Source organism: Mus caroli, unplaced genomic scaffold (genome assembly GCF_978045245.1).
Source record: "Mus caroli unplaced genomic scaffold, Mus_caroli_1 scaffold_20, whole genome shotgun sequence".
Classification (NCBI taxonomy): domain Eukaryota; kingdom Metazoa; phylum Chordata; class Mammalia; order Rodentia; family Muridae; genus Mus; species Mus caroli.
In genome coordinates this window covers 53,605,188-53,677,276 of record NW_028227275.1, presented here as the reverse complement: position 1 = coordinate 53,677,276, position 72,089 = coordinate 53,605,188, and the positions used below count along the sequence as shown (strand labels likewise).

The window sequence follows — 72,089 nt, the reverse complement described above, 5'->3', positions numbered from 1 at the left end:
ATCTCATGCATACTCTTTTTGGAGGTTTAGTTTTTGTGCGTCCCTCTGGACACAAGTACATTGATGCTGTATATTTTCTTGTGGTGTCTTTGAACTCTCTGGAGCTTTCAATATTTTTTCTGTCTCTTCCTCAGGATTCCCCAAGCTCCACCTAATGTTTGGCTCTGTGTTTGCATCTCTTCCCATCAGTTGCTGGGTAAGCATCTCATAAGACAGTTATGCGAGGCACCTATTTGCAAGTTTACTAGAATATCATTAATTGTGTAAGAGAAGGGCTCTTTCTCATTGCATGGGTCTCATGCTTTGTCAGTTAGTAATTAGCCTTTCCCTCAATTTCTGCTCCATCTTAGCCATGCACCTCTTGTAGGAATGACAAATTCTGGGTAGAAGATTTTGTGACTGGGTTGGTTTCCAGTCCCTCCATCAGAAATCCATTATGGTTACTGGAGATGGCCAATTCAGGTTCCATTTTAGTCAATGCTAGGAGACTTAGCTAGGGTCACCTTCATAGATTCTTGGGATTTCCCATTGCTCTAGGTTTCTAGCTCATTCCAAAGGTGCCCTCTCACCAATTCCAGTTCTCTACCAGTTTCTCTATCCTCTCCCAACTAGATTTTGCCTGCTCCCTCCAATACTCCCCTAATCTCATCCAGTTCCTTTCCTCAGTCCACCCCAGATGTCTATTATATTTCCCATACTCAGTAAAATTCAAGCATTCCTTCCCTGGGCCTTCCTTGCAGCATGGTTATTTATAATTTTCAATTAATATCCACTTATAAGTCAGTATATATCATGTTTATGTCTTGGGTCTGGATTATCCGTTCTAGTTCCATCCATTTTCCTGTAAATTACAGATTTCATTGTTTTTGATAACTGAGTAATATTCCATTGTGTAAATGTACCCTCTTTTCTTTGTTCATTTTTCAGAGATGGGGCATCTAGCTTGTTCCTAGTTTGGGGCAATTATAAATAAATGTACTATGAACATAAAAGAGCAAGTGTCCTTGTGGTACAGTGGATCATCTTTTCAGTATATGCCCAAGAGTGTTATAGCTATGTCTTGAACTAGAAATATTCCCAGATTTCTGGAAAACTGCCAAATTGATTCCCAAAGTGTCAGTCCAAATGGGTACTTACCAGCAATGTGGCCCTGCTCTACATCATTGCCTGAATGTGCTGTCCCTTGAGTTTTTGATGTTAGCCATTTTGCTGGGTGTAAGATGGAGTCTCAGAGTTATTTTGACTTACATTTCCATGATGACTAAGGATGCTGAACATTTCTTTAGGTGCTTCTCATCCATTAGAGATTCTTCTGTTGAGATTTTTCTGTTTAGGTCCGTACTACATTTTTTGTTGGGTTATTTGATTTGTTGATGTCTAGATTCTTGAGTTCTTTATATATTTTGGATATCAGCTATCTGTTAGAGGTAGCATTTCTAAAAATCCTATCCCATTCTGTAGGCTGTGGTTTTGCTTTTGATGATGTCCTTTGTATTAGAAAAGCTTTTCACATTCATGAAGTCCCATTTGTTAATTATTTATCTTAGTGTCTGAATTATTGGTGTTCTCCTCAGGAAGTTGTCTTCCATGCCAGTACTTTCTTGACTATTCCCCACTTTCTTCTCCATCATTTTCATCGACTCTGGTTTATGGTAAGGTCTTTGATCTACCTAGGCTTGAGTTTTGTACAGCGTGATAGATATCGATCTATTCTTACAATTCTACATGCCAATATCCAGTTGTACCAGCACCATATGTTGAAGGTGCTTTACTTTTTCCTTTGTATATTTCTGGCTTCAATATTAAAAAAATCAGGTACCTGTAGGTGTGTGCATTTATGTATGTGTTTTTAATTTGATTCTATGGATCAAACTCTCTGTTTTTTATTCCAATACCATGCTGTTTTTATTAGTAATATTCTATAGTGCAGTTTGAAATTGGGGATGGTGATACCTGCAGAAGTTCCTTCAGTATATAGAATTGTTTTTAGCTATCCTGGATTTTTGTTTGTATATGGAGTTGAATATTGTTCTTTCAAGGTCTGTAAAGTATTATGGTGGAATTTTGATGGGAATTGCAATGAGTATGTAGATGGATTTTGGAAAAATGTCTGTTTTTACTATATTAATCCCACCTATCCATGATCATGAGAGCTCTTTTTATCTTCTGATGTTTTCTATATTTTTGTGGTTGGAGTAGGCATGGTTTTGTTGGGGAAGTGTGTCTTTTATGGGCTTTGAGATTTTAAAAGCTCAAGCCAGACTCAACGGCTCTGTCTTGTGACTCTCTGTGGATCCAGATGTAGAATTCTCAGCTACTTCTCCTGCAGCATATCTGTCTGTATGATTGCATGCTTCCTGTCAAGATAATGGACTTAACATCTGAACTGTAAGCTTTCTCCAATGAAATGCTTTATTTAAAAGAGTTGTCTTGGTCATTGTATATTTTCCAATTAATAGAAACCCTAAGACATTGTTAACAGAAATTGGGCTTTGCTGTGACAGGATTAATCATGTTTCTTATTGCACATTTTGGGACTTTGGATTAGGAAAGTACTGTATTGCTCTAGGTTTGGAGGCTTAATGGACCATATTAATTATAGCATTGAAGACAGAAGGGCTGATTGTGATTTGAATGGCTGGAGTCCATCTCAAGAGGTTTCAGGGGAAAAGACTACTAGTATGTGACCCAGTGGTCATTCTAATGATATTTTGATGAAGAATGTGGCTGCTTTTTGCTTTTGTCCAAACAATTGACCTGAGAGTAAAATGAAGAGATATGGATTAATAGTTATGCCAGAAGAGATTTTCAGACAGCCTAGTATTGACTGTGTTGCTTGGTTTCTATAGGCCAGTCGTATGTACTCACTTCTAAGTGGAAATTAGCCATAAAGTAAAATATAACCATCTTACAATCCACAGACCTAAAGAATGTAAGTAACAAGAATGGCTCAAAGAGGGTGGGTGAGTTGGGTCGACATGTGAATCTCACTGAGAAGGGGAAACACAATAGACATTGCAGATGGGTGGGGAGAGGGGACTGGGTAGGTGTGGGAGTGGAAACAGGAGGGATCAGGTGTGGAAAGGATGGAGGGAGGTAGCACTGAGAGAGATAATTGGAATGGGGGTGCATCTATGGGACAAGCTAGAAACCTAGGGCAATGGAAACTCCCAGGGGTCAATGAGGGTTGATTTAGCTAGGACTCTCAGTAATGGAGATATGGATGCTAACTGGCCATCTCCTGTAACCAGGCAAGATTTACAATGGAGGTATTGGGACATCAACCCCAGCCATAAAACCTTCAACCTACATTTTGTCCTGTCTATAAGATGTGCTGTGGTAAAGTTGGCACAGAAATTGTGGGGTTGGCCAACCAATGACTAGTCTAGCTGATATAGCCCTTCTTGAGACCCATGCTAAGAGAGGGAGCCCATCCATGTTGCCGAGACAACCAGGATACAGAGCCTGGAGAGCCCAAAGACCAATGATAAAACCAAACAGGATGACATTTAAAAAAAAAGAGTTATTTAAGATGTTTATGTGAGTACACTGTAGCTGTTTTTATACACACCAGAATAGTGCTTCAGATCCTATTACAAATGGTTGAGAGCCACCATGTGGTTGTTGGGAATTGAACCCAGGATCTTTGGAAGAGCAGTCAGTGCTCTTAACCACTGAGCCATCTTAAAGTGTAGAACAGAGACTAAAGGAAAGGCCACCCAAAGACTGTCCTGCCTGGGGATTCATCCCATATACAGTTACCAAACCCAGACACTATTGTGGGTGGCAAGAAGCACCTGCTGAAAGGAGCCTGATATGGCTTTTTCCTGAGAGGCCATGCCAGAGCCTTACAAATATAGAGGTGGATGTTAGCAACCATTGGACTGAGCACGGGGTCCCTAATAGCAAAGTTAGAGAAGGGACTGAAGGAGTTGAAGTTGTTTGAAACCCCATAGAAAGAACAACAGTATCAACCAACCAGACACCGCCCCCCCCCATCCTGAACTCCCAGGGACTAAGCTATCAACAAAGGAGTACACATGGCTCCAGCTGCATACGTAGCAGAGGATGGCCTTGTCATGCATTAATGAAAGTAGAGGTCCTTGGTCCTATGAAGGTTGATAGATGCCCCAGTATAAGGGAATCAAGGGTGAGGAAATGAGAGTGTGTGGGTGGGTGGAGGAACATCCTCATAGAAGCAGGGGGAGGGAGCATGTGATAGGCTGTTTCCAGGAGGGAGAGAAACCTGGAAAGGGAATAACATTTGAAATGCAAATAAAGAAAATATCCAATTAAAAGAAAAAAAAATCATTGAATTGATTCCTAACAATATTGTATTATACTCATAGTTTGGCATCTAGCCCAGTTGTCTGCAGAGAGGCTTCACACAGCAATTGATGAAAACAGACGCAGAGACCCACAAGCAAACTTTAGGTGGATCTTGGGGAATCCCACTAAAGAAGGAGATGAAAAAGTTTAGAAGCTAGGCAATTCAAGGATACCCTAAGAAAACCCACAGAATCAACCAATCTGAGCCCATAGTGGCTCACAAAGACTGAACCCCCAATCATGCAAGCATGGGACTGACCTAGGCCTTCCTCACACATGTTACAGTTGTGTAGCTTGATCTTTTATGAGACTCCTAAAAGTTGACACAGTAGCTGTCTCTTACTCTGTTGCCTGACCTTAGGATCCTCCCCCCCCCACCACTGCCTTGTCCAACATTAATAGAGGAGGAGTAGCGTAGACTTACTGTAAGTTGGTATGCCGTGGATAGTTGATATCCGTAGAGGCCTGCCCTTTTCTGAAGAGTGGATGGAGAGAGGTCATTGGCAGGTGAGGGGAGAGACTGGGAAAAGAGATGGGTGGAAAACTTTACCTGGGATGTAAAATCAATAAAATTAAAAGAATATATATTCATTCTTTCCTCATGCCTCTGCTTATGGAAATATCAATTTCTCTCTGAGACTATTGCTCTGCCTGCAGCAATCAATACAATCAATACAAACTTTAAATATAATTGAATTGAGTCTATGGTCTTTCCCCAGGGGTCAGAAACTCCAGAACATGTTTTTTTTTTTTTTTTTTTTTCGTTTTAATTTTTTTTTATTTTATTTGTTGTTGTTGTTTGTTTGTTTTTGATGAAATTTTTTTGGCTTTTTAGTGTAGTTGTTCATTACTATCTTATATGGGTCATTTTATTAGGAGGGTACCAGTAAAAACCCCCGTTCCTTGTGAGTCTCAGTTTTCCTGGCCAGGGAGAGGTTTGAGGGGAGGTGCCTCTGACAAGTGTTTCAGGATGCTTGCTGTTTCCCTCACTGAACACAGAGAGGTCTGGACTGAAAGCTGTTCTCCTGTACAGCAGAACAGATATAGCCCTTCTGACACTCCTAGAAGGTAAGTCTGTACTGAGTTCAGTTCTGGTTCTGGCTGAGGATGACAAGTCCTGTAGGGAGTCTTCTAATTAAGAAAGATGAGCCCTTTCTGGTGAGCCTTCTTCTGGATAAGAGGGGTAAGACTTTTTGGAAGGACTCTTTTGGATCAGGAAGAATATGCCTTCAGCAGTCCTCCAGTACTTAGTTTGGATGGACACACAGAGGGACCAGGTTTGCTAGTTCTGATCTCATTAGAGATCTGGTTCTAGTTTTATTTGAAGGAATAGTCAGTGAACTTTCTGAGTGAGTGAATGAATTCAGTAGCAACTCCTGTCAGAGTAGTTTTGCCCAGGAAGATATTTAGTTGATTTCTTAATTTAGCATTGGTATGTCTGTTTTTTCCCTCCATTGATTGATTGATTGATTGATTGATTGATTGATTGATTAACTTTTCATGCTGACTATAGCCCTCTGTTCTCCTAGTCCCCCCTCACACAGCCACACCCCCCATTTCCCCTTCATCTCCAAAGACAAGAAAGTCCCCCATCCTCCCAGGTATCAACTCATCCTGACACCTGAAATCAATGCAGGAGTAGCCAATCCTCTCAAATTGGGGTCAGAGGAGGCAGCCCAATTAGGGAGAGTCAGGGTAAGTCCTCAATTCCAGTTGTTGACAGAGTCGCATGAGGACCAAGCTGCATATCTGCTACTTATATGCAGGGGGCTAAGTCCAGCCATTGTATGCTCTTTGGTTGGTGGTTCAGACTCTGAGAGCCACAAAAGGGTCCAGCTTAGTTTACTCTGTTGGTCTTCTTATGGAGTTCCTATCCCATCTGGGTTCCTCAACCCTTCCCCCAACTTTTCCACAAGACTTCTTGAGCTCTGTCTAATGTTTGGCTATCAGACTCTCCATCTGTTTTGGTCAGCTGCTGAGTGGAGCCTCCCAGAGGACAGTTATACTAGGCTCCAGTCTGTTAACCCAGGATGACAGATACAATTACAGGCTCAAAGGTAGTTGAAAGAGGAACACAGGCCTGTAATATGTCCCTATTTATCCTCTGAAGATAGCTCAGCAAAATACCCTCAAATTGTCAGGAGTTGCTACTGAATTCATTTATTTCTGTGTCATATAGGGCCCGATTGTATCCAGGCCAGCAGTGACAAATACAGCTGTTAACAGTGTCTTCACATGGTGTTTAATTGTAACAAGGCTTTGACCAACAAAGAGGAAACTGTGTGCCTGGACACCAAGGCAAGCATTGTGACTTGGAAGTGCACAAATGTGTTTCTGATCACTGAATGAATGAGACTCTATGCCTCAAGGAAATAGGAAGATACTTATATTTGTATATGTATGTATATGGTTCATTGATACTGTTGATTTTCCTATGAGATTTCTGTCCCCATCATCTACTTCAGTCCCTATCTCTTTTATAGGGGTCCCTAACCTCTGTCCAATGGCTGGCTGTATCTGCGTCTGTCTTAGTCAACTGATGGTAGAGTCTCTCAGAGGACAGCTATGCTAGGCTACTGTGTGTAAGAACAACATGGCATCAGTAACAGTGTCAGGGAGTTCCCAGAGACTAATCCACAACCAAAGAGCATATGTGAGCTAGTCCCAAGACTACCTTGTTTGGCCTCAGTGGGAGAGGATGTGCCTAATCCTGTAGAGATTTGATCCCTTAGGGAACAGGGATGCAAGGCGTTGTGAGATGGGGAGTAGGTAGGTGGGTGGGTGAGGGGTGTGAATGGGGTTGGGGAGCACCCTCTCAGAGGCAAAGGGAAGGGGGATAGGGTGAAGAACTCTTGGAGGGGGGATCAGGAAAGGGGGCAACGGATGGAATGTAAGTAAATAAAACAATTGAAAAAAAAAAGAAAAGAAAGGAAAAGGGAAAAATAAAAGAGTATTCTGGTATGAACTGTGAGTTGGAAATTGATGAATGTGGATCCCAGCCAAGTGAACATGGTACCACATGTCACCTTGGGGCTCTTGAGGCTCAGTTCTATGACCATGCACCTGGATTCCTTGGAGACCAATGTGAAGTCAACTGTAATGAATGTGCCAGTCAGTCATGTCTCCTTGGAGGTCTATGGGTGGATGGAGGAAAGAATTCTTACTGTGACTAAACTGATACTGAATTCACAGGGACACACTGTGAGACTTTGATGTCTGTTTGTTGGTATTTCTATTGTGTATTTTCTTGCCTTCTGGATGAAATGAGAGATGTTAGGCTGCTTCCTGCACTGTGTGTGGTTTAATGAGAACTCTCCCTGTCTCTGTCAGCTTTCCCAGATTTTGCCCCTTGGTGGCACCCTCAGTATGTCCATTGTTTCTTCTTTAGTCATAACAAACTATCCCTGGAGTCATCCCTTTGACTCAGATTCTCACTTGCTCCACAATATGAGACCTGTGAGAGGTCTTATGTGGGGTCATATTTTCTTTCTTTCTTTTAATATTTCTATTTTTCTTTTTATTTTTATTAATCATTCCATTTGTTTACATCTCAAATGATATCCCCTTTCCTGGTCCCCCCTCCATAACTCCCCCATCCCATATGTGCCCACTCTCCCCACCCCTTTGCCTCTATGAGGGTGATCCCCAACCCATGTACCTTCTCCTGCTCTACATCTCCATCCTTCCCCTATGCTGGGGTATCAAACCTCCACAGGACCAAGGGCCTCCCTTCCCACTGATGTCAGACAAGGACATCCTCTGCTACATATGTAGCTGGAGCCATGGATCCCCCCGCCCCCCGTCCACTCCTTGGTTGGAGGTCTAGTCCCTGGGAGCACTGGGTGGTCGGCTAGTCAACATTGTTCTTCCTATAGGATTGCAATCCCCCTCAGCTCCTCCAGTCCTTCTGTCAGCTCCCTCACCAGGGTCCCAGAGTTTAGTCTGATGGTTGGCTCCAAGTATCCACATCTGCATTTCTCAGTTGCTGGCTGAACTTCCCAAGGAACAGCCACACCAGGTTCCTGTCACCAAGTGTCTCTTGGCAACAACAACAGTGTTGGGGTTTGGTGTCTGCAGACAGGATGGATCTCCAGATGGGCATTTCCCTGATTGTCCTTCCTACATCTCTGCTCCATTTTTTGTCCCTGTATTTCCTTTGGATGAGAACATTTCTGGGTTAAAAACTTTGAGATGGGTGGGTGGCCCCATCCCTCAACTGGGGGCTATGCCTATCTACTGGAGGTGCTCTCTACAGGTTCTATCTCCCCTTCACTGCATTTCAGCTAAAGTCATCCCTGTTGGGTCCTGGGAGTCTCTTGATTCCCTGGCGTTCAGGACCCTCCAGTGGCTAACCCCAGTTCCTCATCCCCCACTGCTACATATTTTTATTCAATTTCCTGACTTCTGTACCTCTCTCCCATCCCCTCCAGTACTTGATACTGCCCTCCTTATTTTCTCCCCTTCTTCTATTCCTCCAAGGAATTCCCCTCCCTCCACCTCCTGCCATCATCCTGTTCCCCTCTCAAAGCAGGAGAGAAGAATCCACACCCTGGTCTTTCTTCCTCCTAAGCTCCATATGGTCTGTGGTTTGTATTGTGGGCATTGTGAGCTTTTGGGCTAATATCCACTTTTCAATGAGTATAAACCAGATGTGTTTTTTTTGTGTGTGTGTGTGTCTTGGTTACTTAACTCAGGATGATATCTTCTAGTTCCATCCATTTGCCTTTGAATTTCATGAAGTCATTGCTATTTATGTTTTTGGGTGGGGGCTTCGAGGCAGGGTTTCTCTGTATAGCATTGGCTATCCTGGAATTCACTCTGTAGACCAGGCTGGCCTCGAACTCAGAAATCTGGCTGTCTCTGCCTCCCAAGTGCTGGGATTAAAGGCGTTTACCCCCACTGCCTGGTTTCATGGCTTTTTTTTTTTTTTTTGCCTTTTTTTGAAGTCTTTGATTTTAATAGTCAAGGAGAACTCCATTGTAAAAATATATCACATTTTCTGTATCCATTCTTCTGTTGAGGGACATCTGGGTTGTTTCCAGCTTCTGGCTATTATATATAAGGCTGCTATAAACATAGTGGAGTATGTGTCTTTGTTGTATGTTGGAGCATCTTTTGAGCATATGCCCAGTAGTGGTATTACTGGGTCATCAGATAGAACTAGTTCCAATTTTCTGAGGTACCAACAGATTGATTTCCAAAGTAGTTTTACCATCTTTCAGTCCCATCAACAATGAAGAAGTGTTCCTCTTCCTTCACATCCTCGACAGCATCCACTGTCACCTGCATATTTTATATTTGCCATTCTGATTTGTGTAAGGTGTAGTCTCAGAGTCGTTTTGATTTGTATTCCCCTGATGACTAAAGATGTTTTTTAAAGTATGCTTCAAAAAACAGTGTAATTGGATCCATCTGTGCAGGAGAGTGCTTGGGACACAGAAGAAACAGAGCTTCTTGGACAGGGTCTCTTTGGGCCTTCATCCTCAGCCAGTAGGCAGAGCTGAGAACCAGACCTCTGTGCACCTTCCCTGCAAGGGAGAGCTGGCTTGCAGAGAGTGCTCTGACCACTGGGACTCAAGAGAGAGCTGGACTACCAGGAGTGCTAACAGAGGCTAACAGAATCACAGGAGGAACAAGCTCCAGCTAGAGACTGCTAGAACATCTAACACCAGAGATTACCAGATGGCGAAAGGCGAATGTAAGAATCTTACTAACAGAAACCAAAATCACTCAGCATCATGAGAACCCATTACTCCCACCACAGCAAGTCCTGGATACCCCAGCATACCCAAAAAGCAAGATTCAGATTTAAAATCATATCTGATGATGCTGTTAGAGGATTTTAAGAAGGGCATTAATAACTCACTTAAAGAAATACAGGAGAACACTGCTAAACAGGTAGAAGTCCTTAAAGAGGAAGCACAAAAATCCCTTAAAGAATTAGAGGAAAACACAACCAAACGCGTGATGGAATTGAACAAAACCATCCAAGATCTACAAATGGAAGCAGAAACAATAAAGATAACTGAAAGGGAGACAACTCTGGAGATAGAAACCCTAGGAAAGAAATCAGGAACCATAGATGTGAGCATCAGCAACAAAATACAAGAGATGGAAGAGAGAATATCAGGTGCAGAAGAGTCCATAGAAAACGTGGACACAACAATCAAAGAAAATGCAAAATGCAAAAAGATCCTAACTCAAAACATCCAGGAAATCCAGAACATAATGGGAAGACCAAACATACGGATAATAGGAGTAGATGAGAATGAAGATTTTCAACTTAAAGGGCCAGCAATTATCTTCAACAAAATTATTGAAGAAAACTTTCCATACCTAAAGAAAGAGATGCCCATGAACATACAAGAAACCTACAGAACTCCAAATAGATTGGACCAGAAAAGAAATTCCTCCTGACACATAATAATTAGGACAACAAATGAACTAAAAAAAGACAGAATATTAAAAGCAGTAAGGGAAAAAGTTCAAGTAACTCATAAAGGCAGGCCTATTAGAATTACACCAGACTTCTCACTAGAGACTATGAAAGCCAGAAGTTCCTGGACAGATGTCATACAGACACTAAGAGAACACAAATGCCAGCCTAGGCTATTATACCCAGCAAAACTCTCAATTATCATAGGTGGAGAAACCAAAGAATTCCACGACAAAACCAAATTCACACAATATCTTTGCACGAATCCAGCACGAAGGATAATAAAGGGAAAACACCAACACAAAGATGGAAACTTCACCCTAAGAAAAGCAAGAAAGTAATCCTTCAACAAACCTAAATGAAGATAGCTATAAGAACAGAATCCCAACTCTAACAATAAAAATAACAGGAAACAACAATCACTTTTCCTTAGTATATTTTAATATCAATGGACTCAATTCCCCGATAAAAAGACATAGACTAACAGACTGGCTACATAAACCGGACCAATTATTTTGCTGCATACAGGAAACCCACCTCAGCGACAAAGACAGACACTACCTCATAGTGAAAGGCTAGGAATCAATTTTCCAAGCAAATGGTCTGAAGAAACTAGGTGGAATAGCCATTCTAATAGTGAATAAAATTGACATCCAACCCAAAGTTATCAAAAAAGACAAGGAGGGGCACCTCATATTCATCAAAGGTATAATCTTCCAAGATGAACTCTCAATTCTGAATATCTATGCTCCAAAGGAAAGGGCATCCACATTCATTAAAGAAACTATAGTAAAGCTCAAAGCACACATTACATCTCACACAATAATAGTGGGAGACTTCAACACCCCAGTCTCATCAATGGTCAGATCCTGGAAACAGAAACTAAATAGAGACACATTGAAACTAACAGAAATTATGAAACAAATGGATTTAACAGATATCAACAGAACATATTTCCTAAACCAAAAGGATATACCTTCTTCTCAGAACCTCAAGGTAACTTCTTCAAAATTGACCATAAAAATGCTCACAAAACAGACCTCCACAGATACAAAAATATTGAAATTATTCCATGCATCCTATCAGATCACTGTGGACTAAGGCTTGTGGGGCAGTGGGCATGCACAGACAGGTTGGTCTCCACTTGAGCTGAGGTCTGAACCCTGGAAGGGTGATAATTCACCTACATGTCATGGTAGGCATTCCCTCATGCTCCTGGAACTCTGGCTCCTGCCCAAGTTGCCACCTCCACTCCGCCCCCCCCCCTCCCAGTCCCCACAAGAGAAGCATGGGTAGAAGTCATTCAGGTCATGTCCAAAGCTTCTGACCTTTAGGATAAACTCCTCTCCAGTTACCTAGCAACCGAAAAGATAGCAGTGTACTTTAAAGGGGAATGTTAGGCCCCTCATTGCTCTCTTACTTGCCTCTCTCTTACTCCTCACTATCATCCTCTTACTCTTCTCTTTTTGTTCTCTCTCCTCTCCTACTCCTTTGTACTCTTACCTCTCACTTCTATCACTCCTCTCTCTTCTCTTTATGTCCTTTCCTCTCCTCTCCCTCTCTCTCTCTTTCCTCTCTCTCTCTTTTCTACCTTCTCTCTTTCCCCCTGCATTTCTATAATAAAGCTCTAAAACCATAGAGATCTCTGCTCATCAAGATCTAATGTGCTCACTCTCGCTGGTGTGGGAATCTCTCTTCCCTCATCCCTCTCTCCCATAATCCTGGGGCTTTAAGGGAGTAGCCTCAGGGCTCCCAGGTTGGGCTGCCCCTTGTCCACCCCTCGAGGAGTGGGTCAGAGGCTTGGATTCCCACCTGGGGCTGAGTGGAAAGCATGTGGCAGTTCTCACATGTCGCCTGTCCAGAGCATAGGTGGAAGTCTGGTGGGTCTCTCTCTGTTCCCAAGGGCCCCCATTTTAGTTACCACAAAGGCTCATCTTCAATAACAACATAAATAATAGAAAGTCAACATTCACGTAGAAGCTGAACAACACTCTACTCAATGATAACTTGGTCAACGAAGAAATAAAGAAAGAAATTAAAGATTTTTTAGAGATTAATGAAAATGAAGCCACAACATATCCAAACTTATGGGACACAATGAAAGCATTCCTAAGAGGAAAACTCATAGCTCTGAGTGTTGCCAAAAATAAACTAGAGAGAGAATACACTAGAAGCATGACAGCACACCTAAAAGCTCTAGAACAAAGGGAAGCAAATTCACCCAGGAGGAGTAGACGGCAGTAAATAACCAAACTCAGGGCTGAAATCTACCAAGTGGAAACAAAAGAACTTTTCAAAGAATCAACCAAACCAGGTGCTGTTTTTTTGTTTTGTTTTGTTTTGTTTTGTTTTTTGTTTGTTTGGGTTTTTTTTTTTTTTGAGAAAAATCAACAAGATAGATAAACCCTTAGCCAGACTAACTAGAAGGCACAGGGACAGTATCCTAAATAACAAAATCAGAAATGAAAAGAGAGACATGACAACAGAACTGGAGGAAATCCAAAACATCATCAGATCCTACTACAAAAGGTTCCACTCCTCGTTGAGAAACTCCAGGATACTGATGGAAGAGAAAGTCAGTTTTCTTTGGGATCCCTGTGTATGTTGCACATATTACAGTAGACATCTCTACACACATTTACATGTGGGGAATACTTATTGTCTTAGTCAGGGTTTCTATTCCTGCACAAACATCATGACCAAGAAGCAAGTTGGGGAGGAAAGGGTTTATTTAGCTTACACTTTCCACATTGCTGTTCATCACCAAAGGAAGTCAGGACCGGAACTCAGGCAGGTCAGGAAGCAGGAGCTGATGCAGAAGCCATGGAGGGATGTTACTGGCTTGCTTGCCCCAGCTTGCTCAGCTTGCTTTCTTATAGAACCCAGAACAACCAGCCCAGGGATGGCACCACCCACAATGGGCCCTTCCCCCTTGATCATCAATTGAGAAAATGCCTTACAGCTGGATTTCATAGAGATCTTGAGCAATAGTGGCTATGAATTCCAGAAGACTAAGACAGGGTAATCTCTGACTTCAAGGTCATCTGAGACAAAGCAAGACCTACATACAGATGTAGTGGCATATATCTTTAATCTGGACTACACCTTCTGCTGGAGACCTACATAAGGACATTGGAAGTAGGAAGATTGGCTCTCTTCTTCACCTGCTTGCCTTGTGGGACTGAGCAACTGCTAGATTCTTGGACTTCCATTCACAGCTGCTGCTGACCATTGTTGGGTAGTTGGAGTATAGACTGTAAGTCACCAACAAACTCCCTTACTATATAGAGATTACCCATAAGTTCTATGACTCTAGAGACCCCTGATTACTACCCTTATTAAACTTATGTAAGCTTTACATCTACAAAAGAGGATCTGAAAACTCATTGCATTTGTGCTTGTTGGAGTTGAGTTCTTTGGTCTCTTCCAGGCTAAGCACCTTTGTTTGCAGCTAGCTTTTGAGGTTTCTGCCCATTGACTTTAAGGCTGTCTCTGAATACCACCTGCGGAATTATAATCCCATTGTGTGTAACCCCCACCCCCCAAGCACGAGGAAGGCCGATCCAGACCTTGACCTTGCTGCCACTAAGGAGATTACTGGGTGGAGCCTTCCTGCCTAGATGACTTATTGTTCAGCCACTGCCTCTGTTCTTCTTCAAGACACTGCTCCCTGCTGAGAGGCTGCTGAGCTATTCCAAAGACTACACCCTATCCTGCATGTTGTCACCTGCAGCTGGTTCCAGGCTCCAAGAATGGATTAGTGGGGGATGGGCCTCCCCTCCGCCCCCTTTATAAGCACAGTTTTCTTGTAAACATTTGAGCTTTGATCAGGAACCTTGACTTAGCTCCATTTTTCTCTTGACCATCTAGTTCTCCCTCTTTCAGCTCCAGTCTGCTTTCCAGGTGTACCCCGGTCCATGTGAGCTGCGGGTCAGCTCACAACAATTGTGGATCCTGGTCAGGCACTGTCTCTGATCTGATTGGTTATGCTCTGTTTGATGAATTTCATCTGCATGCATTCTTGCTTGCTCCCATACTCTCCTGCATTCCTCAGGAAGTAAATTATTAGTAAGTATCATATGTACATCATGGAAAGTCAGTAAGACTGAGTAATGTATTGAAACTCTTTAATGAAGGCAGAGGAATTTGAGGTATATGATTGCAGTCTTCCTTCTATTGAGAAAGTTCACTCAGAGAGACAGGAACATGTACTCTGACCAGGCCATCTACCCGAACAACTTCTCTTAGAGGAAGGACAAATGCTGGGTCAGGTGTCCCTGGGGAGAAGGACTTGGGGTTTGGCTGTGACTTTAGAGCAAGTGATAGGAGGGCTGAAGGTAGGTGTAACTGTGTGACGTTTGGAGCAACCTGCGGCTGACACAGAAGAAGGAGTCTGGAGAAGTAGAGGTAGCAGGCTCCCAGGTATCCTGGTGAGAAGGAGAAACTGAGGCAGCAGTTTGGGTTTTTGGTGGTGTGGAAACAGGTCTGCGGCAGAAATGAGTTAGTTTGTTAGCTGAATCTAGCATTGTAGCATCATCTGGCAGAAGTTGTGTAGGTTTCATGGCTAAGAGAAGTTGGTTTGGGGAACTAGAAGAGCACATGGAGGGATTGGAGCTAAGATAGATGAATGCTTGGACAATAAGGGACCTCTTTCCATTTACCAGATTGCTGGCAGTATGTATTAAGATCCCTTAAATAATTGGATCAAGGGTACCATTAAGTGGCCATTTGGAACTATTATGTAGCTGGTATGAATGCAGACCTTATTGCAGAGGTATGTTAATTTTGATGCCTTCAAGTCCGTTGTTAGCTTCAAAAATTTGAGGTTTTCCAGGAGACATTTTAGTGGGATGCCTGGAGGTATGTTCAAAGACATTGCAGAACCCATGGGGGGGGTGTTATTGCAGTCGGTGGTAGGAGTCTGTGGCAGAAAGAGAAGGAAAGGGAGAGAGTTCCCCTTATGTGGTTGGATAATGATGCAACACAGGTAAAGGTGAGAGGTGAGCCAAGTGGATTCTGGGAATATGATGGCTGTTGTCTGGGCAACAGGTCTATAGGTCCTGCCTATGTGATGTAACAGGTTTTGGATGTCCTGATGCCAACAGCTAGAATATGGAGGAAACAGCAGAGTTGATTCAGGCCTAACTCTTAAACAGTCCTTGACTGATGATAATTCTGTGCAGCAGGAATAAAAGCTATTAGAGATCAAACTGTACAGCAATCAAAAAGAAGAGTTGCTGTGTTTGGAAGTTTGAATGTGCTTGGCCTGTAGGGAATGGTACTGTCAGGAGGTATGGCCTTGTTGGAGGAAGTGTGTCATTGTTGAGGTAGGCTTTGAAGCTCTGCCCAGTGTGGAAGACTCAGGATGCTCCTGGCTTCCTTTGGATGAAGATGTAGAACTCTCAGCTCCTCCAGTAGTATGTCTGTCTGGATGCTGCATGTTTCCCACCATGATGACGATGGACTGGACCTCTTAACCTGTAAGCTAGCCCCAATTAAATATTGTCCTTTAAAAGAGTTGCCTTGGTCATGGTGTCTCTTCACAGCAATGGAAACCCTAAGACACCATGTATCATAAGCTGAATTCTGACCCCTACCCACGACATTTATATGTTCAAGTCTTGCTTCCATATAGAAAAAGACAAACTTATTTGGAAACAAGTCTTTATGTCTATCTATTGCTCTCTCCAACTCTCTTTTCAGATCCTTTCTGCATTTATATAGTTTCTCCAAGTCAATAGTCAGGAAAACAAGTGACAAGGATGTGGACAAATGGAAACAATTATATCCAGCTAGTTCAAATATAAACTAGTGTAGCCAGTATGAATATTAGTGTTGGTGATCTTCAAGAATATTAACCTTGAGCTTCAATATGATCCAGTTATATCTCTCTCATCCAAATTACCCACATACATATGTGTATAGATATGAAACCTATTGAATCCATATAGTATATTACTCATACATACATGTGAATATGTATGAACACTTGGGATTGGATAACCTATTGGGGATCTCATCCCTGAACACTATTAACACATTAGGCAACAACATAAGGATATATGTCATATGCTGCTGCCACTATATACTTATTTTGAAAGAAAAAAAGTGAGACCAACACAAAACAAATTCATGTATTTGCTATCAGCGCAGGGTTTGCTTCATTTTGGCATTTTAGTTCTTCATGTTAGTGGTTATATTCTACTTTTTGTAATTTTGCTTTTCAGAGGATTTTTAAGGTGTTTGTTTTATGTGTATGAGTGTTTTTACCATATTATGTTAGTGTACTACTTATGTGTCTTTTGCCAATGGAGGACTGAAAACAGAATCAGACCCCTGGGAACTGGCATTATAGAACTATAGGTATGGAAATCGAAAATGGCTTCTAGAAAAGCAACCAGGGTTCACCCACCCACCCTTCCTTCCTTCCTTCCTTCCTTCCTTCCTTCCTTCCTTCCTTGAATATTTTATTTACATTTCAAATGCTATCCCCTTTCCCTGTTTCTCTTCTGGAAATGCCATATCCCATCCTCCAGCCCCCTGCTTTTATGAGAGTGTTCCCCAACTCACCTACCCACTCCTGCCACCTGTCCTTGCAATCCCCTACACTAGGGAATCGAGCCTTCACAGGACCAAGAACCTCTCCTCCCATTGATGCCCAACAAGGCCATCCTCTGCTACATACGTGGCTGGAGCCCTGGGTTCCTCCATGTGTATCCTTGGTTGGTGGCTTAGTCCCTGGGAGTTCAGGGGGTGGGGTATGTCTGGTTTGTTGATGTTGTTCTTCATATGGGGTTGTAAACCCTTCAGCTCCCTCAGTCCTTTCTCTAACTCCTCCATTGGGGACCCAGTGCTCAGGCCAATGACTGACTGCGAAATCCATCACTGTATTTGTCAGGCTCTGGCAGAATCTTCCAGGAGACAGCTATATCAGGCTCCTCTCAATAAGCACTTGTTGGCATCCACAATATTATTATCTGGGTTTGGTGACTGTATATGGGATGCATCCCCAGGTGAGGCAGTCTCTGAATGGCCTTTCCTTCAGGCTCTGCTCCACATTATGTCTCTGTAACTCTTCCCATTGGTATTTTGTTCTCCCTTCTAAGAAGGACCAATGGCTGAGAAGCACCTAAAGAAATGTTCAACCTCCTTAGTCATCAGGGAAATGCAAATCAAAATAACCCTGAGATTCTGTCTCACACCAGTCAGAATGGCTAAGATAAAAAACTCAAGTGACAGCAGATGCTAGCAAGGATATGGAGTAAGAGAAACACTCCTCCATTGTTGGTGGGATTGCAAGCTGGTGCAACCACTCTGGAAATCGGTCTAGTGGTTCCTTAGAAAATTGGACCTAGTACTACCTGAGGATCCAGCTATACCCTTCCTGGGCATATAGCTAAAAGGTGCTCCAACGTCAACAAGGACACATGCTCCACTATGTTCATAGCAGCCTTATTTAAAATAGCCAGATGCTGGAAATAACACAGATGTCCTTCAACAGAGGAATGGATACAGAAAATATGGTACATTTACACAATGGAGTACTACTCAGTTATAAAAAACAATGACTTCATGAAATTCCCAGGCAAATGGATGGAACTAGAAAATATCATCCTGAGTGAGTAAGTCAATCACTAAAGAACATACATGGCATGCACTCACTGATAAGTGGATATAAGTCCAAAAGCTCGAAATACCTAACATACAATTCAGACCAGATGAAGCTCAAGAAAAAGGAAGAACAAAGTATGAGTTCAACCAGTGCTCTTAACCACTGAGCCACCTGTCCAGCCCAATTCAGGAATTGGTCAGGTTTTAGGTTTTCAGAGCGAAAGGCATGCACTAGGGTGATTGTGAGGTGAACAGGATCTGGAAAGAGTTAGAGGAGTGGGAAAATGACCAAAATATATTTCATGAAGAACTTAATTAAAAGAAAAAAGATTCATAGAGGATATTGATAGGGTTAATTCAGAATGAAGAAAGAGATAGAGCATATCCAACAGATATCATTAAGGCAAAATAATGTTACTTATGTATATATATTGTGTTACAAATCTATAATTGTCTTAAGGAAAAATCATATCCCTATTCTGGAAGGGATAAAAGAGAGGCACGGTGCACCCAGATATGAATGATAAGAGGCCAGGAACATAGATACATCTTAAGCCAAATATAATGTTCCTACCTGTAACAGTTTCCTGGAGTTTGATAGTAACAGAAAAATGAAATCATAAATCAGGATAATTTATATCAGATAGACAGGACGTAGTAGAAACCTTGAGAAATGTCACCTATGGGACTCAGGTACTATCTGATGGCACTCTTGATCTTTTAATTGTTAGAAAATGGAGTCCGTTTATACATTCGAAAAGCTTTGTTAATAGTGGTAAATCTGTTTGGTCACATATAGTGAGGGCAGTAAATGGTTATTGCAGGTGCTAGAGATGGCCTAGAGTGACTTGGCTCTGCATCTTCAACTTTTCATCCTCTCCTCATCATTGACATTCTAAACCTCTAATTGGCCTTTGTAGTAATAGCTTCTTACCAGGAAATTTCATTATCATGTATGTATGTATGTATGTATGTATGTATGTATGTATGTATGTATGTGTATGCCACACACATAAAGATGAATTTAAAATAGCAGATTATAACTATTTATGTACCTCTGTATTACTCTCTCAACTGTAAAATCTCAAACATTTATCTTTACTTCCTGCATTTTTGCAGTGATACCATATTCTGCATTAGATCACCAAAAAAACAAAAACAAAAACAAAAAGAACAAAAAAAAAACCCAACAACAATAAAAAAATCCCTCTCACTTGGTATCTGAATCATCAAACTTCTGTGTGAAATTTGCATTGGTATGCCTTTATGGTCCTGTCTTTGTCCAGTTTCCTACAACTTTATATAGTTGTTTACAGTAGACATCAATTGATCAAAGTCAGGAGGTCAGGTAGCAGAGGTGGAGAATTGTATAATAGTTCATTTGCATTAATTTCCAGATTACTTTCAGTCACTGTTAAACAAATTCCAGATTAAACAAAAATGCTTTTGGAAGTGGAAATGGAAAAATATTTCATTTTAGTTCCTGATAGTTTGTACATTCTACAAAAGACTGGATGCCATGGAACAGAGTCACTCTGGCAAATTTTCTGGGAATTTTTTAAAAGCAGGGTTGGGATTTTTTTTTTTCATTTTTGGGTTTCTTTTTGTTGCTATTATGTAGGAAAGAAGTCTCTCCCAAGTGCCAACAACACTACAGATTGCAGTTCTATGACTGCTGTGAAGTAAGGAAGGGCACATTTAAAAAGCTCAAGATGAATTGTATTTAGTGTGCTTGTATGAAACAGAACTTTGTTAAGAAGTTTGTACTTACTTATGTAAACCATTTTTACTTCCCATTGGAGACAGTCATTCGGCCTCAATGGCCTTTCAGGATCTTCTAAAACTAGGTGGAAGCCATGGAAGATTCCAGATCCTTCAGATGGCTTTCCTTCTTATCTTCAATGTCATCGTGGCACCTCACTGGAAAACTTCACTGCAGCTAACCTTCAGTTCACATTCTTGACAATGACACTGACTAGAACAATAACAGTGGGATCCTGAGCCAAGATGACCTCCTGAGGATCTCCATCCCACTGGATTCCAACCTGAGGCCAGAGAAGTGTCATCGCTTTGTTCAACCACAGTGGTATCTTCTACATTTTAATGGATCCTTTTCCAATATGACAAAACCAGATACAGAGCCCTGTATGGATGGCTGGGCGTATGACCAAAGGACTTTTCTCTTCACCAGTGTTACTGAGGTAAGTGACTTGAATCATACTAACCCAGTGAATTCATTACAAAAGTTCACCAATAGTACAAATAGTGTATATACTTTGAAACTAGTCATTGCTTTATTAAATATGAGTCATATTCAATGATTTTAATGATTTCAAATATAAATATTTATTTTCTAATCTTTTCATTCAAGAGATGACCTCAGATTAAAACACAATTCATAGAAGGAAATTTGACAACAGGACTGTTTAGAAAAATTACAAAAGTAGATCCCACCCACAGGACCTACCTTCTTCTAAGCTATGGCCTTCTTGGTGGCTTTACAATATTAGGCATGACTTTCTTCCTCTGAAGCAGGCTTCTAATCCAATCAGAAATGATTGGTTTTCCTTTAACAGTTATGCTATTAATGTATCAATGGCCAAGTTTTCTTTCAGGTTGGTATTATAATATAAGGGGCAAGTGTTGAGTAAGCTCACTGATAACTTTTCTTGACCCACAATCTACATAGTAACATCTGCCACTATAAAAAGTAGCCAATAAGGAGAACATTTCTAGGTTGTTTTTAAGCAGTGTTCTCTATATACTGAAAAACATTGTGTGGTATTTTCAGTGGTAGTCACTTAATGTTTAATTACAGTAGGAAATTAAGATCAATGGAAATAGCCTGTGTTCTTTTGAAGATTTATGGGACTTCCCTGAACAAATAACTCATACAAAGTTATTGTATATGCCCGGTACTAGAATTTCTCCTTAACATCCCAGGTCTTCTGGGAGCAGCACTGTCCACCTAGGTATTGTACCTTCCTTCAAATTCCTTTCTGAAATTATAGTGTGAAGTTAGCTTACCCAACATTGAATTTCCATGAGGCTTTGTATAAATTCTTCAGGGAGATGTTGGAGTGAGAGATTGAAGGGACAAAAGGAAAGAAGGTATCCTTGTTAGGGTTTTATTGCTTTAAAGAGATACCATGACCATGACAACTCTTTTTTTTTTTTAATTTAATTTTATTTTTGATTCATTTTTTACACTCCATATTTCCTCACCTCCCACCCTCCAAGTGCTCCATTCTCACACTTCTTCCCCATCACACCCTTTCTCCACTTGGATGCCCCCACCCTCCATCTCATCTGACCTCTAAACACTCTGGGGCCTCCAATCTCTTGAGCATTAGGTACATCATCTCTGAATGAACACAGAAATGGAAGTCCTCTACTGTATGTGTGTTAGTGCCTCATATCAACTGGCTTATGCTGTCTGTTTGGTGGTCCAGTGTTTTAGAGATCTCAGGGGTCCAGATTAATTGAGATTGCTGGTCCTCCTACAGATGATCTGTCTCCTTGGCTTCTTTCAGCCTTCCCTAATTCAACAACAGGGGTCAGCTGCTTCTGTCCATTGGTTGGGTGTAACTATCTGTCTCTGACTCTTTCAGATGCTTGTTAGGTCTTTCGGAGGGCAGTCATTATAGATCCCTTTTTGTGAGTGCTCCATAGCTTCAGTAATTGTGTCAGGCCTTGGGACCTCCCCTTGATTTGGATCCCACTTTGGGCCTGTCACTGGACCTTCTTTTCCTCAGGCTCCTCTCCATTTCCATCCCTTTAATTATTTCAGACAGAAACAATTATGGGTCAGAGATGTGACTGTGGGATGGCAACCCCATCCCTCACTAGTTGTCCTATCTTCCTGCTGGAGGTGGGCTCTATAAGTTCCCTCTCCCTACTGTCGGGCATTTCATCAAAGGTCCCTCCCTGTGATTTCTGAAAGTCTCTCACCTCCCAGGTATCTGGTACACTCTGGGAAGTCCCCCAGCCTCCGATTTCCTGAGGTCACCTGTTTACATTCTTTCTGCAGGCCCTCAGGGCTTCTGTCCTTTCCCCTCACCTAGTAACAGATCAGGTTCCCCCCTCCCCATCCACTTCCCCTCGTAAGTCCCTCCCTCCTTCCCCATGACAACTCTTATAAAAGGAAAATATTTAATTAGGCTGGCTTGCAATTCAGAGATTTAGTCCACTACCATCATGGTAGATAAAATGGAGGCATTCAGGAGAGCATGGTGCTAGAGAAGGAGCTGAACATTCTATATCTTCATCCACAGGCAACAGAAGGACACTGTAACACACTGGGCATAGCTTAAACATAGAAAACCTCAAAGGCTGCCCCACTATGATATCCTTTCTCCAACAAGGCCACACCTACTTCAATAAAGTCACTCTGCCTAATGGTACCACTCTCTATGGGTATTCAAGCACATGAGTCTTTGGGGACCATACCCATTGAAACTACCACATTCTACTCCCTGTCCCCATCAGCTTGTAGCCATAACACAATGCAAAATGCATTTATTTCAACTTCAAAGGTCACTCACAGTCTTAACAACATTTCAAAGTACAAAATTCAAAGTCTTTTCTGAGACACATCCAATCTCTTGTTACCCCCTATACTGTTTTGATATTTCCTTAGTCAATTCAATTAATCTGATTTCTTCTCTTTAGCTTCTTTTAGACTCTTCAAAAGCATCCACATTCTTTACTAAAATATCACAAGGACAGTCTCTAAGAACATGCTAAACTTCTTCTCCTCTGAAACCTCTTGAAACAAGTCTCCACAGTTCAAATACCCTAAGCACAATTGTCTTTCATATTCCTGCTAAGATGGCCCAGTAAACCCCACTTAAATGGTTCAACTTATCTAATCTACAGTCCCTATGTCCACATTCCTCTGAACTAAAATATGCCTATCACAGCAACACCCCATAGTCCCAAAGTCCATATTTCTCCAAACAAAAACATGGTCAAGCCTATCACATTCCTTATACAAAGTTCTTAGCTAGGGTTTTCATTGCTGTGAAGAGACACCATGGCCAAGACAACTTTTATAAAGGAAAACATTTAATTTGGGCGTCTTAATTTAGACTTTCTGTAGTTCAGTCGATTATCATTTTTGTGGGAAGCATGGCATCATGCAGATAGACTTGATGCTGGAAGAGTTAAGATTTCTACATCTTGATCAAACTGGAACAAAACTACTGTGTTTCATACTAAGAACAACTTGAAAAGGAAAAGAAAAAAAAAGCGATTAACTTGAGCATATATTTGAGGATCTCAAAGCCCACCTATACAAAGTCACATTTTCTCCAACAAGGCCCTACCTACTGTAAGGAAGCCACATTCATAACGGTGCCACTTCATTCAAATGCATACATCTTGTAAATGTACCACATTTTCTGTATCCATTCCTCTGTTGAGGGACATCTGGGTTCTTTCCAGCTTCTGGCTATTATAAATAGGGCTGCTATGAACATAGTGGAGCATGTGTCCTTCTTACCAGTTAGAACTTCTTCTGGGTATATGCCCAGGAGAGGTATTGCTGGATCTTCTGGTAGTATTATGTCCAATTTTCTGAGGAACCTCTAGACTGAATTCCAAAGTGGTTGTACAAGCTTGCAATCCCACCAACAGTGGAGGAGTGTTTCTCTTTATCCACATCCTCACCAGCATCTGCTGTCACCTGAATTTTTGATCTTAGCCATTCTGAGTGATGTGAGGTGGAATCTCAAGGTTGTTTTGATGTACTCAGCTATTAAAAACAATGGATTTATGAAATTCTTGGACAAATGGATGTATCTGGATGATATCATCCTTAGTGAGGTAACCCAACCACAAAAGAAGTCATTAGATATACACTCACTAATAAGTGGATATTAGCCCAGAAACATAGAACACCCAAGATACAATTTGCAAAACACAAGAAAATCAAGAAGAGGGAAGACCAAAGTGTGGATACTTCATTCTTCCTTAGAAGAGGGAACAAAATACCCATGAAAGGAGTTACAGAGACAAAGTTTGGAGCTAAGACAAAAGGATGGACCATCCAGAGACTACCCCACCTGGGAATCCATCCCTAATCAGCCACCAAACCAAGACACTACTGTATACGCCAGAAAGATTTTGCTGAAGGGACCATGTTATAACTGTCTCGTATGAGGCTATGCCAGTGCTTGGCAATTCTGACTGATGTGAGGTGGAATCTCAGGGTTGTTTTAAGTTTCCCTGATTATTAAGGATGTTGAACATTTTTTCAAGTGCTCCTCAGCCCTTAGGTATTCCTCAGTTGAGAATTCTTTGTGTAGCTCTGTACCCCACTTTCTAATGAAGTTATTTGATTTTCTGGAGTCCAGCTTCTTGAGTTCTTTGTATATTTTGGATATTAGTCACCATCATATTGAGGATTGGTAAAAATCCTTTCCTAATCTGTTGGTGGCCTTTTTGTCTTATTGACAGTGTCTTTTGCCTTACAGAAGCTTTGCAATTTTATGAGGCCCCATTTGTCGATTCTTGATCTTACAGCACAAGCCATTGCTGTTCTGTTTAGGAATTTTTTCCCCTGTGCCCATATCTTCAAGGCTTTCCCACACTTTCTCCTCTATAAATTTCAGTGTCTCTGGTTTTATGTGGAGTTCCTTTATCCACTTAGACTTGAGCTTTGTACAAAAAGATTAGAATGGATCAATTTGCATTCCTCTACATCATAACCGCTAGTTGTGCTAGCACCATTTGGTGAAAATGCTGTATTTTTCCAATGGATGGTTTTGGCTCTCTTGTCAAAGATCTAGTGGCCATACATGTGTGAGTTCATTTCTGGGTCTTCAATTCTATTCCATTGATCTACCTGTCTGTCAATGTACCAGTACCATGCAGGTTGTTTTGTTTTGTTTTTTTAAATTACAATTGCTCTGTAGTACAGCTTGTGGTCAGGCATGGTGATTCCATCAGAGGTTCTTTTATTATTGAGAATAGTTCTTGCTATTCTAGGCTTTTTTGTTATTCCAGATGATCTTTCAAATTGCCCTTTCTAACTCAGTGAAGAAATGTGTTGAGATTTTTATGGGGATTGCATTGAGTCTGTAGATTCCTTTCAGCAGGATAGCCATGTTTACTATATTAATCCTGCCAATCCATGAGCATGGGAGATCTTCCCATCTTCTGAGATCTTCTTCAATTTCTTTCTTCAGAGACTTGAAGTTCTTATCATACAGATCTTTTACTTTCTTAGTTAGAGTCACACCAAGGTATTTTATATATTGTTTGTGAGTATTGTGAGGGTATTTTTCTCTAATTTCTCTCTCAGCCTGTTTATTCTTTGTGTAGAGGTTGGCCACTGATTTGATTGAGCTAATTCTATATCCAGCTACTTCACTGAAGTTGTTTATCATGTCTAGGTGTTCTCTGGTGGAATTTTTAGGGACTTTTATGTATACTATCACATCATCTGCAAATAGTGATATTTTGACTTCTTCCTTTCCAATTTGTATCCCTTTGATCTCCTTCTGTCGTCTAATTGTCCTGCCTAGGACTTCAAGTACTATATTGAATAGGTAGTGAGAGAGTGGGCAGCCTTGTCTAATCTCTGATTTTAGTGGGATTGCTTAACAGTTTTTCACTATTTAGTTTTATGTTGGCAAATGGTTTGCAGTATATTGATTATATTATGTTTAGGTATGGGCCTTGTTTCCTGATCTTTCCAAGACTTTTATCATGAATGGGTGTTGGGTTTTGTCAAATGCTTTCTCAGCATCTAATGAGATGATCATGTTGTCTTTGTTATTGAGTTTGTTTATATAGTGAATTATGTTGTTGGATTTCTGTATATTAAACTATCCCTGCATCCCTGGGATGAAGGCTACATGGTCATGATGCATGATCGTTTTGATGTGTTCTTGGATTTGGTTTGAGAATTGTATTGAATATATTTGCATCAATATTCATAAGGGAAATTGGTCTGAAATTCTCTTTCTTTGTTGGATCTTTGTGTGGTTTAGGTATCAGAGTAACTGTGGCTTCATAGAATGAATTGGGTAGAGTACTTTCTGTTTCTATTTTGTGGAATAGTTTGATGAGTATTGGAATTAGGTCTTCTTTGTAGGTCTGATAGAACTCTGCTCTAAACCCATATGGTCCTGGGCTTTTTTTTTTTTTTTTTTTTTTTTTTTTTTTTTTTTGGTTGGTAGACTATAATGACTGCTTCTATTTCTTTAGGGCATATAGGACTGTTTACGTCATTAATGTGATCCTGATTTAACTTTGGTACCTGGTATCTGTCTAGAAATTTGTCCATTTTATCCTGGTTTTCCGGTTTTGTTGAGTAAAGCCTTTTGTAGTATGAAATGATGAGGTTTTGGATTTCCTAATGGTCTGTTGTTATGTCTCCTTTTTTCATTTCTGATTTTGTTAATTAGGAAAATGTTCCTGTGCCCTCTAATTAGTCTGGCTAAGGGTTTAATCTATCTTGTTGATTTTCTCAAAGAACCAGCTCCTGATTTGGTTGATTCTTTGAATAGTTTTTTATTTTTCCACTTGGTTGATTTCAGCCCTTATTTTGCTTATTTCCTGCCATCTACTCCTCTTGGGTGAAATTGCTTCCTTTTTATTTGAGAGCTTTCAGGTGTGCTGTCAAGCTGCTAGTGTATGCTCGCTCCAGCTCCTTTTTGGAAGCACTCAGAGGTATGAGTTTTCCTTGTAGGACTGCTTTCATTGTGTCCCATAAGTTTGTGTTTGTTGTGGGTTCATTTTCATTAAACTTTAAAAAGTCTTTAATTTCTTTCTTTATTTCCTCCTTGAACAAGTTATCATTAAAGAGATTGTTGTTCATCTTCCATGTGTATGTGGGTTTTCTATTATATATGTTGTTATTGAACATCAGACTTCGTTTGTGGTGATCTGATAGGGTGAATGTCATTATTTCATTATTTTTGTATCTGCTGAGGCCTGTTTGGTGACTGACTATATGGTCAATATTGGAGAAGGTACCATGAGGTGCTGAGAAAAAGTTATGTTATTTTGTTTTAGGATGAAATGTTCTGTAGATATCTGTTAAATCCATTTGTTTCACAACTTTTTTAGTTTCAATGTCTCTGTTTAGTTTCTGTTTCCAGGATCTGTCCATTGATGAGAATGGTATGTTGAAGCCTTTCACTATTATTGTGTGAGGTGTAATGTGTGCTTTGAGTTTTAGTAACATTTCTTTAATGAATGTTGATGCCCTTGCATTTGGAGCATAGATATTCAGAATTGAGAGTTCATTTTGTTAAATTTTATTTTTAATGAGAAAGTAGTGTCCCTCCTATTCTTTATTTGTGCATTTTAGGTTGAAAGAAGATTTTATTCGATATTAGAATGGCTACTCTAGGTTTACTTGGGACCATTTGCTTGGAAAATTGTTTTCCAACCTTTTACTCTAAGGTAGTGTCTGTCTTTGTCCTTTGAAGTGGGTTTCCTGTATGCAGCAAAAAGTTGTTTCTTGTTTATGTAGCCAGTCTGTTCGTCTATGTCTTTTTACTGTGGAATTGAGCCCATTGATATTAAGAGATATTAAGGAAAAGTCGTTATTGCTTCTTGTATTTGCTGCTAGAATTTGAATTCTGTTCATGTGCCTATCTTCTTTAGATTTTAGATTACTTTCTTGATTTTCTCGAGCTTAGTTTCCCTCTTTGTGTTGAAGTTTTCTCTTTATTATCCTTTGAAAGGCTGGATTTGTGGACAGATATTGTGTAGATTTGGTTTTGTCACAGAAAACCTTTGTTTGTTCATCTATGGTAATTGAGAGTTTTGCTGGGTACAGTAGCCTGGGCTGGCATTTGTGTTCTCTCATGGTCTGTATGACAACTGCCCAGGATCTTTTGGGTTTCATAGTCTCTGGGGAGAAGTCAGGTATAATTCTGATATGTCTGCCTTTATATGTTACTTGATAATTTCCTCTTACTGCTTTTAATATTCTGTCTTTGTTTTGTGCATTTGGTGTTTTGATTATTATGTGATGGGAGGAATTTTTTTTCTGTTCCAATCTATTTGGAGTTCTGTAGGCTTCTTGTATGTTCATGGGCATCTCTTTTTTAGGTTAGGCAAGTTTTCTTCTATAATTTTGTTGAAGATATTTACTGGCCCTTTAAGTTGGAAATCTTCTGTCTCATGTATACCTATTTTCCTTAGCTTTGGTCTTCTCATTGTGTTCTGGATTTCCTGGATGTTTTGGATTAGGATGTTTTTGCATTTTGCATTTTCTTTGATTGCTCTCTTAATGTTTTCTCTGGTATGTTCTGCACCTGAGATTGTCTGTTCTATCTGTTGTATTCTGTTGGTTATGCTTGCATCAATGCTCCTGACTTTTTTCCTAACCTTTCTATTTCCAGATTGGTCTCCCTTTCTGATTTCTTTATAGTTTCTACTTCTAGTTTTGGATCCTGGATGATTTTGTTCAATTCTTTCACCTGATTGGATGTTGTTCTCCTGTATTTCTTTAAGGGAGTTATTTATTTCCTTCTCATAGTCCTCCATCATCCTCATGAGAAGTGATTTTAGATCCATATCTTGTTTTTCTGGTCTGATGATGAATCCAGGACTTACTGTAGTGAGAGAGTTTGGTTCTGATGATGCCACGCAACTTTGCTTTCTGTTGCTTCTGTTCTTATGCTTGCCTCCTGCCATCTGATAATCTCAAGTGCTTGCTGCCCTCAGTATATCTAATTGGAGCCTGTCCTTCCTGTAATCCTGGTTTACTGAGAACTCCTCTGAGTCCAGCTTTCTCTGTGATCCTGTAACCTGAGATTCTGGGTGTGTCAGAGTTCTTGGCAGTCAAGCTTCCTCTGAGACCCTGAGATCCTGGTGTGACCAAGTTCCTGAGATGCTGGTATGCTTTAATCCTAAAATCCTATGCGTGTTACAGCGTCTGGAAGTGGTACCTCCTCTGTGGTCTGAGGGGCTGTGTTCAAAACCAAGTTAGAGCAGCACTGACCAGAAGGAACCAGAGCAGCTGGTTGGGCAGGTTTCCTGTGTCCTTGCTCCTGCTGGCACAGGCCTCTCAAGGTTGTTTTGGAACAGATGTTGTGTTCCACTCACCAGCAATCCTAAGATCCTGGGCGTGCTAGGGTGTCTGTGGCATGGAGAGTACTCTGGGGACCATGGGACAGTCTGCCGAGTTCGTGCCTAAGGTGGCTGGGGCTGGCGCCTTTATTTTGGGGTATTTACTTGAGTGAATTTAATAATCATCATTGAATCCTGGCCGAAGATCTCATTATTGTTGGATTTTGAAGGAGAATTTAAGGAAATTTGAAATATATTATTGACTCAATCAGCTTTTTATAAATCTTTTTTCTCTTGAGTTTAGTGAAGGTTATAACATTATTTTTTTCTGTATAGTCAGTTATGTTTCTATATTAAAAACTCCTTGATTACCTACAGATTCAGAAATCTCTTTTTTATTATCTTTAACCCTGGGGTTGGGAAATTCCATCTCTATATTGTTTTACTAGCACCTGTGAAAACCCTATCTCAAAAGACAAGGGGAACATGTCGGATCCCCAATTGGGTCTGAGAAACGAGTCACACTGATGTTTTGTTTGTGCTGCCCCCAGGTCTTTTTTCATGGTGTTCACACAACCTTTGGAAATAGCATCTAGAAACTGATTTTGCTCTCACAAAATGATGAACATTCTGGTGCATACTGGGTACTCATGGAATACTAGATCACTAATAATTAGTTCTGGCTAGTGAAAACATGCCATGAAGGAACCTGTGACAGGCATAATAAAAGTTTGAAGTGTGAGCTAAAGAGTAAAAGAAACTCATGTTATTTCTAGAGAATAACTTTTAAATAGTAGTTGGCTATAGAACATTGGCAGCCAATAAAACGTTACTTGTGACACCACCTCTAGTAGTATCTGTGTGACAAGGTCCACAGACTGAGGCAGTTGACCTCAAAAGGAGGAGGCCTCTTGGAACCGGTTGAGGAACTCTTTGCCAGAGAAAAAATATTGAGTTGTAGTTCTCATGGCAATCTATCTGTTTTGTTTTGTCTTATTCCTTTTCTTATTTTACATGTTCCTGGCAGCCTAGGCGAAGTTCTTAAGGAAGAATAATGGGTAAGAAACCATCTCTTGAGATGAGGTCACTAATATGACCTTATCCCCCTGGAAACCAATGCTTTACATTTTAAATGATTTACAGAACTACTATGATAGATAAAAACATTCCTAACAATAAGATTTCATGTGGCTACATGTGTGTCAACAGAGGTGGATTTTGGTATATGGTAAAGAAAGCCTTAATTAGAAAGAATTAAAGTAGTTTAAATTTATGCATTGATTGCAGATTTATTTAAAAAAATCAGGTGTTAGATGTTAAATAATAATTAACCATATGGGGCTGGAGAGTTAGCTCAGCGGTTAAGAGCACTGACAATAAAGATTTATTAACCGGATGTTGGAAATATGCCACTAACCTTGGACAATTGCCCACACTGAATACATCCTTTTAGAATTGTTATATTTTGATGATTTATATTAATAATGATGTTACATGTTCTGTTTGTGAGTCACTGAATACATAGTTTCAGAGTTATAATGCTTGGATGATTTTTGTGTTTTACTGTGTCAAATCATTTTTGTTGGTATTTGTGACTGTTTCAATAGATACAGTTTCTAAGAGATGCAATGTTTGGTTTTTTAATGTATAAAATCCCCTGCTTGAGAGCTGCAAAATACATTCAGATTCAAATTGTCTCTGCTTGTTTCTGTTTGTCACCACCTAATATTTATGCACCTAGCTTCATGGACCCTCATTCTAGGCCCACTACCCCAGCCCATTGGGGAGGTCCATGCAGTTACTGAGATCCTTTCCCATGTCTCCAGTTATATTAGAATGAATTGAAATGATACAGAAACTTAATATGGTTCTGTGATATGTGTGTTCATGCCTGTCTAAGTGCATGCTTGCTTCAGTTTGTTTGTTTATTTATTTAATCTCATATTTCTTTTGTCAAATCCCTACAATAAAGGATACATTGGTAAACAATTCAGTCGGAAAAATGATTTTTTTTCAAATTCTTTATATCCATCTTAGAGTTTTGTCTGCTATTAGAAAAGACACATAGCATGCTGTTGAAATGTTGTTTCTCTGGCTGGTTGTGTGTTTCAGAGTCAATCTCTCTTAAGAGGGAAAAGCTTCCTTTTCTTCTTTAGCTCATGGAGGAGTGGGCCCTTAAAAATGGTAGTTGGCCACTGGTTATGATGCTGCTTATTGGTCCACCATGAAATGACAAACCTTGGCCACAAACTCTTGTCTCAGTATTATTATGCCTATTTCCTATGGTTAAATGAATGTTGTGATTCTGTGAGCAAAAATTTTTTAAAAATTTGTTTCTGTCATTAATAGTTGTCACAGAAATCTTGGTCACAGCAATGCTAAATTAGACAACACATTTGGAGCCATAAGTGGAGTTTTACTTACAAGTCTCATCCTGTTATAGACCATGTGTTGTGATTTGTGGTGCATTTTGGGAGAGTGTACAGATATAAGATACAAAAGATGGTCCTTGTGGAAGTTCAGTATACTGCAATGCTGACACAAATCTGAACTGTGAAGCCTCTATAAGATTTTATCTGAAATCTTCAGATGAAAATGGTTCTTCTTTGGAATTGGGGAGAGGAATTCATGTTTCCCTTTTGAGGAACAATAAAGAATTCTGGCAAGATTCTGACCATGTTCTGAAAGTTTGGGTGGGCCTAAAGTCAAAGCAGTGGAGTAATTTATTTGTCAGAGGAAATTTCAAGACTGTACAGCATTTAGGCTGTGACATGCTGATGAACAGGGGGTGATGAATGCCTATACGGGGCTGTTTCTGTACTTTAAGACCCAATCTCTGGACTGATACTGCTGTTGTTAAGGTGGATACTTCCCCCTCAGTTAGTGTAATCAACATATTCCCACAGAGGAATGCACAGAAGATAAACTAAACTAAGTAGTACCTCACAGATGTTCTGGGAGGTTGTCTCAATGGTGACTCTTGGTCCTATTGAATGGACAATCAAAACTATATACCATCGATCATTTCCTGATCAACTTGACACCCAAATACATCACATTTGTTCTGCAAAAATGATTTTTATTTTTACTTATTTAGTGACAGACACTGAAGTTGGACTAGTGGTCATAGTAATGGGAATAAAGGAGAGGTCACTGTGGTTGGACAAAACAGCAGCAATTGTCTGGTCTTAGGTTGGAGTCCAGTGGGATAGAAATCCTCAGGAGGTCATCTTGGCTCAAGATTCCACTGTCATTATCAGAGACAGTATCATTGTCAGTGCTCTTAACCACTGAGCCATCTCTCCAGCCCTGACAGTATCATTGTCAAGGGTGTGGTTCCAACAGCAATGACCAGGTATAGCTGCAGTGAAGTTCTCCAAAAAAGATCAGAAGGAAAGCCATCTAAAGGATCTGGAATCTTCTCATATTTCCAACTAGATCCAGGAGTTCCAGGACATTGAGGCTCAGTGACTGTATCCAATGGGAAGCAGAAATACTCATATGTTTGCAAGTATAAACATTTAAACAAATTCTGTTTTATAGCGGCACACTAAGTAGGGTTAATTTTGGGCTCCTTTTAATGGGCCCTTTCTTACTTCATATCATAGTCATAGACTCTAATCTGTAGCATTGTTGGAATAATGGGAGAGACCTGTTTTCTACTAAGAAACTGAAAAAAAAATCTGTGGAATTTTTTCCCCCTGTAATCCAGTCTGTTAAACATTTGTTTTCAGAGAAACGTTGTGAACCATGCCCTAGTCAGTTCTGGAAAACTTACCAATGATTATTCTCTGGGACTAAATCCAATAGTTGGCTGTACGTATCTGTATTTGTCTCAGTCAGCAGCTGTTAGAGTCTCTCAGAGTATAGCCATGCTAGATACTTGTCTGCAAGAACAAGTTGGCATCATTAATAGTGCCATTGAGTTCTGAGACAGTAAGCCACCAACCAAAGAGCATACATGGGCTGGTCTGTGACCCCTGGCACATATATATAGCAGAGGACTACCTTGTCTGGCCTTAGTGAAAGAGCATGTACCTCTTTCTATACAGACTCTCAAGATGAAATTAGGGGACTGTCGAATGCTATCTGTCTTCTAGAATTCTATACATATTGGTAAGTGCATAATTAGGTATTCAGCATTTAGATTTTGTTGAAATTGCACTGGAAATACCAAGTGCCTTTTGTAAGGCCAAGGAGGAATTGGAAAATTAATTCCTTTTTTTCCTGCTATGCCTAGATTGCCTTGGTTGTATGGTTATCATTGTTTTTTTCTTCTTTTTATTAGATATTTTTTAAATTTACATTTGAAATGCTATCCAGAAAGTCCTCTATAACCCCCCCCCACACACACACCCTGCTCCCCAACCCACCCACTCCTGCTTCCTGGCACTGGCATTCCCCTGTACTGGGGAATATGATCTTTGAAATACCAAGGGCCTCTCCTCCCATTGATGGCTGTCTCAAGGTTATTTGAATGTCTGGAGCCCAGCTTCTTGAGTTCTTTGTATATGTTGGATGTTAGTCCCCTATCATATTTAGGATTGGTAAAAGTCCTTTCCCAATCTGTTGTTGGCCTTTTTGTCTTATTGACAGTGCCTTTTGCCTTTCAGAAGCTTTGCAATTTTATGAGGTCCCATTTGTCAATTCTTGATCTTAAAGTATAAGTGATTGTGGTTCTGTTTAGGAATTTTTCTCCTGTGCCCATATCTTCGAGGCTTTTCCACACTTTCTCCTCTATAAATTTCAGTGTCTCTGGTTTTATGTGGAGGTCTTTGATCCACTTAGACTTGAGCTTTGTGCGAGGAGATTAGAATGGATCAATTCGTATTCTTCTGCATGATAACCACCAGTTGTGCCAGCAGTATTTGTTGAAAATGCTGTATTTTTTCTACTGGATGGTTTTAGCTCTCTTGTCAAAGATCAAGTGATCATAGGTGTGTGGGTTCATTTCTGGGTCTTCAATTCTATTCCATTGGTCTACATGTCTGTTGCTGTACAAGTACCATGCAGTTTTTTTTTTTTAATCACAATTGCTCTGTAGTACATCTTGAGGTCAAGCATGGTGATTCCACCAGAGGTTCTTTTATTGTTGAGAAAATTTTTTGCTATCCTAGGTTATTTGTAATTCCAGATGAATTTGCAAATTGCCCTCTCTAACTCAATGAAGAATTGAGTTGGAATTTTGATGTGGATGGCATTGCATCTGTAGATTGATTTAGGCAAGATAGCCATTTTTACAATATTAATCCTGCCAATCCATGAGCCTGGGAAATCTTTCCACCTTCTGAGATCTTCTATGATTTCTTTCTTCAGAAACTTGAAGTTCTTACTATACAGATCTTTCATTTTCTTAGTTAGAGTCACACCAAGGTGTTTTATATTATTTGTGAGTATTGTAAAGGTGTTGTTTCCCTAATTTCTTTCTCAGCTTGTTTATCCTTTGTATAGAGAAAGGCCACTGATTTGATTGAGTTAATTTTATATCCAGCTACTTCATTGAAGTTGTTTATCAGGCTTAGGAGTTTTCTGGTGAAATTTTTAGGGTCTCTAACATATACCATCATATCATCTGCAAATAGTGATAATTTGACTTCTTCCTTTCCAATTTGTATCCCTTTGACCTCCTTTTGTTGTCGAGTTGCTCTAGCTAGGACTTCAAGTACTATATTGAATAGGTATGAAGAAAGTGGGCAGCTTTGTGTAGTCCCTGATTTCAGTGGGATTGCTTCAAGTTTCTCTCCTTTTACTTTGATGTTGACTACTGGGTTGCTGTGTATTGCTTTTACTCTGTTTAGGTATGGGCCTTGAATTCCTGTTCTTTCCATGACTTTTATTATGAAGGGGCATAGGATTTTCTCAAATGCTTTCTCAGCATCTAAAGAGATGTTCATGTGTTTTTTGTCTTTGAGTTTGTTTATATAGTGGATCACGTTGATGGATTTCCAGATATTAAACCATCCCTGCATCCCTGGGATGAAGCTTACCTGGTCATGATGTATGATCATTTTGATGTGTTCTTAGATTCGGTTTGCCAGGATTTTATTGAGTACTTTTGCATTGATATTCATAAGGGAAGTTGGTCTGAAGTTCTCTTTCTTTGTTGGATCTTTGTGTGGTTTAGGTATCAGAGTAACTGTGACTTCATAGAATGAATTGGGTAGAGTACCTCCTGTTTCTATTTCGTGGAATAGTTTGAGGAGAATTGGAATTAGGTCTTCATTGAAGGTCTCATAGACCTCTATCCTCAACCCATCTGGTCTTGGGCTTTTTTTGGTTGAGAGACTATTAATGACTGCTTATATTTCTTTGGAGGAAATGGGACTGTTTAGATCATTAATCTGATCCTGCTTTAACTTTGGCACCTGTTATCTGTCTAGGAAATATGTCCATTTCATCCAGGTTTTCCAGTTTTGTGGAGTATAGCCTTTTGTAGTAGGATCTGATGATGTTTTGGATTACCTCAGGTTCTGTTGTCATGTCTCCCTTTTCATTTCTGATTTTGTTAATTAGAATACTGTCCCTGTGCCCTCTAGTTAGTCTGGCTAAGGGTTTATCTATCTTGTTGATTTTCTAAAAGAACCAGCTCCTGGTTTGGTTGATTAATTGTATAGCTCTTTTAGTTTCCACTTGGTTGATTTCAGCCCTAAGTTTGATTATGTTCTGCTGTCTACTCCTCATTGGTTTATTTGCTTCCTTTTGTTCTAGAGCTTCTAGGTGTGCTGTCAGGCCCCTAGTGTATGCTCTCTCTAGTTTCTTTTTGGAGGCACTCAGGGCTATGAGTTTTCCTCTTAGGACTGCTTTTATTGTGTCCCATAAGTTTGGCTATGTTGTGGCTTCATTTTCATTAAACTCTAAAAAGTCTTCAATTTCTTTCTTTATTCCTTCCTTGACCAAGTTATCATTTAGAAGAATGTTGTTCAGTTTCCATGTGAATGTTGTTATTTATGTTGTTATTGAAAATCTCTTATAGAATCTAGGAACATCAGCCCAGGTATGGCACCATCCACAATGGGCCCTTTTATCCTTCATTACTAATTGAGAAAATGCTGTACAGCTGGATCTCATTCAGAACTTTCCTCCAGAAAACCAGCCAGTGAACCCCTCAAATACTAACAGAATTTAAAGACTTTGAAAGAGCAATTTTCCAATGCTATGGAAAAAAAAAACCCAGGATAACCAAAACAAACAAACAAAAAAATTCTTGAACTATTAAAGAAGTTTGATAGGAGTCAACATCCCTGCCTTCAAAGTATACTGCAGAGAAATAGTTATAAATACTGAATGGTATTTATTTTTGGTCCAGAAATATGCACACTGATCAATGGAATATAACTGAAGACTCATACATAAACCCATAAACCTATGAATATTTCAGTTTTGATAAAAAGCCAAAATCATACAATGTAAAAAAAAAAAGAAAAATGAAAAAAGAAAAAAGAAAGCATCTTCAAAAACTTGGGCTGGACTAACTGGATGTCTACATGTAGCGGAATGAAAACAGGACCATATTTATCATCCTGCCCAAAATTCAAGTGAATCAATGACTTCCACATAAAACCAGATATAGTAAATCTCATGGAAGAGAGAGCAGGAAGTACCCTTGAATGCATTGGTTCAGCATTGGTTGTACCCTTTCCCCAGCCTTAAATAGGCTAAATAGACCTTAAACATTTGCCCTAGTTGTACCTTAAGGACTCATTTGGATTCTTAAGGACTCAAGGATTCTGCCTTGCCTCACCTTCAATTACCTATAGGAGTAGAGTGCCCGCTGAGCTTGCTTTGCAACATAATCCAGGTGAAAGAAAGGATTGAGTCTGTGGGCTCTCCCTATATAAATACAGTGCTGAATATTAAACTTTGAGCCTTGATGAGAAACTTTGTCTTGGCTTCATCCTTCTCTTGCACCCCGTTCCTTTTTCTTTTCCAGCCCCCTTTTCAGGTAGACACAGTTCATCCATGGCTTCTGGACAGCTATAATTGGTGTTACATTGGTACAGGAGACATTTTTCTGAACAGAACACCAATAATGGGACTTCATGAAACTGAAAAACTTCTGTAAGGCAAAGGATTCTGTCAATAGGACAAATTTTCAGACTACAGATTGAGAAAGAGTCTTCACCAACACTACATGTAAGAGGACTAATATTCAAAATTTATTATTAACTTATAGAAGTAGACACCAATATCCCAAATAACCCAGTTAAAAATGGGATACAGAATTAAACAGAGAATCCTCGACCGGGGTCTCTCCAGTGGTCGAGAAGCACCTAAAAATGTGCAAAGTTCTAAGTTATTAGGGAAATGCAAATTAAAACAACTCTGAGGTTTCATCTTCCACTCATCAGAATGGCTAAGGTCAAAATCTCAAGAGATATCTTGTGCTAGTCAGGATTTGGTGCAAGCAGAACACTTCTTTATTGATGGCAGGAGGGCAAACTTGTACAACCACTATGGAGATCAATGTGGTGCTTTCTTAGAAAATGGGGAATAGTTCTCCCTCAAGACACAGCTAAGTCACTGATGAGTATAAACCCCATAGATGCTCCAACATCCAACAAAGACACTTGCTCAACTATATTTATATCAGCTTCATTCATAACGGCCAGAAACTGGAAACAATCTAGATGTTCCTCTACTGATGAATGGATTAAGAAACTGTGCTACATCTACACAATGGAATACTATTCAGCTATTAAAATCAAAGATGTCATGAATTTTTTTTTGTTTTGCAAATGGATGAAACTTGTTAATATCATCCGGAGTGACTTACCCTTGTCTGAAAAAAACATGCATGGTATGTACTCACTTATAAGTGATTATTAGCCATAAAATACCAGTACCATGCTACACTCCGCAGACCCAAAGAAGCTAAACAAGAGGGAAGACCCAAGCTAGGAAATTTGAATATCACATAGAAGGGGGAATAAAATAGTCATATGAGGCAGATGGAGGAAGGGAACTTGGAGTATGAGATTAGGAAGGGGAATTGTGGGTTTAAGATATGGTGCGGGGAAGGACAGGAGAGTTGTTCAAATGGTCACAAAGATGAATGGAAATCTGCAACTGAAGTGGGTGAGGCGGTGGCGGAATCTCCAGGAGGAGACAGAAACCTGGCAAAAGGAAGGCACTCCAGAATCAATGAGGGTGAGCTTAGCTATAACTCAATACATCAGGGATATGGAACCAGAAGAGGCTAACTCCTTTATCCAGAGAGGAATACAAGCAGAGTGAGAGATAAAAATTCACTAAAAAAATTCAAAGGGGAATGGGAGAAGGATTGTGTGGGAGTGACTTGGATGTGAAGTAAATAGGTAAAAGTAAATAAAAGACCAATATGTTCAAGGAAAATGTATTATCTGTTTTTCATTTCACTACTGTCATTATAAGTTCAAAGCAATAGATGTATGTCATAGCAAGGTTTTCACAAAGGAACAGGTCATATATGTTATATCTCATTTTTAATACTTTGTAAATTTCAATTAGCTATTTTTCCCATTTGTGACATCATTTATTTTCTTGACCTACCTTTGAGTGAATTCTAAGACTAGAATTGTTCCAAGCCTATTTTTCTTCCTAGTACAATTCATGTGCTTCTGATACATTAAGGTTTGCAGAACTCTTTTTCAGATTTCTTATTCTACAGGGTGCCTAAGATTACTTAAATCAATTCAGGAATTCTATAAAATCATTACCTGGAATTATGGAATAATCTATTTGTCTAAATAGCACCATTACACCATTACATAAAGTACATCTTCATACTGACTCTGAAAAAAATCTGCCCATTAGAGTAGGTGATGCCCAAGAAACTATAGGCAGAGAGGTTTTCTTTATGCCATACCTGATAGATGAGAAATATATCATGGAAAGGCCTATCAGCAGGAAGCCATCCTGGGAGGAAATCCATGTGGTCTTTTCCTTTTCAGAACACACCCATCACTTGTAGGCAAAATGATGGGACATCTCCAGGAAGTTCACTGGCTTGCCACAGACTTTCCTTACACCCACCACATCTTGTTGGAAGTAGGACAAGCATAGACTTAGGGGAAGGTTGCAGGCATTTTTTACTATGAATTCCATTCCCCACCACCACCACAATCCACACATACCTATACACCTCCACCCACATATATGCATGATTGTACGTATTACTATAAAGCCCATCACCCTACACTCCATTTTCTGACAAACACAATGCCCCAACGTCCTTCTTCGAATTTGTCTGTTTTTTGTACCCTTGGCTGGACCAAGTATGATTGACAGTAACTTTTTCTCACTCTATTTATTTCATGGGAAATGCAGTGGATTGGAGTTGAGGCAAATATTCCTAGAATAACTCCTGAATGACATTTTTCTTTTATCTTGATGTTTGACTGGAGGCCAATTCCCAGACTTCCTTAAAACCGAGTCACTTTAATGATGACATCTTCCTCCTGTTCTTGTTTTGAACTTTTCCACCTGCAACGCATAAAACAAATGCCATAAACATTATTTAAAAAAAAAAAAAACCAGAAGTACAGAGAGAATGAAGGCATTTTTGTAAAAGCAAACTCATCCTTCATTCACCAGAATTTTGAACATCCACAATTTATCAAAGTATTCTAATAAATCTGGGGAAATAACCTTTCCAGAAACCTCTACAAATCAGGTTTGGCACTTACAACCTTGGTAGTCATAGCCCTCTCCAAGGAGGTTTGAAGGAATGTCCTTCAAATGTCCTTCTTGGCCTTGTCCTACATATTTACATGTGTTACACATGCCCCAAATTAATTCCTACACTTCATGTGTTTCACGTGAAGGGAAAATAGGCAGTAGATATGATTTTGTCTACTTATTAATAAATCACTATGTGTACCCTAGTAGAGATTGTCTTTTATGTCTAGAGAGGTCCAAAGTCATTTGAATTTATTTATGAGGGGATACAGGGAAGACTTCTGTTCCAAACACAATGACCACATGGGCGAAAGCCTACTTGTCTGACAGCTTGGAAAGAGATAATGGGAGTGCTTATTTCACTTTCCACATCACAGACCATTGGTACAGAATACCTCCAAGGGGACAGTGGAGATTTTACTCACCCACATTCTACATCTTGGACGGAGTCAGGCAGAGGCTGATTCTTGGTTTCAGGAAGGATAAAGGGAAGAAGGCCACCAAGGATGGAGAGGACTCCATAGATGATCCAGGGCAGGGAGTCAGAGTACCGCATGAGGATCATAATAAGGGGAGACAGGGCTGCCCCCACACCACCAGAAATTCCAATGACTCCTAATGCTGTTGCCCTTAGAACATAAGCCAGAATTCAGAAAAGAATCTAGAAAACATGAACTCATGGCATTGCTACTCAGCATCTTGCATTAATCATATTCAACATCCTTAGCAATCAGGGAAATAAATATCAAAACTATTTTATATTTCATCTCACATCTGTCAGCATCAGTTAAATAAAAATCACAAGTCCTAGTTCATGCTAATGAGGATGTGGAGCAAAGGGAACTCTCCTTCATGGCTAGTGGAAGTGCAAATTTGTAGAGCCATTATGAAAACCAATATGGCAGTTTGTCAGAAAATTGGTTATAGGTCTACCTCAAGACCCTGCTATTCCTGGGCATGAATCTAAAAGATGATCCCTCCTAAGAGAAAGATATTTGTTCAAGTATGTTTAAAGTGGCTTTATTCAAAATAGTCACAAACTTTGAATAAGATAGATGTCCTTCAATTGAAGGATGGATAATGAAAAAACTCTAGTACATGTACATGATTGAGTATTACTCAACTCTTAGAAAAATTGACATTATGAAAATTACAGGCAAATAGATGGAAGTAGAAAAAAAATCATCCTGAATCAGCCAACTTCTTATAACCAAGCAGGTTTTCTAGCAGTGGGACTGGGACCCCAACTAAGCCACAAAATCTTTGATATACAATCAATCTGTTCTGCCTCCAAGATGTATTGGAGTCCTTGTAGTACAGAACTTGTGGGCCTGGCAACCAATGACTGATCAAATTTGAAGTCCTTGTCTTAGGAGGGAACTCTTGCCTCACCCTGTCTAGATGGCTAGGAACCAGAGTCTGGATATCCAAGAAATCCTTTACAGATTCAAATACAAGTGGGAAAAATTTCATAGAATGATTACTAATGATATTATATTATACCCATAGATTTCTCCTTAGCCCATATGTTTATCAGAGTGCTATAATAAAGAAACTGATGGAAGGAGATAGATAGACTCACACTCACACTCAAAATCTAGATGGATTCATCAGAACCCCCTAGAAGTAGGAATTTGGGGAAGGAATGCAGGAAACAGAACGATCATGATAACACAGGAACAGCCCCCTGAGTCAAGTAAGCAGGATAAATAGGGGAATCATAGAGAATGAAATGGCAATCACAGCATCTGTATGCTTCTGAGCTAGGTCCTCTGCATATATATTATGTTGTGTAGCTGGGTATTGTTGTGGGACTCCTTAACTATGGAAGTGGGGACTATTTCTCATCTACTGACTTGCCTTGTCCACCCTTGGTATGAGGATTGTGCCCAGTCTTATAACCTTTTTTTCATGTTTGTTTGACATCTCTGGGAAGGGAAACAGAGGAGGAGTGAATCTGGTGAAAAATAGAGATGGTGAGAGAGGATTGGAAAGAGTAGAGGGATGGGAAACTGTGTTTGAGATATAATATATAAAAGAATACAATAAAAATGGAGTATTTGATAGTGTATGTGTAAATTAAATATGAAGTTTTATAGCGTCAGAATGGTTAGTTCAACGTTATAGAAGTTCATTGAGATATATTTACTTTGTCTAATTTTATGCATATTGTATTTTTTAATTGCAAAGATTGTTGTTGTCATAACAATTCTAACGTTGAAAATTGAAAAACCTGAAGTACACTCTACCTGGAAATGTCAAGTGAGACTACTGGCAGGAAAAAGTGGCTATTAGAATAGGGAGTAGTGGCAATAATGTGGGTTAGCAAAAGCAAAATATTTTTGAAAATGTAAGTATGACAGCTATTTCTTGTATACACTTTATGACCTCTGCAGGGACATGCACACACACACACACACACGTACACACACACATGTACACACATGTGCACACAAAAATGTGACAGTAGATGAGGAAAAAGCTGGGCGAGCAACAGTAATGGGGCATGAATAAGAAAGATTGAGTGTGAATACAGTATGAAATTGATAAAACAATATAAAAGTTATAAAAATCCAAATAAAAATTAAAAGAACAGAAATCCTTTCTTCTTAAGTTTCTTGTGGTACTTAAGTTTTGGGTGATTCCAAATATTCTCTAATATAGTGTGTACAACTGGCTCTGCTCGAAATAATGCATCTTGCAAAATGCAGACTTCTAATAAACTTTGGCCATATTTATCATTGCAATTGATTGCTGTTGATTAAGTCTTGTACCTGATCACCGTGGGCATCAGCTCACTTGAATATAGAATATTACTGTTATAAATCATAGCAGAACTTCCTCCTGCCAGTGTTATCAAAACCACAAGCAGAGTCTGCATTTCTGTGGAGAGGAAGATCAGAGACAATGGTTTCACTGATGTGAAGGAAATTATTTTCTATTTCCTAAGTGGGGAATATAGAAATGAAAAACTGCACAGAGGTAAACTTACTTGGTGGCTAATAATTTTAGAAAGGTGACCTATTTGCATGTACTGGTTTATAGAGGATCAATACTAGTGAGCCACTGCATTCATACACTGAGATTCTCTGACATCACTTCAGAAGTAGAGAGCTTGGTGAGTCTAAGAGTCATTTGCTGACTTTCACCTTTTCTACCCAGCATCTCATTGTCTTTTACACAGAATGTAGGACTATCATGGAAGAAACTACTGAGGGCTGTGTACTCATTGGAATATTTTTCAGGAATGTGAAATAGATAAGAATGTGGAAGGGTAATCAGGTCCAGATTATATTCTATGTATGCATGCATGAAATTGTCATGCATGTTCTTTGTGCAATTTGATGCAATCGTATCCTGAAAAGACAGATGTGTGCAAGTAGGGGATTGGCTTGATTTGAAATAGTGTCTTAAGGCTTAAGAATAAGGACTTAGAGGACCTCATTGGCCATTTTATAGAGGCATTTTCTACTCAGTGAGAAAAGGCTAATGAATGATTCAAGCACTGGAAAATGCTTAGCGAAAAGACAGAAAAAGAGTTTTTGCTGACATCTTCCTGGGATTTAGAAAACTTGGGGATGTCCTGGGGACCTTATAACTTGTACACATCAACTTAACTCCACAACATTAAATGTGACAGTGCTGCTGCCTAGTCCATCTTTCCTTCCTTGAACTTGGTTTGTACTTCAGTACAAATGGTCCTCATTGTCTCGATACAACTCTCTAGGCTATGATTGTTTATGTGGTGACTAGAGAATCAAAACTACATTTATACATACACTAGGCTTTCATAAAATTAAACCAAACTTACTAGCTTTTGGCTTTTCTCTCAATATGTGAGTGGAAGACGGTTTTCTAAATATCTGGTTACAGAAAATTCTCTGGATGTATTTCTTTTCTCAAAATTAGAACCTGACTATTATATCCAGAAGCTGGAAAGAGTACAGATGCCGCCCAACAGAGGAATGGATACTGAAAATGTGGTACATTTACACAATGAAGTACTACTCAGCTATTAAAAAGAATGAATTTATGAAATTCCTAGGCAAATGGATGGACTTGGACGGCATCATCCTGAGTGCGGTAACCCAATCACAAAGGAACTTACACAATATGTACTCACTGATGAGTGGATATTAGCCCAGAAACTTAGGATACCAAAGATATAAGATACAATTTGCTAAATGCATGAAACTCAGGAAGAATGAAGACCAAAGTGTGGACACTTAGCCCCTTCTTAGAATTGGGAACAAAACACCCATGGAATGTGTTACAGAGACAAAGTTTGGAGCTGTGACAAAAGGATGGACCATCTAGAGACTGCCATATCCGGGGATCCATCCCATAATCAACTCCAAACGCTGACACCATTGCATACACTAACAAGATTTTGCTGAAAGGACCCAGATATAGCTGTCTCTTGTGAGACTCTGCCAGGGCCTAGCAAACACAGAAGTGGATGCTCATAGTCAGCTATTGGATGGATCACAGGGCTCCCAATGGAGGAGCTAGAGAAAGTACCCAAGGAGCTAAAGGGATCTGCAACCCTATAGGTAGAACAACAATATGAACTAACCAGTACCCGGGAGCTCTTGTCTCTAGCTGCATATGTATCAAAAGATGGCCTAGTCGGCCATCACTAGAAAGAGAGGCCCATTGGACTTACAAACTTTATATGCCCCAGTACAGGGGAACGCCAGGGCCAAAAAGTGGGAGTGGGTGGATAGGAGAGTGGGGGGGGGTATGGGGGACTTTTGGGTTAGCATTAGAAATGTAAATTAGAAATATAAACTAATAAAAAATATAAAAAAATTAGAACCTGACAAATACCAAGGAAAGGGACTAGGTATTACTTTTCTTTTGTGTTAAGGTGTTTTCTTACCTTCAGGCACAGACACTATGCTCAGAAGGAAGATTCCAAACAGCAAACAGGGCAATAGTTGACTTATTCTGCGGCCAATATAATTCAGTAAAAACCCTCCAAGAACAGTGGTTGGGATCGAGACTGCAGATATAAGACTTTGAGTTAGGAAGACATTGCTTTTCAGGTGTTGGAGGTTCATGTTGATCCCCGTAGTAGGTGATATTTGTAGAAATCTGTGAGAAGCAAAGAGGTGACTCACATCAAATGCTTAAAATTCATGTTTTAAGTCAAGAATATGATTATTCCCAGAAGACAATTTTTATTTGTGAAACTATAAAAGCCTATCTATATTTTGGAGCATTTACTTCAGTGAAATTAATAACATCATTGCATCCTTAACGTATCATTACGTGTGGATTTTTAAGGACAGGTAGAAAATTTATGGATTTCATGATAGATTAAATCATTTTTTAGAGTTTTTTTCTCTAACTTGATTGTAGTGAATGTTTTAACATTTTTTTAATTAAAAATATTTTAGTAATTATTCAGACTTCCATACATTGTGTTTGGATGACATTTTCCCCTAAATTCTTTTGCATAATGTTACTTTTACATTCTTACTACCAAAGGTTCATTTTCATTTAAAATAGACATTTTTCATTTAATATATATTGATTAAAATTTACCCTCTTTGAGCCTCTCCCAGTTCTTCCCCACATTCCTTATTATGTGGATCTCTAATATTCTCTCTTTCATTAGAAAACAGACATCTAAGGAACAATAATAAATTATGGTAAGATGAAATAAAAGCTGGTCAGAATTTGACTAAACAAACAACAGAGAAATAAAAAGCCAATTCGAAAAGAACAAGAAACACATATACTTGTAGAGACTCACTTGTTCATAGACATGGGCATTCCATCAAAACACACTACTGGAAGCTAAAATGCATATATAAACAACGTACTTATGAGATTAAAAAAAGTTTCGGACACCCTAGAACGTACAGATGACTGTGAGCTGCTCTTTGGGTGCTGGGAATTGAACCCAGGTCCTCTGAGGAAGAAACCAGTGTGCTTAAACACTGAGCCATCTTCCAACCCTCAGGTACTGAGGTGGATGCTCAAAGCATACCATTGGACTGAGCACAGGGTCCACAATGAAGGAGCTAGAATAAGGACCCAAGGAGCTGAAGGGGTTTGTAGCCCCATAGGAAGAACAACAATATGAACCCCAGAGCTTCCAGGGACTAAACCACTAACCAAAGAGTACACATGATGGGACTCATGGCTCCAGCTGCATATGTAGCAGAGGATGGCCTAGTTTGTCATCAATAGGAGGAGAGTCCCTTGGGTCTGTGAAGGGTCCCAGTGTAGGGGAATGCCAGGACCAGGAAGAGGGAGTCGGTGTGTTGGTGAGCAGGGGTAAAGTGGAGGGGATAGGTGGTTTTTAGAGGGGAAATCAGGAAAGGGGATAACATTTGAAATGTAAATAAAGAAAATAAAAAATGAGTAAAAAAAAAAGTTGCTGACACAATATGAAAAAAATATAGCCAAAGATGCCATTGAATTAGTTTTGAATTGGCCATCTGTTGTTAGCAATGGTGCTGACACGTAGACATAGGTAGACATAGGTTGTTTCTGTAGTGAGTCTCCCTTGGAGAAAACAAATTTTTTCATTTGTAATTGTGCTGGTTCCTCCCATGGCCATAAATGGACTTTCTCCATGTGAGGGGTATATTATAACTTTACATGTGTATATGTCCTTTGAGAAACATATACTTGTGAAATATTTATTTGAAATTTATGTCCTTTCAAGTGCATACAGACAAGTAGGGAATTCCCTGTGAAGCCTACCTCAAGAGGCACAGGAGACAAAGGCACTTTCGCAAGTTGGGCATGTGGAACAAGTCACGTAAAGAAGGTTTTGTTTGTGGTATTGCAAGCTCTTCCTTCATGATGGTTCTTAAAACCTTTATAAATAACATCAAGAAATTACTTAATTCTCACAAAATGATGAGCATTTTGTTGCATACTGAAAGATAACAGAATACCAGATCACTATATTAGTTCTCTCTAGTGAAAAAAAGAGACATAACGGAACATGGTAAAAAACATAGGGTAATGAGTGCCTATGCTGAGCTATGTTTCTGTTTTGTATTGTAAGACCCAAGCCCAGGTCTGACAGGTCTACTGTCAGGGTGGATGTTCCATCCTCAGTTAATAGAATCATAATAATCCCAGAGAGGGATGCCCAGTGACTAAAATAAACTAACAACTCCTCACAGATGTGCTTACAAGTTGTCTCCTAGGTGATTGTTGATCCCATTGAATTGACAATCAATGTTAATCATCATAGATCTACTTCTTGTCAACTTGACACCCAAATACATGACCTTTGGGACATAACCTTATACCACTTATCTCCATGGTCTCATTGATAATGAGTGTATGGGGAAATACAAATGTAATATCACTTGAAAATCCAAAGACCAAGACTTATCAGAAATTCAACGGAGTGCCTCTTTGTTTTCAGTGCCCTGTCAAATATTTTGTTACTTTGAAAATCAATAACATATGCCCACTATGCCTCTCTTCTCATAAATCAAGCTTTTATATAATAAACTAGATATTGTACTTCTAGTACTCAAAGGTACAGAGAAATGTTCCCATATTGAAAGGGAAGCATTTGATATCCAATAAGTTACTGGATCTATGAAATAGTGAAACACAGCAAGGAAAACATTAAATACTGTTGGTTAATATTTGGCATCTAGGTCTCATTTTGAATCTTCTGAACACCAAAAGAAGTTAGTAGGCTTCCAATATTTTTGCTGATGGCTATAAGTTATTCCTCATGTCATCCTCAATAAACAACATATTTTGTATTTAGTGGGTAACAGTCACTGAAGAAACAACTGGTCATAGTAATGAGAACAAGTGACTATCCAGTGATCATCTCTAACTGAGAAAACATCATCATCCTATTCAAGGGTACACACACACACACACACACACACAAAAAAAATAATGGTAAAGGAGAATTGCTGAGTGTAAGATCCTGATGAAGAGGTGACAAAACAGCATGAGTCTATCTTATAGACGTGCCATGGACAGTGTACTCTTGAGGTTTCAGCAGCTGTTGGAGACCTGCCTAAGGATATGACAGTCAACACACAATTTTGAAAGTATATGGTATATTGAGAGAAGAATTCATCATCCTTAATCTGTGTTTGACACTCTACTCCGGTGTCCATTGTTAGTTGTCAAGTCCTACAAAGCTATACACACACCTGACAACATATAGGCAGATAATGTGTGCTGAGGGAGAGATGGACAGTTTCTTCAGTAGTATACCTATGTGTAAGCTGTCCTTGTTGTTTTAAATAAGTCCTTTACATTTTTCTGTAAGTAACTTTTAATTAAACCTATTAAGTACAAAAAGGAAGATACAAAATGAGAGATTAGGGGAGTAGACGGTAGAAATAGGTAGACTATGAGAATCAATAGGAGTGGTAATGTATTAAAGGCGTACAAGTGAAGGAACATATTTTATACATATATAAAATTTTAGAATCAATCCATTATGTATACCACATCTGTCATTATAAAATATTTTAACGTGAAAGAAATCATCAAAGAAGGGTTTTTACAAAGTCCTCTTAGAATAAAAGAATTGTATGCAGTGAGTTAGTGATAGGATATTTCATCTTGGGCACTAAGTCGTAAGCATGTCAAGACTGTGTATCTTTCTTTTGTGTCACAAACAGCTGTCATCATGCTCACCTCCATGGTTAGGACATCTTCAGAATTCTTTATTCCATTCTTGCATGCAACTTTTCTAAGTTCCTGTAAGGCCTTCTGGGGTTTGTTGGTTACAATCAGCCACCGAGCTGACTCTGCCAGCCACCTGCTCAAGAAGATGTGGACATAAATTATCAAGGGGTAATTTTCTACACTAAATTCATTCTTTCATAGTTTTATTTTTAATCTAATCCATATCAGTAATTCAGTCATAAGAAAAAAATTTCAATCTTGTATCATGAGATACACTGCCTATGAAAAATGAAAATGTTTCAGCAATACAATGTATATGAATGTCTGGAATGCAGACTGGGAACCACATTGGTCTTTCCCCTTCACATAGACATGTATTTTAATGGTGTATATAGAACTAGAATTTCTTCGACATTTCTGCAGACAACTGCCAAGTTCCTTATTAGACTGTAGGGAAATTTCACTTATCATGTATCCTTCCCTAAATTAATAATTCATGAATGAATTTTGTTCACTAATTATATTATCCAGAGAAACAAAGATGCCATGGAAATGTTCTTGAGACATTACCTAAATGATAAACATATTAACTTATAGAGACTGTGACAAATGCATTCTCTTGCCCTGATTCCACGGATAAGGTCACCCCACAATTTCAAAACACAGAGGAGGAACAAAAGTTCATACCTTGTGGGTATAAGCAAGACAAATATTGGCACAGATATTGCCAGCTGAAGGTGGTGCCAGTTTCGAAATGCAAATGCCAGACCTGCCAGGATAAGGCCTCCAAAATTATGAGAAGTCATTAACAGTGTGGTCACCAAGGCTTGGGTTTTAGGGCTTGTCCATTCTAACACTGAAAGAAAAAGAAAGACTCTTGAGTGCTAACAAAGAAGGGAAGGGCATCTTCATCAATTGAAATTGTGGGCAATGTCTATCAAAAGATTTGACTTACTGAGCAAAACACTATTTGCGCTCACTATTTGGGTGAGATACAAAGCCCTGTAAGGAAGCGAAGTAAGCAGTAGAAGAAGAAGGTGGGAGCCAAGGCTGTACAGGTCCCAGTGATGGCCATTTGCAACAAAGCACATCTGAAAAGTAACTTCCTCCCAAACCTGAGGAAAGACAATGATTCCATCAGCGAAAAAGTGCAGTTGTTAAAAACAACAAACAGGAAGTACTTTGTCTCATCCCCATGTTTAATTCTTCTCATATTTTTAAACCATGTTCTGCCCTCTTGTCTTTAACACCTTTTTGGAATCCTCCACATCTAGTAGGGTGTTAGTTCTATGTCAAAAACAGTACACAGACTTTAGAACCTTAGTAGAAGGGTCTGTCTGTGTTAGTGATTATTAGTATCAAATGCATGATTTGAGAAACACAGTATTCAATGACTATATTTTAAATTTAATTATTAATTAATTAATTTTACATTCTGATTTTTAGCTTCCCCTTTCTCCTCTCTTCCCAATCCTTCACTCTCCCTTTCTCTCTCCCTTACACTCCTGTCTTTCCTTTCTCCTCAGAAAGGAGGAATCCTCCAAGTTGCTGTAGGTCTAGGTGCATCTTTTCACATTGTGGCTAGGCATGGCAGCCCAGTTAGGAGAAATTGACCAAAGGCAGGCAACAGTGTCAGAGACAGACCTGCTCCTGCTGTTAGGAGTCCCAAATGAAGACCAAACTGCACAACTAGTAAACATGTGCACAGGTCCTCCATCCATCTTATCCACGTGCTCTTTGGTGGATTAGTTTCTGTGGGTCCCTCTGGGCACAGGTTCATTGATTCTGTATATTTTCTTGTGTTGTCCTTGAATTCTCTGGATCTTTCAATACTTTGTCTCTTCCTAAGGATTCCTCAAGCTCCACCTAATGTTTGGTTCTGTGCCTGCATCTCTTCCCATCAATTGCTGGGTAAGCATCTCATATGACAGTTATGCTAGGCACCTACCTGTTTACAAGTGTTGTAGAATACCATTAATTCTGTAAGGGAAGGGCTCTCTCTCATGGGTCTCATGCTTTTTCAGTCATTAGTTATCCTTTTCCTCAATTTCTGCCCCATCCTTACCCCTGAACCTCTTGTAGGAATGACCAATTGTGGGTAGAAGATTTTGTGTCTGGGTTGGTTCCCAATCTCTTCATCAGAAAACTTTTCTGGTTACTGGAGATGGCCGATTCAGGTTCCATTTCAATCATTGCTAGGAGATTTAGCTAGGGTCACCTTCAGAGTTTGTTGGGAGTTCCCATTGCTCTAGGTTTCTAGCTCTTCCCAAAGATGCCCACTCACTAATTCCAGTTCACTGTACCAGTATTTTCTCTATCCTCCCCCAACTAGATCTTGCATGCTCCCTCCAACTCCCCCCACATCTTATCCAGTTCCCTCCCTCAATCCACCCAAGATACTATTCTATTTCCCAGACTCAGTGAAATTCAAGCATTCCTACCCTGGAACTTCTTTGTTACTTGACTTCTTTGGGTCTGCTGATTGCAGCATGGCTACTTATACTTTACAGTTAATATCCACTTATAAGTCAGTATATATCATGTTTGTATCTTGGGTCTGGATTACCTCACTCAGGATTATTCCATCCATTTTCCTGTAAATTACAGGATTTCATTGTTTTTGATAACTGAGTAATATTCCATTGTGTAAATATACCACTTTTCTTTATCCATTCTTTAGATGATGGGCATCTAGTTTGTTCCCAGTTTTGGGGGGTTATAAATAAACGTACTGTGAATATAATTGAGCAAGTGTCCTCGTGGTACAGTGGAGCATCTTTTCAGTATATGCCCAAGCGTGTTATAGATGGTTCTTGAACTAGAAATATTTCCAACTTTCTGAGAAATTTCCAAATAGATTCTCAAAGTGGTAGTCCAAATGTGCACTCACCAGCAATGTGCCCCTGCATGTGCCTGCATGTGCTTCCCCTTGACTTTTTGATGTTAGCCATTTTGCTGGGTGTAAGATGGAATCTCAGAGTTATTTTGACTTGCATTTCAATGATGACTAAGGATACTGAACATTCCTTTAAGTGCTTCTCATCCATTAGAGATTCCTGTTTTGAGAATTTTCTTGTTAGGTCTGTACTACATAATTTTGGTTGGGTTATTTGTTTTGTTGATGTCTAGACTCTTGAGTTCTTTATATATTTTGGATATCAGCTATCTGTTAGAGGTGGCATTGCTGAAAATCCTATCCCATTCTGTAAACTATGGTTTTGCTTTTGATGACGTCCTTTGTCCCATTTGTTAATTGTTTATCTTAGTGCCTGAATTATTGGTGTTCTCTTCAGGTGTTTTCTTGACTATTCCTCACTTTCTCCTCCATCATTTTCATTGAATCTGGTTTATGGTAAGGTCTTTGATCCACTTAGGCTTGAGTTTTGTATAGTGTGATAGATATCGATCTATTCTTACAATTCTACATGCCAATATCCAGTTGTACCAGCACCATATGTTGAAGGTGCTTTACTTTTTCCTTTGTATATTTCTGGTTTCAATATTAAAAAATTAAGGTACCCGTAGGTATGTGCATTTATGCATGTGTTTTTAATTTGATTCTATGGATCAAACTGTCTGTTTTTTATTCCAATACCATGCTGTTTTTATTAATGCAGTTTGAAATTGGTGATGGTGATACCTCCAGAAGTTCCTTCAGTATATAGGATTGTTTTTAGCTATCCTGGATTTTTGTTTGTATATGGAGTTGAATATTGTTCTTTCAATGTCTGTAAAGAATTATAGTGGGGTGTTGATGGGAATTGCATTGAATATGTAGATGGATTTTGGGAAAATGTCTGCTTTTACTATGTTAATTCCACCTATCCATGATCATGAGAGCTCTTTTTATCTTGTGATGTTTCCTTTACTTTTGTGGTTGGAGTAGGCATGGTTTTGTTGGGGAAGTGTGTCTTTGATGGGCTTTGAGATTTTAAAAGCTCAAGCCAGACTCAATGGCTCTGTCTTGTGGCTCTCTGTGGATCCAGATGTAGAATTCTCAGCTACTTCTCCTGCAGCATGTCTGTCTGTATGCTTCCATGCTTCCTGCCAAGATAATGGACTTAACCTCTGAACTGTAAGCTTTCTCCAAATAAATGCTTTATTTAAAAGAGTTGTCTTGGTCATTGTATATTTTCCAATTAATAGAACCCCTAAGACATAGTTAACAGGAATTGGGCTTTGCTGTGACAGGATTAATTGTGTTTCTTATTGCACATTTTGGGACTTTGGATTAGGAAAGTACTGTAATGCTCTAGGTTTGGAGGCTTAATGGCCCATATTAATTACAGCATTGAAGACAGAGGGGCTGATTGTGATTTGAATGGCTGGAGTCCATCTCAAGAGGTTTCAGGGGAGAAGACTACTAGTATGTGACCCAATGACCATTGTAGTGATATTTTGGTGAAGAATGTGGCTGCTTTCTGCCCTTGTCTAAACAATTGGCCTGAGACTAAAATGAAGAAATATGGAAGAGTTATGGCAGAGGAGATTTTTCAGACAGCCTAGTATTGACTGTGTTGCTTGGTTTCTATAGGCCAGTCTTATGCAGATCTACAATGAAAAGGGGCCATCTGGTAAGGAAAATCAAAAACATGTGCAATGTGTGGTGGAAAGGACCACCAGGAAAATAGTTTAAAGAAAGATTGGTGTCAAATGGAGTAAAGGGTATGGCAACTTTATGGAAAGATACTACCCAGATAAGCTTCAAACATGTGAAAAAGAATTAAGTAAATCTTAGGGCCTGGTATTCGGCAAACTCCATTTATGTCTGAGAGGGAGGGGCAGGTCTATCTTGAGTTTGAGAACAGCCTGGTCTAAAGAACAGGTTCCAAGACAACCAAGCTTAGTCATTGAAGGAAGCAACTGAAAAAGTAAAGCTTGTAAAAATATATTTAAATGAGAGGGGCATGTTCCAGCACTATGAAGTAGCCCACTTTGGTAGCTTTGGCCATGTGGCTCTAGCTTTGGAGTCAAAAAGTTTAACAAAGGGGTTATGAAATCTCCCTCCACAACTACATAAAGCTGCTGATTCAGGCATATGTTAGGGGAATCCCTGCATGGAGGCCTAGGGAAGCCATCTTGTGAAGTTGTGAAGGTGAAGCCTTGATTTCCTTAGACACCTCAAGATGTTGGAGATGCCAGAATTGTAGATTACCTGTCAAAAGGGCTGCTTGTAGAGTGAAATAACCCACAAAAAAGAAATGTGTTGCAGCCAACAAACCTCAAATGTGTTGGAGATCTGAAGATCGTTGATATCAGACAAGGAGTTGCAGAATTTGAAGTGTGGTCATCTTAGTGTAGTATTTAACGTCATAAGCTCCCTTGCGTCAAGTTTGGAATGATAATGTATTATTATATTATATTTTAGACTGTGTGATGTGCTTTTTCATTTTGATTGTATAGGAGATTGCAGATAAGGTATTGTGTAAGTCTCAGAAGAGACTTTGAACTTTGGAACTTTAAATATTGCTGATACTATGATTGAGTATGGGGACCTTTTGAGTTAGACAAAATGCATTTTGTATTATGATATTACTACAAGGCTATGGGAGACAGTGAGTGGAGTATGTTCTTTTGAATGAAAATGCCCCTCATTGACCTATAGGAAGTTGCACTCTTATATTTGTCTTTCTTGGAATACATGTTACTAGAGGAAGTTCACAGGGTAAACTGGGTCTATCACTGTGTGGTTGGCTTTGAGGTTTCAGTAACTAAAGACAGCCATAGGTGATGTCTCTTTTCCTGCCTCTGGGGTCAGATGTAGAAATCTCAATTACCCCATAAGCACCATGTCAGCCTTCATGGAACCATAGTATCTGCTATGATGATAATGGTCTAAACCTCTGAGCTGTAAGCCAGCCCCAATTAAATGCTTACCTTTGTAAGAGTTGACATGGTTATGGTGTCTCTACTCAGCAATAAATACCCTACCTAGACACATAACTTGTAGCTGTTGAAAACATTGATATGTAGAGAACACTGTAAAGAATAGATACTCACTTGTCTGATAAATGTCCACCTACAAGAGTTCCTGCCAACAGGCCAATTAAGAATATAAATTTTGCCACTGAATTCAGCTCCTGAGATCCACACACCAGGTTCCACTGGAAGAAAGGAAAATCAGCGTGGCAGTGAAATCTGTTCAATTTATTCAATATGAGCTTCCAGTTTCACTGTGCCAGCCCCATCTTCCTCTCCAGCTTCCTTTTCATTCTTATCCAACTTTTTCCATTCAGTCACAGCTTAAACAAACCTTTTTCGAGGAATCTTCCTATAATACTGTAGGTTATATTTGTAACCTATGCCAAGAGATGCTCATATATTCTGACCATTGCATGATTTATTATTATTATTATTATTATTATTATTACGATTACTATTATTGGATTTTATATCTCATTGCACAGTTTCCTCAAAGTCTTTCCTTAGGGCAGATTTCAGATACAGCCTGATTACTGTTTTTATTTTATTTATTTACTTAAATACTTTTGGCAATCCTGAGACTAGGACTTAGACCCTATATACAGGTGGAGAATACTAGAAATTACTCACGTTCCAGTTTATAAAAGTATATGAATTACTGAGAGTTTGTTTTCATTTTTGTGCATTGCTCAGTTGTGAATCTTGTACCTCACAGTGCTACAGATACATTCTCTCATGAACCTACATTTCTAGCTATCACAATGGCATGTACAACCATCTAGGTATTTTTGGTTTGCCATCAAAATAATAATGACCTGTCACAACACATGAACACTTTACCTAAAATAACTTGACACACAACAACTCATTCTTTTAAATATTCTTCTTATTACTATTTATTCTCTGAAATTTTTTGCATGTCAACACTGCACAATGATAATATCCATCCTTTTTGTGTTCCACAACTTCCCTTAAGAGGCTTGAGAATACTTCTCTCCAAACCTCTTGTTCTTTTTTTCATGTTCTATTGTTTGGTGAATGTTACCTATGTGTGCACTGGGGCCTAGGCAACTTAGTATTGGTCATACTTCTAAAGTAACATGATAGTCCCTCCCCTAGCCCCCATCAACCCCTAGTAAATTCTCAGCTAGGGATGGGGCCTCCCAAGCTCTGTTCCAATCCATGCTGGGATTTTGATTGGCTTGATCTTGTGCTGCTTTGGGGTAAATTATCCCTGTTTCTGTGAGGAAACCTATAAGGATGATTCACCCTCATTCAAATTCTTTTGATTATTATTAAAAAATATACTCTAAAATATAGTCATACTACTTCTCTCTGTGGTGATTTAAGTAGGTAATGTCTCTATTGACTCATGTGTTCCAAAGTCTTGCTCATAGGAAGTAGCACCATTGGGATGTGTGACAGTGTTTGAGTAGGTTTGGCCTTGTTGATGAGGTCTTTCACTGTGGGGGCCAGGGTTTGACATCTTCTAAGCTCAAGCTATGCCCAATGTGGAACTCAGTAATCTGCTGCATGCAGGTCAAAATGTACAACTCTCAGTTCCTCCTCCAGCACCATACCCACCTGCATGCCATCATGTTTCCCACCATGATGATAATGGACTGAACTTCTGAATTGTAAGTCAGCCACACAGAACTTTCTCTTATTAGAATTGCTATGGTCATGATGTCTTCACCACAATAAAAGCCTAACTAAGACAGAAGTTGGTCCCAGAGACTAGGGTGACTTTTGAGAGCCCTGACTATGATTTTATTTGCAGGGATGTGTGTTTTGGAAATTTGGATTATGGCACAACCATATCTATGGAGTACAGTGATAGGCCCAAAGCCAGCACCGATGCTAGAGAAAGATCCAACAAAGGTGAACCAATTGATGCAATCACTATTGTGCAGTCTTCCAGGTTCTGTCATGATTTCCACGTGTTGCTTAGAGGTTTTATATCTTATTCATTTATTTATTTATTCATTCATTCATTCATTCATTTTACACATCAATAACCACCCCCTCTCCTCCCGGACCTCCCACACATATCATCTTCCGTATCCTTCTTACCTTTTTCCTTTGAGAAGGTGGGTTGTACAATTTGGGATATTGAGTTGATGGAAAATTTCTTATGAATCCCTTGAACCTTCTCCCAGGAAAAGTGCTTCTAAGCTTTCCCAAGAAAAGTCCTGGGCATATTACCTGTCTTTGTAAGGATTTCTATTCCTGCACAAACATCATGACCAAGAATCAAGTTTGGGAGGAAAGGGTTTATTCAGTTTACACTTCCATATTGCTGTTCATCACCAAAGGAAGTCAGGACTGAAACTCAAGAAAATCAAGAAGCAGCAGCTGATACAGAGGCCATGGAGGAATATTACTTTCTGGCTTGCTTCCGCTGGCTTGCTCAGCTTGCTTTCTTATAGAACCCAAGACTACCAGCTCAGAGATGGTACTACCCACAAGGGTCCCTCTCCCCTTTGATCACTAATTGAGAAAATTCCCCACAGCTGGATCTCATGGAGGCACTTCCCCAACTGAAGCTCCTTTCTTTGTGATAATTCCAGACTGTGTCAAGTTGATACACAAAAACACCCAGTACATTTTCCTTCCCTATTTTGAGAGAAATCTGTATCTTACTTACTTGAAAGTCTTATTTACACCCTGGAAGTTCTGACTCTAAATAAAGATTCCACAGATCTTATGAGGCTCTGACAACAAGATATTCTCGGTACATTTATACTCTATACTTACTCAGGAACAAGGTAATCAGAATAAAATAAACAAGATTTGTTGAACTAGAGAAGATGGCAGCTGACCTGATTAAAAGCCTTTTCTTTTTATACTCTCCATTAAGAATTAATAATATAATGATCAGGACATAACAATCTTCCTAGGCAGGCTCTGAGGTTTTCTTTCTGTCTAGTGCCCTTGAAATCATAAGATTCTTCAATATTGGGTTATAGGATTGATGAAGAGAAATGATTTTAAAAGATAATTCTTTTCTGTCACTGTTGATCAATGATGATCAAGCTTATGAGCAAGAGAATGTTAAAATGAATGTCTGGGGACAAAAATGATATGATCTATATTTTGGAACTACACGAGTCTATTCCTGTCTGCCGAGTTCTGTATAAACAAGAAAGCATTCCACCTGTTAGTCAGTCTGTATGCAAGATTTTCTCATATCCTTATTCACTCCTCCCTTGTCAACTACTTATGTCATTTATGGTACTTGGCCATTTTCAGGGCTGGTCCCCAGCAGGATTAGAAAAGTAGTGGAATACTTAAACAGTGCTTAGTTTGCCATACTAGTAGGAATGTGGAAGCAAATGGTACTGAGGGTGATTTGAACTGTGGGGGTGTGCCTCAAGTGGCTTCAGAGGAGAAGAATGTTATTATGTGGTATAGAGACTGTTCATCATATTTTGATGAAGAATGTGGCTGGTTTTTGCCCTTGTCTAAAGAGTCTGCTGAAGGATAATATGAAGTGATTTTGGTTAATTGCATTGGCAAAGAATAGCTCCAAACAGCCTGGTATAGACTTTGTTGTGTAATTACTAGTGCTCATTTTTATGAAGAGCTTTATTATTATTATTATTATTTGAAGAGCTTTTCATTGCAAAGGAGCAAGCTGATATAGGAAAAGTGCAAAATGTATGGCTCAAGGAGGAAGTGAAATGGAGCTAAATACTATGTTTAAGGAGATAAACAGATTGACGATATTAAGTGAAATAAAGGGAATGATGACCTCAGGGCAAGATTCCACCCAGCTAAGCTTCCATCTTGTGAAATGGAATTAAACATCAGTTTAGGTCAAGACATGGTGGTACACTCTTTAATCCCAGCACTCAGGAGTCAGAGGCATGTAAATCTATTAATTTTTGGTCAACAATTTACAAAACAACCAATTTTAAGCAGTGAAGAAATGATAGAAAATAAAAAGCTGGTGAAGATGTGATTGAATAAGTGAACCAGATTATAGCCCCAGGAATCAGAAAAACTTGACAGATTCAGGTACATAGTTTTGGCTTTAGAGTCAAGGGTAGAAGAAAGGGTTTATGGAAAATTTCATCCTGAACTAAAGAAAGCTCCTAAGGCCAAATGTGTGACATGGTGTCTCAATATGGAGGCCAGAGAGGCCACAGTGTGAAGCTGTGGAAGGTTGTTATATGAAACTGTGTAGGTAAAGTCGGGAAGGTCTTGGAAACACTATGAGGTTAGAAAAGTCAGAAACATGTGATACTTGCTGAAGAAATCTGCTAATAGGGAGTGGAACCAGTCCAAGAGAAAGAGGTGTGTTGTAGTCAGCAAAGATGAAAAAACTTGGAGATCTGAAGAGCATTTTTTATATCAGATGTAGGGTTTGGAGTTTGCCCAGCTGGTTTTTGGTCTTGCTTGGATCCAATATTTTTTCACTATGATCCCCTCCTTTGTTTTGGAAAAAGTAATCTATATCCTGTGCCATTATATGTTGGAAATATGTGATCTGAGTTTTGATTTTAATTTATAGGGGATTACAACTAGGGGATTGGATGAGACTCAGAAGAGACTTTGAATTTTGTATTTTTAAATGTTGTTAAGACTGTGGGTACTTTTGAAGTTGAAATAAATACATTTTTCGTTATGCTATGGGTACAAGCCTATGAAGACAAGGAGGGGAATGTTGTTGTTTTAATAGGTATGTTCCCAAAATTTCATGTGTTTCAATGCTCTTAGGGAGTGGCATCATTAGAAAGTGTGACATTGTCAAAGAAGGTGTGGCCTTGTTGGAGAAATGATGTCATTCTGGGGGCAAACTTTGAGGTTTTCTATGTTGAAGTTATGCCCAGTGTTTTACACAGTACCCTTCTGCTGCCAGTGGATGAATATGTAGAATGCTCAGCTCCTTCTCTACCTTCATTCTCTTCTGAATGCCTCCATGTTTTCTAAAGTAATGATAATGGACTAAACCTTTGAATTCTAAGCCAGCCCTAACTAAATATTTTCCTTTATAAGACTTGCCATGGTCATGGTGTCTCTGCAAAGCAATAAAACCCTAATAAACATACCTTCTTTCTTTTTATCCTTTCAATCTCTTACTCCAGCACCTCTCTGAAAGATTTACATAAAGCCTTATGGAAACTCAGCATTGAGTAAGCTAACTTGGAACTATAATTTTATAAAGGAATTTGAAGGAAGGTATAATACCTATGAGGCCAATGCTGCTCCTTGGGGACCTGGATGACCTGGAAAGACCTGGGATGTTAAGCAGAAATCCTATTGGCAGGCATATGCAATAACTTTCTTGGTAAGAAGTATTTGTTCAGGGAATCCCCATAGATCTTCAAAACACAGGTTATTACCTTGAGCTTAGTTACCTACTGAAACTAAATCTTAAGACCCTACTGAAAAAGATACTACACATTTTTTTTTTTGCAGGACTTAGAGAACACTGCTAAACCAACCTAGAAATGTTCTCCTCATTGGCATTTTTTCTTAATAGTGGCAGATATTACTAATATATAGATTGTGGGTCAAGAAAAGATATCAGTTTTCTTACTCAATACTTACCTCTTATTACTACATTATCAACCTGCATGACAAGTTGGCCATTGATGCATTAATGATATAACTGTTAAAGGAATACCAATCATTTCTGATTGGATTTGAAGCCTGTTTCAGAGAAGAAAGTCATGCCTAATATTGTAAAGCAACTTCTATGGCCTTAGCTTAGAAGAAGGTAGGTCCTTTGGGTGGGATATACTTTTGCTATTTTGATGAATGGTTCTGTTGTCAAATTTCTGAACTGTGATTTAATCTGAGGTCATCTCTTGAATGAAATAATTGGAAAAGTAAATCTTTATTTATATATGAAGTTATTTGAATAATTGAATATGACTCTTGTATTTAATAAAGCAATGAGTAATTTCAAAGCATATACACTATTTGTGCTATGGCTAACTATTGTAATGAATTCACTGAGGGGTTATTATGATTCAAGCCACTTACCTCAGTAACAGTGGTAGAGAGAAAAGTCCTTCGGTCATACACCCAGCCATCCATACAGGGCTCTGTATCTGGTTCTGTCATTTTGGAAAAGGATCCATTAAAATGTAGAAGATGCCACTGTGGTTGAACAAAGCGATGACACTTCTCTGGCCTCAGGTTGGAATCCAGTGGGATGGAGATCCTCAGGAGGTCATCTTGGCTCAGGATACCACTGTTATTGATAGAGTTGGTGTCATTGTCAATAATATGAACCCAGCAGCGATGACCAAGATTAGCTGCAGTGAAGTTTTCCAATATTACATGAGGCATCATGATGACATTGCAGATAAAAAGGAAAGCCATCTGAAGGATCTGGAATATCCCATGGCTTCCAACTAGATTCAGAAGATCCTGAAAGGCCATTGAGGCTGAATGACTGTCTCCAATAGGAAGCAAAAATGTTTATATGTAGGGAAGCATAAACTTTTAAACAAAGTTCTGTTTCACAGTAACAATCAAGTAGAATTGATCTTGAGCTTTTAATATGTTCCCTTCCTTACTTCACAACAAAGTCATAGAACTGCAATCTGTAGTGTTGTTAGCACTAGGGAGGGACCACTCTCTTACATAATAGCAAGAACAACAACAACAAAAAATCCTAAAATGAACAAAATCCCAACTCAGATTTTTAATTAATCCTGTCTGTTAAACATTTGCTGAGAAACTTTGTGAACCATCCCCCAGGGTCAGTTCTGGAAAATGATTTGTAAATTCCATGAAAATTAGCCAGAGTGAAACTGTTCCATTGCATGCAATCTTTTGTCGAAGGTACAATGTACCAGGAACTACAATGAATTATTTTTCCCTTTCTATTTCTTAAAAGTGTTTTGCTTAATTTTTAATTTTTTTAGCAGTTACTGAAAAAAATCTGGAAATTAATGCAAATGAACTATGGTACAATTCTCCACCTCGCCTACCTGCTTTTGTTCAATGCATTTCTACTGTAACCAAGCTTTTTAAAGTTACAGGAGGTTAGATAAAGACATGGTTAAAGGCATACCAATGCAAATTTCACACAGAAGTTTGATGATTCAGATACCAAGTGAGAAGTTTTTTTGTGGTCTAGTGTAAAATATGGTCTCAGTGCAAAAATTCATTATGAGAAGATAAGTGTTTGAGATTTTACAGTTCAGTGAGTAATACAGAGGCATGTAAATACTTATATTCTGCTATTTTAAATTCATCTGTATGTGTGTGGCATACAGATATATCTATATACATACATACATACATACATACATACATACATGAGAAAGAAATTTCCTGGTGAGAACCTGTTGATATAAAATTTAGAATCTCAATGATGTAGAGAGGATGAAAAGTTGAAGATGCAGAGCTAAGTCACTCTGGGCCATCTCTAGCAGCTGCAATAACCATTTACTGTCCACACTATATGTGACCAAACAGCTTTACCACTATTAGCAAAGCCTTTGGAATGTATAAACGGACTCCTATTTTCTAACAACTAAAAGTCCAAGAGTGCCATCAGCTAGCACCTGAGGCCCATAGCGGACATTTCCCCACTTTTCTGTGACCTACCTATCTGATGTAAAATGTTCTGATTCATGATTTCTTTTTTCTGTTACTTTCAAACTCCAGGAAACTGTTACCAGGTAGGAACATTGTATTTGGCTTAAGACATATCTATCTTCCTGGCCTCTTGTCACTCATACTGGGTCCACTTTGTCTCTCTCTAATACCTTCCATAAGGGAGATAAGTTTTTGCCTTGAGACAGTTATGAGACTTATAACACACATATATAAGGATGTAACATTATTTTGTCTTAATGATATCTGTTGGATGTACTTTATCTCTGTCTATAATCTGAATTAAAATAATCAGTGTCCTTTCAGCAAAATCTTGATAGTGTATGCAATGGTGCCAGCGTTTGGAGGCTGATTATGGAATGGATCCCGGGTATGGCAGTCTCTAGTTGGTCGATCTTTTCGTCTCAGCTCCAAACTTTGTCTCTGTAACTCTTTCCATGGGTGTCCTGCTCCCAATTCTAGGAAAGGGCAAAGTATCCAAACTTTGGTTTTCATTCTTCTTGAGTTTTATGTGTTTAGCAAATTGTATCTTATATATTGGGTGTTCTAAGTTTCTGGGCTAATATCCACTTATCAGTGAGTACATATCGAGTGAGTTCCTTTGTGATTGGGTTACCTCACTCAGGATGATGCCCTCCCAGTCCATCCATTTGCCAAGGAATTTCATAAATTCATTCTTTTTAATAGCTGAGTAGTACTCCATTGTGAAATGTACCACATTTTCTGTATCCATTCCTCTGTTGAGGGGCATCTGGGTTCTTTCCAGCTTCTGGCTACTATAAATAAAGCTGTGATGAACATAGTAGAGCATGTGTCCTTCTTAATGGTTGGAGCATTTTCTGGGTATATGCCCAGGAGCGGTATTGCGGGATCCACCGGTAGTACTATGTCCAATTTTCTGAGGAACCACCAGACTGACTTTCAGAGTGGTTGTATAAGCTTGCAATCCCACCAACAATGGAGGAGTGTTCCTCTTTCTCCACATCCTTGGCAGCATCAGCTGAAACCTGAATTTTTTATCTTAGCCATTCTGACTGGTGTTAGGTGGAATCTCAGGGTCGTTTTGATTTGCATTTCCTGATGATTAAGGATGCTGAACATTTTTTAGGTGCTTCTTGGCCATTCAGTATTCCTCAGGTGAGAATTTTTTGTTTAGCTCTGAGCCCCACTTTCTAATGAAGTTATTTGATTTTCTGGAGTCCACCTGCTTGAGTTCTTTATATATATATATATATATATTGAATATTAGTCCTCTATCTGATTTAGGATAGGTAAAGATCCTTTCCCAATCTGTTGGTGGTCTTTTGTCTTATTGACGGTGTCTTTTGCATTACAGAAATTTTTGAAGTTTATGAGGTCCCGCTTATTGATTCTATATCTTACAGCAGGAGCCATTGATGTTCTATTCAGGAATTTTCCCCCATGCCCATATCTTTGAGGCTTTTCCCCACTTTCTCCTCTATAAGTTTCAGTGTCTCTGGTTTTATGTGGGGCTCCTTAATCCACTTAGATTTGACCTTAGTACAAGGAGATAGGAATAGATCAATTCGCATTCTTCTACATGATAACCACCAGTTGTGCCAGCACCATTTATTGAAAATGCTGTCTTTTTTCCACTGGATGGTTTTAGCTCCCTTGTCAAAGATCAAGTGACCAAAGGTGTGTGGGTTCATATCTGGGTCTTCAAATCTATTCCATTGGTATACTTGTCTGTTTCTATACCAGTACTATGCAGTTTTTATCACAATTGCTCTGTAGTACAGCTTTAGGTTAGGCATGGTGTTTCCACCAGAGGTCCTTTTATCCTTGAGAAGAGTTTTTGCTATCCTAGGTTTTTTGTTATTCCATATGAATCTGCAGATTGCCCTTTCTAATTCGTTGCTGAATTGAGTTGGAATTTTGATGGGGATTGCATTGAATCTGTAGATTGCTTTTGGCAAGATAGCCATTTTGACTATATTGATCCTGCCAATCCATGATCATGGGAGATCTTTTCATCTTCTGAGATCTTCTTTAATTTCTTTCTTTAGAGACTTGAAGTTCTTATCATACAGATCATTTACTTCCTTAGTTATTGTCATGCCAAGGTATTTTATATTACTTGTGACTATTGAGAAGGGTGTTGTTTCCCTAATTTCTTTCTCAGCCTGTTTATCCTTTTTGTAGAGAAAGGCCATTGACTTGTTTGAGTTAATTTTATATCCAGCTACGTCACTGAAGCTGTTTATCAGGTTTAGGAGTTTTCAGGTGGAATTTTTAGGGTCACTTATATATACTACCATATAATCTGCAAAAAGTGTTATTTTGACTTCTTCCTTTCCAATTTGTATCCCCTTGATCTCCTTTTGTTGTCGAATTGCTCTGGATAGGGCTTTAAGACAATGTTGAATAGGTAGTGAGAAAGTGGGCAGCCTTATCTAGTCCCTGATTTTAATGGGATTGCTTCAAGCTTCTCACCATTTACTTTGATGTTGGCTACTGGTTTGGTGTAGATTGCATTTATCATGTTTAGGCATGGGCCTTGAATTCCTGATCTCTCCAAGACTTTATCATGAATGGGTGTTGGATTTTGTCAAAGGCTTTCTCCACATCTAATGAAATGATCATGTTGTTTTTGTCTTTGAGTTTGTTTATATAGTGGATTACGTTGATGGATTTCTGTATATTAAACCATCCCTGCCTCCCTGGAATGAAACCATCTTGGTCAGGATCGATGATTGTTTTGATGTGTTCTTGGTTGGATTCAGTTAGCAAGAACTTGATTGAGAATTTTTGCATTGATATTTATAAGAGAAATTGGTCTGAAGTTTGTTATCTTTGTTGGGTCTTTTTGTGGTTTAGGTATCAGAGTAATTGTGGCTTCATAGAAGGAGTTGGGTAGGGTACCTTCTGTTTCTATTTTGTGGAATAGTTTGGGAAGAACTGGGATCAGATCTTCTTTGAAGGGCTGATAGAACTCTGCACTAAACCCATCTGGTCCTGGGCTTTTTTTGGTTGGGAGACTATTAATGACTGCTTCTATTTCTTTAGGGGATATGGGAACGTTTAGATCATTAACCTGATCTTGATTTAACTTTGGTACCTGGTATCTGTCTAGAAACTTGACCATTTCATCCAGGTTCTCCAGTTTTGTTGAGTATAGCCTTATGTAGAATGCTCTGATGGTGTTATGGATTTCTTCAGCATGTGTTGTTATGTCTCCCTTTCATTTCTGATTTTGTTAATTAGGATGCTGTCCCTCTGCCCTCAAGTGAGTCTGGCTAAGGGTTTATCTATCTTGTTGATTTTCTCAAAGAACCAGCTCCTCATTTGGTTGATTCTTTGAATAGTTCTTCTTCTTTCCACTTGGTTGATTCCACCCCTGAGTTTGATTATTTCTTGCTCTCTACTCCTCCTGGGTGAATTTGCTTCCTTTTGTTCTAGAGCTTTTAGGTGTGTTGTCAAGCTGCTAGTGTGTGCTCTCTCTAGTTTCTTTTTGGAGGCATTCAGACCTATGAGTTTTCCTCTTAGAAATGCTTTCATTGTGTCCCATAAGCTTGGGTATGTTGTGGCTTCATTTTCATTAAACTCTAAAAAGTCTTTAATTTTTCTTTATTCCATCCTTGACCTAGGTATCATTTAGAAGAGTGTTGTTCAGTTTCCACGTGAATGTTGGCTTTCTGTTATTTATTTATTTATTTATTTATTTATTTATTTATTTATTTATTCATTCATTCAACCTTAATCCATGGTGATCTGATAGGATGCATGGGCCTATTTCAATATTTTTGTATCTGTTGAGGTTTGTTTTGTGACCAATTATATGGTCATTTTTGGAGAAGGTACTATTAGGTGCTGAGAAGAAAGTATATATTTTTGTTTTAGGATAAAATGTTCTGTAGATATCTGTTAGATCTATTTGTTTCATAACTTCTGTTACTTTCACTTTGTCCCTGTTTAGTTTCTGTTTCCATGATCTGTCCATTGGTGAAAGTGGTTTGTTCACCTTTCCCACTATTATTGTGTGAGGTGAAATTGTGCTTTGAGCTTTACTAAAGTTTCTTTAATGAATGTGGCTGCCCTTGTATTTGGAGCATAGATATTCAGAATTGAGAGTTCCTCTTGGAACATTTTACCTCTGATGAGTATGAAGTGTCCTTCCTGGTCTTTTTTGATGACTTTGGGTTGGAAGTCGATTTTATTAGATATTACAATGGCTACTACGGGTTGTTTCTTCAGACCATTTGCTTGGAAAATTGTTTTCCAGCCTTTCATTCTGAGGTAGTGTCTGTCTTTTTCCCTGAGATGGGTTTCATGTAAGCAGGAAAATGTTGGTTCTTTTGTGTAGCCAGTCTGTTAGTCTATGTCCTTATATTGGGGAGTTGAGTCCATTGATATTAAGAGTTATTATGGAAAAGTAATTGTTGCTTCCTATTATTTTTGTTGTTAAGTTTGGCATTCTGTTCTTGTGGCTGTCTTCTTTTAGGTTTTTTTGAAGGAGTACTTTCTTGCTTTTTCTAGGATGTGGTTTCTGTCCTTGTATTTTTTTTTCCTGTTATTATCCTTTGAAGGGCTGGATTCATGGAAAGATTATGTGTCAATTTGTTTTTGTCGTGGAATACATTGGTTTCTCCATCTATGGTAACTGAAACTTTGGCTGGGTATAGTAGCCTGGGCTGGCATTTGTGTTCTCTTAAGTGTCTGTATAACATCTGTCCAGGAACTTCTGACTTTCATAGCCTCTAGTGAAAAATCTGGTGTAATTCTGATAGGCCTGCCTTTATATGTTACTTGATCTTTTTCCTTTACTGCTTTTAGTATTCTATCTTCATTTAGTGCATTTGTTGTTCTGATTATTAAGTGTTGGGAGGAATTTCTTTTCTGGTCCAGTCTATTTGGAGTTCTGTAGGCTTCTTGTATGTTCATGGGTATCTCTTTCTTTAGGTTAGGAAGTTTTCTTCTATAATTTTCTTGAAGATATTTGCTGGCCCTTTAAGTTGAAGATCTTCATTCTCATCTTCTCCTATTATCCGTAAGTTTGGTCTTCTCATTGTGTCCTACATTTCCTGGATGTTTTGAGTTAGGATCTTTTTACATCTTGCATTTTCTTTGATTGTTGTGCCAATGTTCTCTATGGAATCTTCTGCACCTGAGATTCTCTCTTCCATCTCTTGTATTCTGTTGCTGATGCTTGCATCTATGGTTCCAGATATCTTTCCTAGGTTTTCCTATCTCCAGCGTTGCCTCACTTTGGGTTTTCTTTATTGTGTCTACTTCCCTTTTTAGGTCTAGTATGGTTTTTTTCCATCATCTGTTTTGATGTGTTTTCCTGTTTTTCTTTAAGGACTTCTACCTGTTTGGTTGTGTTTTCCTGTTTTTCTTTAAGGACTTGTAACTCTTTAGCAGTGTTCTCCTGTATTTCTTTAAGTGAGTTATTAAAGTCTTTCTTGATGCCCTCTACCATCATCATGAGATATGCCTTTAAATCCGGGTCTAGCTTTTTGGGTGTGTTGGGGTGCTCAGGACTGGCTGAGGTGGGAGTTCTGGGTTCTGATGATGGTAAATGGTCTTGGTTTCTCTTAATAAGGTTTTTATGTCTGCCTTTCACCATCTGGTAATCTCTGGAGTCAGTGGTTATAGTTGTCTCTCGTTAGAGCTTTTTCCTCTTGTGATTCTGTCATTCTCTACCAGCAGATCTGGGAACCTAGCTCTCTCCTTAGTTTCAGTGGTCAGAGCACTCTCTGCAGACAAGCTCTCCTCTTTCAGGAAATGTGCACAGAGGCGATTGGACTTGCCTCCTGGCAGAAGATGAAGGCCCGAAACAGGGCCTGTCCCAGAAGCTGATAGCTTCTGTAGTCCACACTCTCACTTGTGCAGACTAGTCTCAGTGGGATCCAGGAACCAAGATGTCTCCCGCAGTTCCTCTGGCAACTCTCTCCCAGGCTGGGTGGACACCTCTCCTCTGACAGGGAAGGTGCTCAGGTGTCTGGAGCCCGAAACAGGGACTGTCTCAGAAGCTCTGTGGTTCCTGCCTGTCCCAGAAGCTTTTAAATTCTCTAGTTCACACTCTCACCTGAGCAGACTAGACTAGGCTGGTTGCGGGAACCAAGATATTTCTTGCAGATGCTCTGGCCTATTTTTTATTTCCTTAGTGGGGAATATATAAATGAAAAATTGCACAGAGGTAAACTTATTAGGTGGCTAATAATTTTAGACCTATTTATATGTACTGGTTTATAGAGAATCAACACTTGTGAGCCACTGAATTCATACACTGAGATTCTCTGATATCACTTCAGAAGTAGAGAGCTTGGTGAGTCTAAGAGTCACTTGCTGACTTTCACCTTTTCTACCCAGTACCTCATTGTCTTTTACACAGAATGTAGGACTATCATGGAAGAAATTACTGAGGACTGTGTACTCATTGGAATATTTTTCAGGAACGTGAAATGGATAAGAATGTCGAAGGGTGACCAGGACCAGATTTTATTCTATGTTTGCATTCATGAAATTGTCATGCATATTTTTTGTGTAATTTGACACAATAGTGTCCTGAAAAGACAGATGTGTGCAAGTGGGGGATTGACTTGATTTAAAATAGTGTCTGAAGGCTTAAGAGTAAAAGAACTTAGAGGATTTCAATGGCCTTTTAATAGAGGCATTTTCTACTCAATGAGAAAAGGATAATTATAGCCTCCCACAAGTCTGAAGCAGGCTGAGCCAGACCTTGACTTTGCTTACCACCAAGGAGATTGCCTAGGGTGGAGCCTGCCTCCCTGGATCACTCTATTGTTCAGCCACTGTTGCTGCTGCTACCTGCTGGGAGTCAGGCTAGCTGTTCTGGAGACTACATGTGGTCACCTGCAGCTGGGCTCAAAGGATGATTTGGCAGGAATGGGCTTTCCCCTTCCCTTTATAAAGAGTGTCTGCCATTAAAAATTTGAACCTTTAGCAGACTAGTTGTCTTGGTTCCATTATTTCTCAACCCGCCTAGATGCCCTCTTCTCCTCCAGTTCCAAGATGCCTTCCAGGCTCGAACCAGGACATGAGAGCCACAGGCCGGCCCCAACAGAGGATGAATGCTTCAAGCACTGGAAGATGATTAGCAAAAAGACAGAAAAATAGTTTTTTGCTGACATCTTCGTGGGTTGCAAAAAAGCTTGGAGGAATCCTGGGGACCTTATAACTTGTACACATCCACTTAACTCCACAATGTTAAATATGCTGCTGCTTAGTCCACCTTTTCTTCCTTGGACTTGGTTTGTACTTCAATACAAGTGGTTCTCATTGTCTTGCTAAAACTCTCCAGGCTTTGATTGTTTTTGTGGTGACCAGAGAGTCACAAATATATTTATACATACACTGGACTTTCATAAAATTAAACCAGACTTACTGGCTTTGGCTCTTCTTTCAACATGTAGTTGAAGAATGTTCCCTAATTGTCTGGTAACAGATAATTCTCTGGATGTATTTCTTTTCTCAAAATTAAAATCTGACAAAAAGTGAGGAAATGGACTGGGTATTACTTTTCTTTAATGTTAAGCTCTTTTCTTACTTTGAGGCACAGACAAAATGCTCAGAATGAAGATTCCACACAGCAAACAGGGCAATAGTTGACTTATTCTACAGCCAATGTAATTCAGTAAAAACCCTCCAAGAGCAATGGCTGCGATTGAGACTGCAGAAGTAAGAGTTTGGATTAGGAAGACATTGCTTTTCAGGTGTTGGAGGTGCATGCGAAAGCCCATAATAGGTACCATTTGTACAAATCTGTAAGAAATAGAGGTGAGTCACACATGTTGCTTAAAATTCATGTTTAAAGTCAAGAGTAGGATTATTCCCAGAAGACTATTTTAGTTGTGAAACGATAAAAGCCTCTCCATATTTTGGAGTATATACTTGAGTGAAATTAATAATATCATTGCATTTGAAAATATGATTTCTTATAGATTTTTAAGGACAGGTAGAGAATTTATGCAATGCATGATCGATTCAATCAATTTTTAGATTTTTTTCTGTAACTTGATTGTAGTGAATGTTTTAACATTTTTTTAAATTAAAAAAATGTTTTAGTAATTATTCAGACTCCTATTCAATGTGTTTAGATGACATTTCCTCCTAAATTCTTTCTAATAAGTTTACTTTATACATTCTGACCACCCCAAGGCTCATTTTAATTTAAAATAGGCTTTTTTTTCATTTAATATATACTGATTAAAATATACCCTCTCGAACTTCTCTCAGTTCTTTCCCACATTCCCTTTTGTATGGATCCCCAACATTTCTCTCTTTCATTAGAAAACAAACAGAATTCTAAGGAATAATAATAAAATGAGGTAAGATGAAATAAAAGGTAGTCAGTATTTGACAAAATGAACAAACATAAGAAATAAAAAGCAATTAGGAAAGTACAAGAACCACACATGCATGCAGAGACTCACATGTAGATAGACATGTGCATTCCTTCGAAACACACCACTGGAAGCTAAAATGTATATGTGAACAACCTATTTGTAAAAGTAAAAAAAGTTGCAGATCCCCTAGAACTAGACTTACAGATGACTGTGAGCTGCTCTGAGGGTGCTGGAAATTGAACCTAGATCCTGTGGGGGAGCAGCCAGTGTGCTTAATCACTGAGCCATCTTCCAACCCCTCAGGTACTGAGATGGATGCTCAAATCCTACCATTGGACTGAGCACAGGGTCCACAATGAAGGAGCTTGAGAAAGGATCCAAGGAGCTGAAGGGGTTGTAGCCCCATAGGAGGAACAACAATATGAACCCCAGAGCTCCCAGGGACTAAACCACGAACCAAAGAGTACACATGGTGGGACTCATGGCTCCAGCTGCATATGTAGCAGAGGATAGCCTAGTTTGTCATCAATAGGAGGAGAGTCCCTTGGTTCTGTGAAGGGTCCCAGTGTAGGTGAATGCCAGGGTTAGGATGAAGGAGTGGGTGTGTTGGTGAGCAGGGGGATAGTGGAGAGGTGGTTTTCAGAGGGGAAATCAGGAAAGGGGATAATATTTGAAATGTAAATAAAGAAAATAAAAAAAATGAGTAATAAAAGTTGCTCTGACACAATATGAAAAAAAATAGCCAATGATGCCATTGAATTATGTTTGAATTGGCTATCTGTTGTTAGCAATGGGGCCTACATGTAGACATAGGTTGTTTCTGTAGTGAATCTCCCTAGGAGAAAACATTTTTTTTTCATTTGCAACTGAACTGGTTCCTCCCATGGCCACAACTGGACTTTCCCCATGAGAGGGATATATTATAACTTTACATGTGTATGTGTCCATTGAAAAGTATATACTTGTGTAACTTTTATTTGATATTTACGTCCTTTCAGGTGCATACAGATAAGTAGGGAATTCCCTGTGAAGCCTACCTCAAAAGGCACAGGAGACAAAGGCGCTTTCGCAATTTGGGCATGTGGAACAAGTCATGTAGAGAAGGTTTTGCTTGTGGTATTGCAAGCTCTTCCTTCATGATGGTTCTTACAACCTTTATAAATAACTTCAAGAAATTACTTAGTTCTCACAAAATGATGAGCATTTTGTTGCATACTGAAAGAGAACAGAATACCAGATCACTATTTACTAGTTCTCTCTAGTGAAAAACAGAGAGATCAAGGAACATGGTAAAGAACATGGGCTAATGGGTGCCTATGCTGAGCTATGTTTCTGTTTTGTATTGTAAGACCCAAGCCCAGGTCTGACAGGTCTACTCTTAGAGTGGATGTTCCATCCTCAGTTAATAGAATCATAATAATCCCAGAGAGGGATGCCCAGAGACTAAAATAAACTAACAACTCCTCACAGATGTGCTTACAAGTTGTCTCCTAGGTGATTGTTGATCCCATTGAATTGACAATCAATGTTAGTCATTAGATCTACTT

The 72,089-nt window shown here is 39.2% G+C and overlaps 1 protein-coding gene across 1 annotated transcript; it reads right to left on the bottom strand.

The window, feature by feature from the left end:
- Positions 1–38,902: 38,902 nt before the first annotated feature.
- On the bottom strand, positions 38,903–61,245 carry LOC147000183 (solute carrier family 22 member 19-like). Its single transcript, XM_085833809.1, is given in 12 exon segments — positions 38,903–39,871; positions 40,492–40,695; positions 42,841–42,949; positions 44,949–45,163; positions 45,617–45,700; positions 46,787–46,902; positions 48,716–48,839; positions 49,394–49,562; positions 49,662–49,695; positions 49,698–49,821; positions 54,707–54,810; positions 60,623–61,245. Coding segments are annotated over 12 exon segments (1,746 nt in total). The 5' UTR covers positions 61,025–61,245; the 3' UTR covers positions 38,903–39,810.
- Between the last annotated feature and the right edge of the window lie 10,844 nt (positions 61,246–72,089).